The sequence below is a fragment of the Vigna unguiculata genome, chromosome 7 (genome assembly GCF_004118075.2).
Source record: "Vigna unguiculata cultivar IT97K-499-35 chromosome 7, ASM411807v1, whole genome shotgun sequence".
Lineage (NCBI taxonomy): Eukaryota > Viridiplantae > Streptophyta > Magnoliopsida > Fabales > Fabaceae > Vigna > Vigna unguiculata.
In genome coordinates, this window is record NC_040285.1 from 4,858,073 (window position 1) to 4,930,161 (window position 72,089).

At 31.0% G+C, this 72,089-nt stretch overlaps 4 protein-coding genes across 6 annotated transcripts; 2 read left to right on the forward strand and 2 right to left on the reverse strand.

Moving 5' to 3' along the window:
• Positions 1 to 35,998: 35,998 nt before the first annotated feature.
• Positions 35,999 to 39,546, forward strand: LOC114190235 (cell division cycle 20.2, cofactor of APC complex-like). The gene is made up of 8 exons (XM_028079037.1): positions 35,999 to 36,070; positions 36,154 to 36,252; positions 36,631 to 36,825; positions 37,660 to 37,926; positions 38,004 to 38,106; positions 38,199 to 38,512; positions 38,665 to 38,826; positions 39,192 to 39,546. The coding sequence occupies exons 1-8, from the start codon at positions 35,999 to 36,001 to the stop codon at positions 39,330 to 39,332; spliced, it is 1,353 nt and encodes a 450-aa protein (XP_027934838.1). The 3' UTR covers positions 39,333 to 39,546.
• Positions 39,547 to 41,062: 1,516 nt separating this feature from the next.
• LOC114190239 (superoxide dismutase [Fe], chloroplastic) lies at positions 41,063 to 44,970 on the reverse strand. 3 transcript variants are annotated; one of them, XM_028079044.1, is made up of 9 exons: positions 44,780 to 44,970; positions 44,672 to 44,709; positions 43,153 to 43,227; positions 42,478 to 42,666; positions 42,229 to 42,400; positions 42,007 to 42,128; positions 41,855 to 41,881; positions 41,720 to 41,743; positions 41,063 to 41,631 (listed from the first exon to the last, which is right to left on the reverse strand). In XM_028079044.1, the coding sequence occupies exons 1-9, from the start codon at positions 44,856 to 44,858 to the stop codon at positions 41,425 to 41,427; spliced, it is 933 nt and encodes a 310-aa protein (XP_027934845.1). In that variant the 5' UTR covers positions 44,859 to 44,970; the 3' UTR covers positions 41,063 to 41,424. The 3 variants fall into 3 exon arrangements, with proteins under 3 accessions (XP_027934845.1, XP_027934846.1, XP_027934847.1); XM_028079045.1 differs by having other exon boundaries at positions 43,153 to 43,222; positions 44,780 to 44,962; XM_028079046.1 differs by lacking the exons at positions 44,672 to 44,709; positions 44,780 to 44,970 and having other exon boundaries at positions 42,478 to 42,733; positions 43,153 to 43,199.
• A 1,189-nt stretch (positions 44,971 to 46,159) lies between these two features.
• Positions 46,160 to 48,364, reverse strand: LOC114190331 (probable pterin-4-alpha-carbinolamine dehydratase, chloroplastic). The gene is made up of 3 exons (XM_028079170.1): positions 47,890 to 48,364; positions 46,875 to 47,067; positions 46,160 to 46,419 (listed from the first exon to the last, which is right to left on the reverse strand). Exons 1-3 carry the CDS (start codon positions 48,262 to 48,264, stop codon positions 46,328 to 46,330), a joined length of 660 nt encoding a protein of 219 aa, XP_027934971.1. The 5' UTR covers positions 48,265 to 48,364; the 3' UTR covers positions 46,160 to 46,327.
• An 8,027-nt stretch (positions 48,365 to 56,391) lies between these two features.
• Positions 56,392 to 58,992, forward strand: LOC114192177. Its single transcript, XM_028081809.1, has 2 exons — positions 56,392 to 56,662; positions 58,461 to 58,992. Exons 1-2 carry the CDS (start codon positions 56,590 to 56,592, stop codon positions 58,676 to 58,678), a joined length of 291 nt encoding a protein of 96 aa, XP_027937610.1. The 5' UTR covers positions 56,392 to 56,589; the 3' UTR covers positions 58,679 to 58,992.
• The last annotated feature ends 13,097 nt before the right edge of the window (positions 58,993 to 72,089 follow it).

Consider the following 72,089-nt stretch of genomic DNA (forward strand, 5'->3'; position numbering starts at 1 on the left):
GAATGCGCGAAGAGCTAGATTGGACGACCGAGCGAAGAGAACGAGCAGTCGTGCGAGCTGAAGCGTGCAAGAGAATGGTGGCGAGAAGGTACAATGCGAAGGTCAAACCAAGAGGTTTCGTCAAGGGAGATTTAGTTTGGAGAAAAACCAACGACGCACGAAAGAAGTCAACACAGGGAAAGCTAGCACCAAATTGGGAGGGCCCGTTCCGCGTGACCGAGAGCCTGCAGAACGGAGCCTATCGGCTGGAGCACTTGAGCGGCAAAGAAATACCCAACACATGGAATGCGTCACACCTTAAAATGTATTACAGTTAATCATGAATAAAATGAGCGTTTCATACAACTCCATCTAACATTCTAACCGACGGGGCTCCCTACGAGACCCGAGCATAGCCTGACCGATCGAGACAGGGACTTCCAAGAGGAAGTCTCGCTCTGTCAGCACCGATCCTAGCGATCTAATTACCCTACGTCCCTACAAGACCCAAGCAAAGCCTGACCGATCGAGACAGGGACCTCCAAGAGGAGGTCCCGCTCTGTCAGCACCGATTCAAGCGATCCAAACACCCTACGGGTAAACGAGTGACACGAGCTGTCCTAGCCAATAGGGGTATAACACCAACGATATAAACAAATTTAGCGCGGTAAGGTCAACCGCACGGAACAAGTAATCAAGATAACAAGTGTTTAACGTTTGTGCACCGATCGTCCGATCAGTTCAATATTAAGCGCAACACCAAACGGAAACATACGAAATCAAAAGGCCGACCGCCAACGCTGGAAAACAACAAAAGTACGACCGATCGCCAACACGAAACAATAAGCGAATGAAAGCATGAAAGAGCTACCAGATGAAATAAAGAAGGAGCTAAAAATTTACACAAGTGTTTGTCAAAAAATAACCTAATAACCGAGCGAACGCGATCAATCGAACGGTCGATCGGGCTCGATCGGTTATATCAAAATATACAAGTAAAAATTAAAATAATCTTATACAGGTGGGTCATTGACCTCGTCCAGCCGGTCGAAGACTCTCGTAACATTCCCGTCAACCACCCCCATGTGCACGTCGAAACGGTCGGGAGAGTAGTTATAATAGAAGACCGCCAGATCGACGGCACTCTGGAAGCCCGCTTCGTATTGAGCAAATACTTGCTCATCGGCAACTCCCAGCTCGGCCTCTAGATCCTTGGCCTTCTTCTGCCAATCTGAAGCTGAACCGGCGGCGGCCATATGCTCCAGAGTTAGGTCATCGAAGCGTCGCTGGAGTTTGCGTAGCTCGTCAGCGGCCTCACCTGCCTTTGCCTGCTCTGCCTTGGCTCGATCGTCCGCTGCCTTCAGTAGCCCTGCACACTTAGCGTGCTCAGCTTTAATGCCATTGAGCCGATCGAACTGAGCCTTCAAGTCGGCTGCCGACGCCTTCACCTCATTGAGCTCGGCCTTGGCCGCTGTGAGCTCTTTTTCCAAATCCTCTATTCTGCTCCGCTCGGGGCGAGGAAACTTGGTGTACAGGGCAGCCAGCCTGAGGGTGAGCTCTTCGGCGGTCCGAAGGGCATCCTCTTCAGACACGTCCTTCAGCGCCTCGGTCATTCGAGGTCCTAACTGAAGGAAGACCTCGTCATCAAGGCGTACGCCGCCGCCAAGGAAAGCGTCGGCCAGGGATCCAGACGCCTCCCCTTTCTTTTGTTTTTTGAGAGGTCGGCCGGAAGGGGAGTCATCTTTCTTAGACTTTTTCCCTTTGTCCCCAGCAGCGGCAGCGGCACCAGAACCGGGCGGCTTCACAACGAAACGAGGCCGGGAGACGGCGCCTGATGTCCCAACAAGGGCAGGGTTAGGTGGAACCCGACCGGTTGAAGGAGCCGCGGGGACGGTTGTAAGCGGCACCACTTCTTCAGCGGTGTCCTCACCCCTTCGTCGTGTCTTAGCGCGAGCCAGAAACTCGGCGTTGGCGGCGGTCGTTCGAGCCATTATATCTGCAAAACAGCAAAGTAAATAAGTTAACTGCGATCAATTCGATGAGCGGCAATATCAGAACAACTAACCATAAACCGCCCCGAGTAAGTCCGGGGAGCGGAGGCATTGGATCAGCGGCCGCGGGGGAATCTTGTCGGGCAAGGTCTTGAGGACAGCTAGGTCAGCCCGCTCGGCCGGAGTCAACCGCTCTTCAGGCCAAGCATCGGTAGGAGGGGGAAAAACCGTCCAGTACAGCGGGAATTTAGGACGATCCTGCTCGTCGAAGATATATCTTCTTCCCTTGAGGGGAATCGCGACCTTAAAAAAGGCGGTCTTGAAACCCTTGTAGGAGGCAAGGTAGAGGGTGAGCAAACTCTTGTTCGCCCCGAGGAACGAAACCCAACCCTTAGACGGCGTCGGTCGAGTCTTATAAAAATGAAGGAACAAAGGCATTGTGGGCGTCAGGCCGGCCGCCCGGCATAGGACGTCGAACGCCTGCATGGATGCCCAGGCGTTCGGATGAATCTGCGTCGGTGCACACTGGATCTGGCGGAGGACTGCCATCTGCCAGTCGGTAAATGGCACGTTCAAGCCCAGATCTTGGAAGAAGCAGGCATACACGTAGAAGAAATCTAGCCGCGCCTCTCCCTTCCCATGGCACACTCTCTCGTTGCCGGCACATATCTTCACCCGAAGGTGTCTATCCTCTACTTCCTCGCTGAATATTCTGGTCCGCTCGACCAGATCCCCTAGGTCGTTGCCCCATCGAAACCTTGTCGCGAGTGTGCGCGGCTCATAGGGGGCCCAGTCATATCCCGATATTTCCGGCAGATCGGTCGCGTCCCCCTCGTCGTCAACGTCGATCCCTATGATGTCCCCGCTCTCTTCAGAAGTAGCGACCTGCTCTGCCGCCTCCATGACCGGTAACTTGGCCTCGGAACTGCCACTAAGGAGAATGGGGGAACTTGTTGCGTTCGACACTCCCCCGAGTGAAGTTCCTGACTCAGACGACTCAAACAGGGCGGAAACCGACCCAGCGCCCCCAGACCGCCCGACCGCTTCGCCCGACAGACCCTCTGAACTCGATGTGCTGGAAGACATTTTTACCTGCAAGCAAGAGAAGATGATCGGAGCGTCGGCTAGAAAGAGAAAGGAAAACGTGAAAATAACGACAGCCACACAAACCTATTTATAGGGGGAACCACGTGACACGTGGCAACTCCAGAGCCCTACGATCATAATCAAATTGACGGTCCATACTTCGCGACGTTTCAAATTGTAACTGTTAGACACGATTCTCGAGGCAACGTAACCGTTGGGAAACTCTGGCGGTCGATCGGCACCACGGTCTTGGTAAAACCTCTTCGCTTCATTTCCATCGCTCGAGGCTGGGGGGGCTTGTGTACTGTATGTCCATCGGCCACTCGGCCAAATATGAGACCCTCAGAGGACCATCGGTCTTACGGTCAAACGAATAGTCATGAAGCATCGTTAAAACATAAGACCATCGGTCAAACAGATAAAATGCCATACCATTGGTCAAACGGTCAAACATACAAGTCAAGACTTAATCGTATTCATACCCATCGGCCAATCGGTAACATAGCAACGTTGGACCCTCTGACCTCTAGGGCCCATCGGCCAATCGGTAAAATAGCAACGTTGGACCCTCTGACCTCTAGGGCCCATCGGCCAATCGTTAAAATAGCAATGTTGGACCCTCTGACCTCTAGGGCCCATCGGCCAATCGGTAAAATAGCAACGTTGGACCCTCTAACCTCTAGGGCCCATCGGCCAATCGGTAAAATAGCAACGTTGGACCCTCTGACCTCTAGGGCCCATCGGCTCATCGGTACAACAATAACAGCGGACCCTTTGGCCGCGAGAGTCCATCGGTTCATCAGTAGAACAGCAGCGACGGACCTCATAAAATACTTGACGGTCGATCGATAAAACACATTATTAGCTTGTTGAAAGCATATCGTCATTAACCCAGCCAAGCGACCATCGGTCGCACAGTATTATAACTTAAGCCAGTGATTATCGGTTAAACGAGTCAATAATCGTCATTAAGGGATCATTGGGCCGTGATTAAGAAACCCTAATTACAAGCCCATGTCGAAAGCTATAAATAGGGCCCAAAGGTAGGTTGGTAAGGATCTTAATTGCGCATTTATTACAAATGATATACTGACGCACCGATCGGTCCCTTCTGACTTAAGCATCGGAGTATTTTAGACAGGTACCCCGATCGTCATCCCAACCGATCGAGCTAAGGAGTGGATTTAGTTGAAGTCATTAGAGAGAAGGAAGATATCGCGAAGTGAACGAGTTCTTTTAGTAGGCTCTTGGTCCCTACCCCGAAACAATAATAATAATAATAATAATAATAATAATAATAATAATAATGAATCAAGTAGCTTTAATAAAATATTATAACTTAGTAATATTAAAATAAATTAGAAAATAGATGTGACTACTCTTTGAATGAACAAGATAATAATAATATAAATTTAGGTCAAAACAACAACAGAGAAAAAGAAGTAGTGAAGAGGAGAATGTAAACAATTCTCCGTGTTAGTTGTTTCAGCCCTAAGAAGTTTCACAAGCTAAAGATAATAAAGACTTATTTAAGATAACAATATCCCAATAAAGATTAAATGAATTAGCCATATTATCAATTGAAAAAACTTTTAAATGAAATTAATTACGACAAAATAATAAATAGTTTTGAATAAAAAAAAGTTCAAAAAATAAAATTTAAATAAAGAGCCTCATTTTTTAAGTTTGCTTCAAACCTCCCAAACTCTTGAGCCGCCCGGGTACACATTATTTTAATTTAATTTAATTCAATGGAACAAAAGATAAAAAGAAAAATTAAGGAGTTAGTGATTAAAGGGTGTGATTCAGTATGAAAATATTAAATTATTTAATATTAACATTATTCAATTGTTTTATTACAAATGTGTATCTTGATCTTCCCTTATTGATTTTGGAGAATGAAAACAAAGTCACACATTTGTATCTAAAGAAGATGTTGAGTTGGTGCAATAATGTCACTGTTATAGTGAATTAGTTGACTCTATTTCCACAAGGTGGATGGGTGCATGGACGTGAAGGTCCAGAAGGTGGAACGGGTCCTTTGGGAAGAACATGAAATCCTTTGTTTTTAATGTTGTTAACAACATTTGAAGGTGGACAAGGTGGAGTGCTGCAACCATGTGAAGGTGCAGAAGGTGGAACAGGTCCTTTCGGAAGAACATGAAATCCTTTGCTTTTAATGTTGTTAACAGCATTTGAAGGTGGACAAGGTGGAGTGCTGCAACCATGTGAAGGTGCAGAAGGTGGAACAGGTCCTTTGGGAAGAACATGAAATCCTTTGCTTTTAATGTTGTTAACAAAATTTGAAGGTGGACAAGGTGGAATGCTGCAACCATGTGAAGGTGCAAAAGGTGGAACAGGTCCTTTCGGAAGAACATGAAATCTTTTGTTTTTAATGTTGGTAATAAGACGTTGTTGTGCAGAATCTATGACCACATTATTATCCTCATTCGATTCAAATGTAGCATTTGCTATCACTATATTTGAAACAACAATGAGTAGAAGAAATGGAATTAAGGTAGTGGCCATTTTGGATTTCTAGATGAAAAAATCAGAAGCCCAATTCTAACTTTTATAGTATCTTAAGAGGTATACTCATTTAATATAGAATATTCTTTTTATTAATGTAAAGAAACGTTCAAATCTCATGTACATTAAGACCCAATGTATTTATTTATTATATTCTTTATTGATCGTTATTAGTTAATGTTTTTTTTATTAGATGTATTTATTGCTTCTTATTTATTATTATTATTATTATTATTATTATTATTATTATTATTATATTCATATATAATACATAGGTAAAAAAACATACACTTAAAGGTAGAAGGATATCATGAAAGACATTCAAATTTTAACATAGTATTGTAGTTTTGTGTTCGGTATATCTAAGATTAGCTAACTTCTTTATTAAGGTGACTTGGGTGTATTGTTTTGTTATATATTCTTCATTTAATATAATCTTTATCCATTTTTATTGAATAAAATCTGAAATATCAAACAAAATTCAAAAATAAAATAATAATTAAACATAAAAAGTAAATAAAATCAAATATAATAATATCAATGATCACAATACCGTGTGTTTCAAAGATGTTGATTGACACTAATTTTAATGCATATTAAAAATACAAATATCAAATATTAAAAATATAAATACCAACGAATTTTGAAGATTCTGCATTAGAAAAAAAAATCATTCACTTTCAATCGTGAAAACATATGCATGACTAGTATGTATATTCACTTTTTTATGATAAAAATAATCAATATATTGTTATAATTATAAAAATTAAAATAAATAACTTTTAAATTTGTTTATTGTAAGTATTTATTTTAGTTTGAATTCGGTAATAATGAAAAAATAATAAAAATAAAAAATGATTGATAAGATAATTATTTTAATTTAAAAAGTCATTATTTAAAAGATTAAAAAAATAAATTACATACAAGAATCTCATAATAAAAAAAAAAAACTACCTACACATTAAACGAATATAAAATTATTCGCTTCCGTAGTTATATTTTTATAAAAATTAATTTAATTATATTTTTTAGTTTAATAAAAGTTATAATAATAACTCTTCTACTATACTAAACACAAATATACAAAACACATATGTTTTCAATATTAATAATAATATAAATTCAAAGTTTTAACTTCTTTTATTTAATAATAAATCGATAACGTAAAAAAAATATAAAAATCATATTTCTTAAGCTAAATTAATAAACTTTATTAATAATATATATTTATCAATCAATTTCTTTTCCTATAAATATATTATATTTTTAAAAATACAATAACTAATATAATTTAGTGAATGTACTTTATACTATAACTTTAAATGTAAAGTATTCATTAAATACAATGTATTCATATACTTTTATTAAATATATTACATATTTAAATTGTATCATAATAAATACTTAAATTTTAAGCATCTTTACTTTTATATATACTTGTTTATATATACATATAAAGGGAAATATTTTTGGTGTCCATAATTAGTTTTCAAATTTACTCTTTTAAATATTTTTTAACAATTAAAATTATTTTATTAATTTTACTCCTTAAATGACTACTTCTTTAAATTTAATTGTTTTTCTCAATTTCATATTTTTTAAATTTAAATATTTTATAATTGTAAAACGGCCTACAAAAAAAATAAAAATTATTTACAATAAAATCATAAAAATTATTTATATTTGATTATCTAATTATAATAATATACAATAATAATAAAATTAATTTTACAATTTCTTATTATCACACAAAAAAAAAGTAAACACATGTATTATATAAAAATAATGTGTTGCAACATCCCATCTTAGCAGGTTTATACTATTAGTTGAAACATTTTCTAACATTTAAAATGTGTTATGCCAACAATAATTCTACACTCCAAAGTTATTAGATCTAATACATAGTCAAAAGAAAAAAGTTCAAAAATTATATATATATATATATATATATATATATATATATATATATATATATATATATATATATATTGTATGTATACTATTAATAAAGATTATATGTTTTGGTTTTACTCTTTCAATAAATGTTCTCTTAAAGTTATATAAATACAAATTATCTTCTATGCTTTTTCTATTGTCCATCTAATGTATTTTTAAAATTTATTAATTGATTTTGATATTGATGTACATGAAAAATACAAGTATTAGTGAATTTTGAACTATCCGCATAAGATGACAACAACGACAACAAGAAATCATTCACTTTTCACTTTCAATAATCGAAGCATATGTGTTATCTAAATGTAGTTTGAACATTGACATTATTAATAAGAATAATAATAATAAAAATAATAATAATAATAATAATAATAATGAATCAAGTAGCTTTAATAAAATATTATAACTTAGTAATATGAAAATAAATTATATAAAAAAAGGGAAAGAAAGAAAAGATAGAGAAAGAGATATAATTCTTCATTAATGAAAGAAATCTTATCTTAATACATGATAACATTACATTTAATACATGCATTCATTACTTGGCACATGGCTTGTAAATGGATGAATGAGATGGATGATGATGGAAAGATGGGATAAGATGAAATAATGCACATGTATTACATTTAATGCAATGATTACTTTACAAAATTTTGGTTTATAAAGAGGTTTCATGTGATAGTAATGTGAAGGAGTGAAGAAAAAGGTAGAATTACTAAGAAAAAGAGAAAAAGATATAAGGCTTATCTCTTCATAATTAAGAGAATCTTTGCATTAAATACATATTACAATAAGTGCACACATGACTTATAAAATAATAAATTTATTGTTATAATTATAAATATTAAAATAAATAATTCTTACAATTTTTTATTATAAGTATTTATTATAGTTTGAAAAAATAGTTAAGATTAAAAAGTAATAAAGAAAAAACAATTAAATTAAAAAATTTGAAATAGAAAGTAAGATTAGTAAGATAATTATTTTAATTTAAAAAGCCATTACCGTGGATATTACATATTCAGGATTGACTAAAGGGTAAAGCGAGTAAAGCACTCGCTTTAAGCCTCTAACAAAAGAAGATCTCAAAAAATTCTTTTTTAATACTAATATTTTTGTATTACATTAATTATAAAATTATGTTTAAGAAAAAATGCCTCTAAAATTTTTTTTAGTACCAATATACCTCTATTAAGTAAATTATAAAATTATGTTTGTGAAAAAAAAGGCCCCAAAAAAATATTTTAATGCTAAGATAGCTTTATTAAATTAATTATAAGTCTATGTTTGAAAATAAAATTTAATTAAATTATTATTGTCTGAGAATTTTTATTGATATTAAAAATGATAATTAATGAGTTAAAACTTTTTTTTAGCAAGTTATAATTTTGTGTATGAAAAGGAGAATGATTAGACATATCTATATTTTCTTATAATCAATCTGTATTCTATTTTCTTCTTTTATCTCTCTATGACTTCTCTTGCCTATAAGGCCCACTTATGTTCCTGCTCTAATTTTAAGGGCCTATCCCAATCAGATGGGCTTAAAGCTGGCACATAGGGTGCCAAAGACCCTAAACAACCCTAACACTGTCATTTCCCTACACTTTTCATAAATCAGTCTCCCTCTTTCTCTCCTAAAGTTACACCCTGCTCTCCCAATCTTGGTCAAGTAGCTCAACCTCGTTTTCCTGTTCCATGTAAGTTATTCTCCAGCTCATACCTCTCCTTTCCAAATTGTATTTTCGTATTTCCTGTTAGGGTTTCGTAGTAAGCTCGTTCTAAGAGTTGCTCCGCTGTTCCTTTTCCAGCTCGTTAATTTGTTCCTGGAACTGTTGTGTTCCGCTGTTGGTGTCGAACTCTTCTTCTAGCTTTTTTCAGTTAAGGGAAGCTAGGGTTCCTTGTATTTTCTAATAGGTTGCCTATTTTTGATTTGCTTCGAGTTTGTATGAAGTGTATGTTGTTGTGGTTAAATAAAATGTTGTGTTATGTGTTTTGGGTATGCAAGTATGGCTAATGCAGGTACGAACAGTGGCGAGAACTGATAATCTCGCCCAAGCGAGCTTGTCTCGCCTAAGCAAGACTAACAGAGGTTCGTCCATGTTTCCTGCTAGAGATGTCGCTTAAGCTACGAGTCTCTGTTTTGAGCGAGATGTAGTCTCGCTCAGGCGAGGAGGGCTCGCCTAAGCGAGAAATCGCAGGAAGCCACTGTTCCCACTCCTCGAGCTTTCGCCTAGGCGAAAGGAGCTCGCTTGAGCGAGAACCTTTAGCTTGAGCGAGAGCTGGGCGAGAATGTGTTCTTGTTCTGTTTACTTCCCTGTTCTTGGATGAATGCCACATGTTTAGTTGGATTACTATGTTAAAGCGTGTCGTGAGTGATGTTGCATGTATGGAATGGTTCATGGGCTAAAAATGATGGGTTTGGTATGGTTTGGTATGGAATATGAATGAAGGTTGGTTATAAATGTTGGCATGAGATTGATATGCATGACAAGTACATACTTGGATGGTGAAACATGATTTTGATGTGGTTAGGACGTAATTCCACGATGGTTCGTGGCAGTGCCTCATTTGGTCAGGGCGTAATTCCATGAGTCTTTAGGTGAGATCTCATGGTGGTTTCTCATTTGGTCAAGACGTAATTCCATGACCCCTGTTAGTGGGAGTTCATGGTAGTGTCTCATTTATATAATTTAGTAAGGATTCAAGGTAAGGATTGCATCATGACACTCTAAAGAGTCAGTTAGTCTCACGTAGAGCGTACTGACTCAAGTGGTAAAAGTAGCAGGAGGCCTGAAACACTTTAAGGCTAACCTTGTGCGTGGGGGAATGAAACACTGTAACAATTAGCTCGGTAGAGCAGCTCAGTAGAGCAGTAAAGGCCACCATAAGTGCAAGCATCCGCTGAATCTGACTAATTATATGTATCTGAATGAGTCGTGTCATGAGTCTTAGTGTATTGCATGCAAGTCATAACATGATTGGTTGACATGTGTATCTTGGACTATGAAATTGTAAGCAATTGTATGATAAATCATGTTTTACTCTAGCTTACCCTTTGCTTGTCTGGTTGTTATGTGTGTGGTTTTCTCATTTTGCGATGATCATCAACTTATTGATGTGAGCAGATGCGAGAACTCTTCGTGGTCGTCAGGGTGATGGAGATTTCGCTGCCTAGTTCATCTTGAGAACTTTCAATTGAATCATGATAAATTTTTGTGACCTATTGAGTACTAATTAAGTCTCCTATGTTAACTTTAACTTTTTTCTTGATGGGATGATGTGGCTCTTAAGGGGCTAATTATTATCTTTTCATGTCACTTTTCTGACTTGTCACTTATATCATTTTATTATTTTATTATTTTAAAATTTTGTAATTTATAATTTTATAATTTATGATTTTTTTAATTTCATAAATTTATAATTATATATTTTCATTATTTTAATTCAAGATTGTATGATTAATAAACTATAATTTTATTATTTGAATAAAAATTAAAAATATATCATAATTTTATAATTATATAATCTTGAATTAAAATATAAAAATTATTAAATTATAAAAATATTAAATCAAATATTTATAAAATTTTAAAATAATAAAATAATAAGATGACATGTGGTGACAACTAAGCAATGAGCAAGTGCCATTTAAAATATAATTAAGCCTTCATTTTATGAAGCACAACGTTTAATATTAATAAATATTAAAATATATAATCAAATACAATAAAAAATAAAAATATTTGTTAAGTATTTTTTTATCTTTTTTTTACATTGTCTCTTAAATTTTTCATATATTATACTCATTTCTCAATTTTACCTATTTTCTTTCTTTTTGTTTTTGAAGAAAAAAAAAAGTTAAAGACAAACTTAATATTGTTACTGTCATTTCTTATGTTCTTTCAATTTTTGAAGAAAAAAAAAACCTTTTTTTTTCACTTGCTAGTGAAGTATTAGTTTATTATAGTTAGCATTAATTTTTTTATCTCATGAGCCTTTGTATGTTCATTTTTTATTAAGATAGAAGAAAAAATAATGTACTATGTGTTTTTTCATAACAAGTTTTCAATTGTGACTTGATTATTATAGTTTTCTTTTATTAGGTATATCTTTGAATTTTTCATTAGATTATGATAAACAATTTGTGAATTTCAAACTTAAAAAAAACTAGGTTAATTGATGAAGAATAAAATAATTTATATTTATTTTTTTAAAAATAATAAAAGGAAAACTACCCACAAAGAAGAAAATGAAAACAAATTCAAATTCTTTACAAAAACTAGAATATCGTACTTATAATCCAATTGTTCAATTGGAGGAGTCATTTCTTAAGGTTAAAAAATTTACAGGTGATGATGAGTTTGATATTAATTCTTTGGAACAATATTATACAGGAAAACATATGCAAATATGAGAATATCCAATAAGTAAAAATGATGAAATTAGGAGAGTGTATCCACAATGGTGTTCATATCAAATACAACCTCAAAATTTTGAATATATTAAATTGGCGTCCTTATAATTATTGGTCAAGATCCACCATTATGTACCAATATTTTCATCCTCATTTCTTATTAGTATATTTTTTTCTTTCTATTTGTGTTGTTTTTATTTTTATTTTGTTTTGTATTTGTATTAGAATTATAAATGCATTTCTACTGCCTTGTTTTTTTTTTTGGTACTTTTCAATTTACGGAATTCAAGAGTTTTCTTTTTCATATATCTTGCCACTTACTATCGAAGAACAATAATTTTTTTTTATTTTTTTATTAATGATTAATCTTAAAATAAACTTTGCAGGTTTGTGAAAAAGTTGAGACTTGAGAAGGAAAAAGAGGTTTGAGACTTCAAGATACTACAAGTATACCATCAAGTTTACTTCCTTGAACACTAAAATAAGGTTTTATTGTTTTAATTCATTCGTTTTATATACTTATCTTTAGTAGAATTTTATATATTATAATTTTATTTTATATAAAAATATATAGATATGTCAACTAGAATATTTGAATCAGGCTATTCAGAAATCCAAAAAAAAGAGAAGAATTGAGACATTAATTACATCACAAAGGAGCTATGAATAAATTTATAAAAATGGATAAGAAAAATAAATTAGAAAATAGATGAGACTGCTCTTTGAATGAACAAGATAATAACAATATAAATTTAGGTGAACAAACAATAGAGAAAGAGAAGTATTGAAGAGGATGGTGTTAATAATTCCCCATGTCAGTTGTTTCAGCCGAAAGAAGTTTCTCAAGCTAAAGATAATAAAAACTTATTTAAGATAACAATGTCCCAATAAAGATTAAACAAATTAGCCATATTATCGACTAAAAAAGAAATGTTAAATGAAATTAATTATGATAATATAATAAATAATTTTACATCAGAAAAAAGTTCAAAAAATAAAATTTAAATAAAAAGCCTCATTTTTTAAGTTTGCTTCAAACTTCCTAAACTCTTGATGTAACATCCCGCCAAGATATTACGAATTTAATAAAATAGATCAAAGTAAATAATTGCACTGCATTTAATAATACCTCATTTCCAAAAAACACGAGAAATTTAAAACTTTATTTATTCGCTGGAATATCCATAATTACAAAACTATGAGTTTGGTCAAAATAGGCCATGAGCCTTTACAACCTCTTTCAAATAAAATAAAGAAAACATAAACAAAAAGATCCAATGATAACCCCCTATCCGCAGCTAAGCCTCACCAACTCCACCTACAACATAATCTGCTCACGTGTACCGCGTACACGATCATCGCCAAACACAAGCAGATAGGGTGAGCTAAAAGATAAAACATGAATATATACCAAACACACATATACATGTAAAAACGATAAGTAATACATCAATAATACAAAACTTTTCTCTTAAACTGCATGGCCACAACCATATATGATATCCTTTCATTTCCCACAGAAATTACTCCATTGCTACCACATGGCCACTACCATGTATACCAATGCACCTCACAGAAGACTCGTTACCTTCCTTCCACATGGCCACAACCATGTTAGCAGTGTTCCACATCTTCTATTAAGTATCTCCAGGCGCCCTACTACCACACATATCGGCCACAACCGATAGAGCACGTGCGGAAAACCATGTTACGGATCACACACCGTAACGCCAGGTGGATTTCCCAGATACGAACATAGTCCGTAACGTCCCAGGACTACCAAACTTGTCAGCGAAACACTGAGGAGGGCAATCCATCTGGACCCATCCGTACTGGCCACAACCAGCACACTCACACCGGCAACACTCGCTAACCTAAGCCAACACTCAAAAGTTCCTCGTGTTCATCCGCTATCCCGAGCCACAACTCAAGGGAAGTCATTCCGGGCCACAACCCATAGAATGCCACGTGCTTATCCCCTATCCTGGGCCACAACCCATGGAACATCAGCAAGCCCACCACTAAGATACCTTAGAAGCATGATAGTTCACACATTCCCAAGTCCACCACCAATCAGTTTAATACCATATAATCATATGCATTTAAACACATAATCCTACCATCCTTTGTTAATGTTCAAGCCTTTGCCTAAGCACTCCAGTCCATCTCGCTTAAGCTAGATTACCTCGCCTAAGCGAGCACCACACATAGAACCAACCTCGAACTCTCATCTGGGCGAGATTACATTTCGCCCAAGAATCAAACCTCTCGCCTGGGCTGCGAGTTAAGCTACCATCAAAACATTCCTCGAGTTCTCGCTTAGGCGAGAGACTCTCGCCTGAGTGAGATACTCTTTCGCTCAAAAAAAAGAATCCCCGCCTGAACGGAATGCCAAGCCAAATCACTCAACCCTCTCGAGTTTTCGCTTAGGCGAGACTCACTCGCCTAAGCGAGATGACCTTTCGCCCAAACCAAAAATCCTCCGCTTGAGCGATCGCCTCGAGCAGATAAAGGGTACGAGTCCCTACATATCTCGCGGAGGCGAGCCTAGCTCGCCTAAGCGAGAATTGCAGGTTTTGGCACTGGTTCACGCACACAAACACTGCACCAGAGACTCAAAACACAAACCAAAACATACCAATTTATTCAGCACAACTTCATTAGACATATGAGCATATTTGGACATGAAAATATGCCCCAACCACCTAACCTTGCATAATTACCGAATGTACATTGCCTTTTAAAGGTGCCTTTTTTTCAGCCTTCCTAGCTGCCCTAGGGTTCTCTCCACCTTTTCCTATTCATGCCATACCAATTTTTAGCAAAATGAGAATTAAATTTTCACCACCAAGGTTTGAACCCATGACCATGCCAAAGCCAATTTAATGCTAATCCATCAAGCCATCTCATGTTTCTTGCTAACTCACATAATTCAAGCATGGTATCATACGAAATATGCTCCATCATCTTATTAAAACAATAATAATTAAATAACACACAATTGGCATACATAAGACTCAAACCCAAGTCCTCTCACACAATCAAAGCACTTTCAACCACTTGAACTAGCACTTATCCATGTCATACCATCAAAACTTATTGTCATAATTACACCACCTACCCGCATTCATTAATTAACTATTTATTTAATTAATTAAATTTCGCAGATCTTACACTTGAACTGTCCTTGAATACTACATATTATATTAAATCAATTCAATGGAACAAAAGATGGAAAAGAAAAACTAAGAAAATACTGATTAAAAGGGTGTTATTCAGTATGAAAATATTAAATTGTTTAATATTAACATTATTAAATAGTTTTATTACAAATAGGTATCTTGATCCTCCATTATTAATTTTGTAGAATGAAAATAAAGTCACACATTTGTATCTAAAGAGGATCTTGAGTTGGTGCAACAATGTGATTGTTACAGTCATTTAGTTGACTCTATTTCCACAAGGTGGATGGGTGCATGGAGGTGAAGGTCTAGAAGGTGGAACAAGTCCTTTGGGAAGAACATGAAATCGTTGGCTTTTAATGTCGCTAACAACATTTTTGTGAGCAACTGTACCTCCACAAGGTGGATGGGCGCATGGAGATGAAGGTCCAGAATGATGAGGAGGTCATTTGGGAAGAACATGAAGATATTTGCTTTTAATATTGTTAACAATTTTTTTTCTCAAAAAATTAAAAAAATTAAAATTAAATTAAAAAGAATAAAAAAAACCACAGACTAACACGTGAAACGTCGTTAACGGCGTTAGTCAACTCCGTCAGAAAAGGACCTAATTGAAGCACTTTTTCAAAAGTTGGATGCAGTTGACACTTTTTTTAAAAGCGGGTACCAGATTGACACACCTCTACTAAAGTGGGTATCATCCGAGTAATTAAACATATCATATATATTTTAAAAATGCATACACATAAGCTCAATAATGTCTGTGTTTACACTAGTATTAGATGAAGAGAATGTGTTGCATCATCCTAGTTTAGCATATTTACACTGCTAAAAAGCATAAACCAACATAATTCATATTCAATGACTTATATGAGCTATTTTCATTTTATAAAATTCTCAATCCAGATTATAAACTATCCTACAACGTCCAATAGTCTCGCATCGCTTAGGAATTAAGAACCAAGGCAATTTAAATACTTCTTACTCCTTTCACCCTTTAAGGCACCCTTTAAAGAAGGAATTGTACGGAGGTCCATGCTCCAAAGCGGACAATACCTTGAGATCACAATGATTTATCCTAACAATGTTGCCAGACTTGGGATCACAACATTGGCATCTTAGTGGGTGAAAGAAGGAAGGAGTATTTAAACTACCTTTGACGTCAACTCCTAAGCAACGTGAGATTATTGAGTATGGTAGGAACATAAGCCCCACAATCAAAGTCTAAGAATGATTGTTCATCCCCAATGAAGGGCTTACGAGACTGGTGGTTCATCTTAAAATCTCGATATCGACCCCACATTGAGCACCAATGTTCCCTGAGTGATGTAACATCCCTACTTTTAAATAACTATATTATTTATTTTATCCTCATCTTTAAAAATGAGATTTGGAAAAATCTTCTATTTTTAATGTTTCATAGTTTATCTAAATGTAGTTTGAACATTAATAATAATAAATCAAGTAGCTTTAATAAAATATTATAACTTAGTAATAATGAAAATAAATTATATAAAAAAAGGAAAGAAAAAAAAAGATAGAGAAAGAAATATAACTCTTCATTAATGAAAGAAATCTTATCTTAACACATCATAACATTACATTTAATGCATGCATTCATTACTTGGCACATGCATGACTTGTAAATAGATAAATGAGATGGATGATGATGGAAAGATGAGATAAGATCACATAATGCACACGTATTACATTTAATGCAATTATTACTTTACAAAATTTTGGTTTATAAATAGGTTTCATGTAGGGATGGTAAAAATACTCGTGTTTGCGGATATCCGCCGATAAAATTCGCGACGGATAGTTAATACCCACTTATAAATGGGTCAGGTACGGGTATCATACTACTATCTGTACCCGTTACCCGCAAAAAAATTAAAATTAAAATTTAATTTATATTTTATTAAGTTAAATTTAATTAAAATTAAAACTATCAGTATATTTTATTATGTCAAATTTAATTATAATTAAAATTTAATGTAATTTAATTTAATTTTATATTTTATTTTTATAATTCTATATTAAAAAATTTATAAAATATAAAATTTTTAAATATTTGCAGGTATCGGGTATCCACGGGTACCCGCGGGTTTTAAAAATATCCGCGGATAGTTTTTAAGCGGATACCCGACGAGCAAACGGGCGGGTAGCGGACGAGTAGCGGGCGGATTATTTTTTTACAGGTCGGGTTGCGGGTAGGCACTATCCGTGTCCGACCCGACCCGTTGCCATCCCTAGTTTCATGTGATAGGAATGTGAAGGAGCGAAGAAAAAGGGAGAGGTCCAGAAGAAAAAGAAAAAAGAAATATATAAGGCTTATCTCTTCATAATGAAGAGAATATTTGCATTAAATACATGTTACCATAAGTGCACATATGACTTATAAAATAATAAATTTATTGTTATAATTATAAAAATTAAAATAAATAATTCTTACAATTTTTTGTTATAAATATTTATTTTAGTTTGAAAAAATGGTTCGAATTAAAAAGTAATAAAGAAAAAATAATTAAATTAGAAAAATTTAAATAGAAAGTAAGATTGGTAAGATAATTATTTTAATTTAAAAAGTCATTACCGTGGATCTTACATATTCAGGGTTGGCTTAAGTGTAAGTGACTCGCTTTAAGCCTCTAACAAAAGAAGACCTCAAAAATTATTTTTTAATACTAATATTTTTGTATTAAATTAATTATAAAATTATGTTTAAGAAAAAAGGCCTCAAAATTTTTTTTAGTACCATTATACCTGTATTAAATTAATTATAAAATTATGTTTATGAAAAAAAAGGTCCCAAAAAAATATTTTACTGCTAAAATAGCTCTATTAAATTAATTATAAGTTTATGTTTGAAAATAAAATTTAATTAAATTATTATTGTCTAATAATTTTTATTGGTATTAAAAATGATAATTAAGGAGTTAAAAAAATTTGGGTTAAATATGTTTTTGGTCCCTTAACTTTCAGTGAATTTTGGAAATTAGTCTATTTCAAAACTTTAGACCAATTTAGTCATTCATCTTTCAAAATACATGGATTTAGTCCTTTTAATTAAATTTTGTTAGGTTTATTTGATGTTCCGTACGCATTTCAGGATTGTATTTGAGTTGTTTATATTGTTTGACACATTTTTGTTTTAATTTTAAGTCAAATACTATTATGAAACGCACTTGAAATGTCAAATAAAATTAACAAAATTTGATTAAAATGACTAAATCCATGTATTTTGAAAGATGAAGGACTAAATTGGTCCAAAGTTTCAAAATGGACTAATTCCAAAATTTACTGAAAGTTAAGGGACAAAAAACATATTTAACCCAAATTTTTTTTAGTAAATGATAATTTTTTGTACGAAAAGGAGAATGATTAGATATATCTATATTCTCTTATAATCAATATGTATTTTATTTTTTTCTTTTATCGCTCTATGACTTCTCTTGCCTCTCCTTACTTACTTCTCTTCTAAGAGTCTTTTATTAGGGTTTTAGCATATTACATCACTTGAATCTCCTCATCTTGAATCTCATATTGTCCGTGTGTACCAATATTTTCATCCTCATTTCTGATTAATATGTTTTTTCTTTCTATTTGTGATGCTTTTATTTTTATTTTGTTTTGGATTTGTATTAGAATTATAAATTTGTTTCTTCTGCCCTGTTTTGTTTGTTGGTACTTTTCAATTTACGGGTTTCAAGAGTTTTCTTTTTCATATATATTGCCACTTACTATACAAGAACAATAATTTTTTTTGAATTAATTTTATTAATGATTAATCTTAAAATAAACTTTGCAGGTTTGTGAAAAAGTTGAGACTTGAGAAGGAAAAAGTGGTTTGAGACTTCAAGATACTACACGTATACCATCAAGTTTACTTCCTTGACAACCAAAATTAGGTTTTATTGTTTTAATTCATTCATTTTATATGCTTATCTTTAGTAGTATTTTATATATTGTACTTTTTTATTTCATATAAAAATATATAGATATGTCAACTAGAATATTTGAATCAGGCTATTCAGAAATCCAAAAAAAAAAGGAATTGAGACATCAATTGTATCATAAAGGAGGTATGAATAAATTTACAAAAATAGAGAAGAAAAAAATTAGAAAATAGATGTGACAGCTCTTTGAATGAACAAGATAATAACAATATAGATTTAGGTGAAAACAACAATAGAGAAAGAGAAGTAGTGAGGAGGATGATGTTAACAATTTCTCTTGTCAGTTGTTTCAGCCAAAAGAAATTTCTCAAAGCTAAAGATAATAAAAATTTATTTAAGATAACAATGTCCCAATAAAGATTAAACGGATTAGCCATATTATCGATTGAAAAAGAAATGTTAAATGAAATTAATTATGACAATTTAATAAATAATTTTGCATCAAAAAAATTTTGAAAAATAAATTTTAAATAAAAAACCTCATTGTTTAAGTTTACTTCAGACCTCTTAAATTCTTGAGCCGCCCCTATACATATTATATTAATTTAATTTAACTTATTTTAATTTAATTTAATTTAATTTAATTTAATTCAATTGAACAAAAGATGAAAAAGAAAAACTAAGGAGTTACTGATTAAAGGGTGTGATTCAATATGGAAATATTAAGTTATTTAATATCCACATTATTAAATTGTTTTATTACAAATAGGTATCTTGATCCTCCCTTATTGATTTTGGAGAATGAAAACAAAGTCACACATTTGTATCTAAAGAGGATGTTGACTTGGTGCAACAATGTCACTATTATAGAATTAGTTGACTCTATTTCCACAAGGTGGATGGGTGCATGGAGGTGAAGGTCCAGAAGGTGGAACGGGTCCTTTGGGAAGAACATGAAACTGTTGGCTTTTAATGTCGCTAACAACATTTTTGTGGGCAACTGTACCTCCACAAGGTGGATGGGCGCATGGAGATGAAGGTCCAGAATGATGAGGAGGTCCTTTAGGAAGAACATGAAATCCTTTGCTTTTAATGTTGTTAACAACATTTGAAGGTAGACAAGGTGGAGTGCAACCATGTGAAGGTCCAGAAGGTGGAACAGGTCCTTTCGGGAGAACATGAAATCCTTTGCTTTTAATGTTATTAACAACATTTGAAGGTAGACAAGGTGGAGTGCAACCATGTGAAGGTCCAGAAGGTGGAACAGGTCCTTTCGGAAGAACGTGAAATCTTTTGTTTTTAATGTTGCTAATAAGACGTTGTTGTACAGAATCTATGACCACATTATTAGCCTCATTCGAATCAAATGTAGCATTTGCTATCACTATATTTGAAACAACAATGAGTAGAAGAAATGGAATTAAGGTAGTGGCCATTTTGGATTTCTGGATGAGAAAATTAGAAGCCCAATTCTAACTTTTATAGCATATTAAGAACTATACTCATTTAATATAGAACATTCTTGTATTAATGTAAAGAAACGTTCAAATGTTAGGTACATTGAGACCCATGTATTTATTTAATATATTATTTATTGATTATTATTAGTTAGTGTTATATTTATTAGATGTATTTATTGCTTCTTATTTATTATTATTATTATTATTATTATTATTATTATTATTATTATTATTATTATTATTATTACATCTAAAACATACACTTGGAGAAAAGAAACTGATATCTCGCGGGCATTATGAAGACATTCAATTTTTAACATTAGTGTTGTAGTCTTGTCTTCAGTATGTCTAAGATTAGCTAATTTCCCTAATAACGTGAATTAGTAGCTAATGTTTATGACTAATTTAGAAACTAATTTATATTAGAAACTATTTTAGTTATCAATTTATAGACTAATTATAATTTTTTGAATCATTTTAGTTGTAAATAATGTTTAGTTTATAAACCGGTAAATATAATGATTACTATAATGACTAATTATTTTAGTTATCAGATACGGATACGTTACACAATTTGGAGTATCAGTGCATCGTTACTTTTATTTAATAATTAATCTTTAACGTATAAAAGAGTATAAAAATCACATTTTTTAAGCTAAATTAATAAACTTTATTAATAATATATACTTATATTAATCAATTTCGTTTCCTATAAATATATTATATTTTTAAAAATACAATAACTGATATACTTTAGTGAAAGTACGTTATATTTTTAAATATAAAGTATTCATTAAGTATAATTCATATACTTTTATTAAATATTTTATACATTTAAAATTTATTAATATCAATACTTAAATTTCAAATATCTTTTACTTTTATATATTTCGATATATATATATATATATATATATATATGAAAATTTTCTTTTTTATATCCACTTTTGTTTTCTAATATTTTTTCTTAAAATTAAAATAATTTTTTATTAGATTTATTTTTTAAGGAACCATTTCTTTATATTTAACCGTTTTTTTTTCAATTTGACATTTTTTTTAAAACTTGACTATTTTTTAATTATAAAATTACATACAGTATATATAGAACTTATTTACAATGAAATTATAAAAATTATTTATATTTCATTTTATAATTATAAAAATACACAATAATAAAAAAAGGTGAACAAATATAAATATATATATATATATATATATATATATATAAAGACTAACAATTATTTATATGTGTTTTCTAAAATTATTTATTATTTAATGTTCACCAATAAAAATTAAAAAATAATAAAAAAATAAAATAACTATATTTTAATGTTATTAAAAATTAAATACAATTAAACGTAAGAAAGTTTAAAATAACAGAAATATCACCAGAAAAGAAATAGTGTTAAACATCTAACTATTTTACAAAAGAAAAAAGAAAAAATATGTTTTTTGTCCTTGAAGTTTGACCTAAATTTAGATATGGTCCTTGATCGAAATTTGGTCACTGTTTTTGTCCCTATTATATATATATATATATATATATATATATATATATATATATATATATATATAATATGATACATATGTGATTAGTCTGGTATTTATATAAGTTAATTGAAAGTTAAATAATGCACATAGAATAAATATTTTAAAATAATATTACGCATAAAAATTTGAGAAAATAGTATTTTAAAAAAGTAAAAGCACTAAAGGTGTTCCTTAATACATGAATTAATTTCATTGAAAATAAATTTATTAATTGCTAGCATCATGTTTGTATGTGTTTACGTATTCTTTAAACATGTTTGATGTTATACTATTAGATGATGATAATGTAATGTTATTAAGTTAATATATAAAATAAAATTATATTTAAAAAAAAATAAAACATATCAGAAAAAATGAGAGAATAACTGTTGATAAATAAAGACAAAGAGAAGAAACATAGATGGTCTTTTTTTAAACACTTATAAAAGTAACGATCAATATTCAAAAATTTAATAAATAATTATATTTTAAATGGTAAAATTTGCATTTTGAAGTGTGGACACAAAAGAGGGAATGATTGTTCATCCCCAATGAAAGGCTTACGAGACTGGTGGTTCATCTTAAAATCTCGATATCGACCCCACATTGAGCACCAATGTTCCCTGAGTGATGTAGCATCCCTACTTTTAAAGGTGCCTTAAAGGGGTTTAATCCCTAAAATGAAAATGGTAAGTTTTATTGTTATTTAAGGCCTTTAGTATTTGTTTTTCAGCCTTCCTAGCTGCCCTAGGGTTCTCTCCACCTTTTCCTATTCATGCCATACCAATTTTTAGCAAAAGGAGAATTAAATTTTCACCACCAAGATTTGAACCCATGACCATGCCAAAGCCAATTTAATGCTAAACCATCAAGCCAACTCATGTTTCTTGCTAACTCACACAATTCAAGCATGGTATCATACGAAATATGCTCCATCATATTATTAAAACAATAATAATTAAATAACACACAATTGGCATACATAAGACTCAAACCCAAGTCCTCTCACACAATCAAAGTACTTTCAACCACTTAAACTAACACTTTTCCATGTCATACCATCAAAACTTATTGTCATAATTACACCACCTACCCGCATTCATTAATTAACTATTTATTTAATTAATTAAATTTCGCAGATCTTACACTTGAACTGTCCTTGAATACTACATATTATATTAAATCAATTCAATGGAACAAAAGATGGAAAAGAAAAACTAAGAAAATATTGATTAAAAGGGTGTTATTCAGTATGAAAATATTAAATTGTTTAATATTAACATTATTAAATGGTTTTATTACAAATAGGTATCTTGATCCTTCATTATTAATTTTGTAGAATGAAAATAATGTCACACATTTGTATCTAAAGAGGATCTTGAGTTGGTGCAACAATGTGATTGTTACAGTCAATTAGTTGACTCTATTTCCACAAGGTGGATGGGTGCATGGAGGTGAAGGACTAGAAGGTGGAACAAGTCCTTTGGGAAGAACATGAAACTGTTGGCTTTTAATGTCGCTAACAACATTTTTGTGAGCAACTGTACTTCCACAAGGTGGATGGGCGCATGGAGATGAAGGTCCAGAATGATGAGGAGGTCATTTGGGAAGAACATGAAGATATTTGCTTTTAATATTGTTAACAATTTTTTTTTCTCAAAAAATTAAAAAAATTAAAAATAATTAAAATAAAATTAAAAAGAATAAAAAAAACCACAGACTAACACGTGGAACGTCGTTAACGGCGTTAGTCAACTTCGTCCGAAAAGGACCTAATTGAAGCACTTTTTCAAAAGTTGGGATGCAGTTGACACTTTTTTTAAAAGCGGGTACCAGATTGACACACCTCTACTAAAGTGGGTATCATCCGAGTAATTAAACATATCATATATATTTAAAATTGTATGAGCTATTTTCATTTTATAAAATTCTCAATCCAGATTATAAACTATCCTACAACATCCAATAGTCTCGCATCGCTTAGGAATTAAGAACCAAGGCAATTTAAATACTTCTTACTCCTTTCACCCTTTAAGGCACCTTTAAAGAAGGAATTGTACGGAGGTCCATGCTCCAAAGCGGACAATACCTTGAGATCACAATGATTTATCCTAACAATGTTGCCAGACTTGGGATCATAACATTGGCATCTTAGTGGGTGAAAGAAGGAAGGAGTATTTAAACTACCTTTGACGTCAACTCCTAAGCAACGTGAGACTATTGAGCATGGTAGGAACATAAGCCCCACAATAAAAGTCTAAGAATGATTGTTCATCCCCAATGAAGGGCTTACGAGACTGGTGGTTCATCTTAAAATCTCGATATCGACCCCACATTAAGCACCAATTTTCCCTGAGTGATGTAACATCCCTACTTTTAAATAACTATATTATTTATTTTATCCTCATCTTTAAAAATGAGATTTAGAAAAATCTTCTATTTTTAATGTTTCATATTTTATCTAAATGTAGTTTGAACATTAATAATAATAATAAATCAAGTAGCTTTAATAAAATATTATAACTTAGTAATAATGAAAATAAATTATATAAAAAAAGGGAAAGAAAGAAAAGATAGAGAAAAAAATATAACTCTTCATTAATGAAAGAAATCTTATCTTAACACATCATAACATTACATTTAATGCATGCATTCATTACTTGGCACATGCATGACTTGTAAATAGATAAATGAGATGGATGATGATGGAAAGATGAGATAAGATCACATAATGCACACGTATTACATTTAATGCAATTATTACTTTACAAAATTTTGGTTTATAAATAGCTTTCATGTAGGGATGGCAAAAATACTCGTGCCTGCGGATATGCGCCGATAAAATCCGCGACGGATAGTTAATACCCGCGGGTACCCGTTACCTGCAAAAAAATTAAAATTAAAATTTAATTTATATTTTATTAAGTTAAATTTAATTAAAATTAAAATTATCAATATATTTTATTATGTCAAATTTAATTATAATTAAAATTTAATGTAATTTAATTTAATTTTATATTTTATTTTTATAATTTATATTAAAAAATTTATAAAATATAAAATTTTTAAATATTTGCAGGTATCGGGTATCCACGGGTACCCGCGGATTTTAAAAATATCCGCGGATATTTTTTAAGCGGATACCCAGCGTGTAAACGGGCGGGTAACGGGCGGATTTTTTTTTTGCGGGTCGGGTTGTGGGTAGGCACTATCCGTGCCCAACCCGACCCGTTGTCATCCCTAGTTTCATGTAGGGATGGCAACGGGGCGGGGCGAGCACGGGTTTCGCTATCCCATACCCATCCCTGTAAAATAAATTCATCTCCATCCCCATCCCCATACCCAAACCCAACGGGTATTAAACTTTTGACCCATCCCCATCCCCACCGGGGGTAACGGGTATAATCTGGTACTCATACTCATACCCATTTTCTTACTACTTCAATATCAATTTTAATTAATTTTTATAAAATAATAAAAATTTTATGATAAAGGAAACATAATATTATCAAATATTCAATATTAAAATGGTGATTGTTTCTTCGATATCAAATACTTTAAAATAAATTATAATTGTTTACATTTTATATAATAATACCAAATAAAATTTCATGAGAACTAAAACAATTATTAAATTTGCAAATATTAATGAAACATAATTGATAAAATTTAAAAATATTTTTTTAAAAATATAAAAGAAAAACAAATATTCAAATTAAAATATATTTTAAATGTTTGTTTACTTCAATCTTTTAAATTCTAATAAATCTTTTTTTATACACTAATAAAAGTTATAATACATCATTTGATCAAAATGATACAAAGAACATAATTGATATTTTAAATGTTTGTTTACTTCAATCTTTTAAATTATAATAAATATATTTTTTATACACTAATAAAAGTTATAATACATCATTTGATCAAAATGATACAAAGAACAAATAATAATCATAATAAAAGTTTAAAATAAATTATAATTGTTTACATTTTAGATTATAATATCAAATAAAATTTCATGAGAACCAACACATTTATTAAATTTACAAACATTAATGAAACCTAGTTGATAATATTTAAAAATATTTTTAAAAAAATATAAACGAAAAACAAATATTCAAATTAAAATATATTTTAAATGTTTGTTTACTTCAATCTTTTAAATTCTAATGAATCTCTTTTTTATACACTAATAAAAGTTATAATACATCATTTGATCAAAATGATACAAAGAACAAATAATAATCATAATAAAAGTTTAAAATAATATATAATTGTTTAAATTTTAAATTATAATACCAAATAAAGTTTCATGAGAACCAACACATTTATTAAATTTACAAACATTAATGAAACCTAGTTGATAATATTTAAAAATATTTTTTTAAAAATATAAACGAAAAACAAATATGCAAATTAAAATATATTTTAGATGTTTGTTTACTTCAATCTTTTAAATTCTAATGAATCTTTTTTTTATACACTACTAAAAGTTATAATACATCATTTGATCAAAATGATACAAAGAACAAATAATAATCATAATAAAAGTTTAAAATAAATTATAATTATTTACATTTTAGATTATAATACCAAATAAAATTTCATGAGAACCAACACATTTATTAAATTTGCAAACATTAATGAAACCTAGTTGATAAAATTTAAAAATATTTTTAAAAAAATATAAAAGGAAACAAATATTCAAATTAAAATATATTTTAAATGTTTGTTTACTTCAATCTTTTAAATTCTAATGAATCTCTTTTTTATACACTAATAAAATTTATAATACATTACTTAATCAAAATGAAACAAAGAACAAATAATAATCATAATAATAAAATTTTAACATAGATGTTGTATCTTTTGAACTTCAATTAGGTTGGATGGTGATAAAAAAAATATTAATGACAATTACATTAAATTTTTATATTGTAGTAAATAAAAGTTATTTATATAATTATAGTGAAAAAATTACAGTATGATTGATAATGAGTTAAAAAATAAAAAATAATTAAATAAAATATATCGAAATAGTATTTTACATAATGATAATAAACAAGAAATAAAAATATTAAAAAATTAACAAATGTTTACAAACAATTTGAGAGACTATTAAAAGAAATCGCACAAAGAAAAATAAATGTATAATTAAGGGTATGATAAGTTGAAAAATATCTTAGAGATCTAAGAAAACTTGTTAAATATCAACATATATATTCAGTAGTTGAGAAATAACACAAAAAATGTTTTAGTGAAATAAAAAAGTTATTCAAATGAAACAAAAACTAATAATAAGAATAATAAATAAATGATTTTTTTTTATATTACCTAGTAAACGGAATGTTTGTGCTATTAAATACTTAAATTGAGAGTATTAAACATTTTCATGTGAAAGAAAAATATACATTAAATAAAAATATTAAAAAATAATAGAAATATTCAAATGTGAAACATAAAAGTTTTTAATTAACATACATATTTTGAACATAATTACATAAAGATTATGATAAGATGAAAAATATAATTGAAATGCAAATGAGTTTCATGACAAACCAAATAATTAGAATAAATAAAAAATAATATATATATATATATATATAAATATGTGGTTATTTAATTAATTAGGAATATTAATTTAAACGGGGACGGGTAATATGGCGGGGATATGCACATCCCCATACTCATCCCCATACCCAATTGAAAAAGTCGGGGATTCCCCATACCCATACACATACCCAGTCAATGCGGGGATTCTCCGTCAAAACGGGGACGGGTTCGGACAATACCCACGGGGATGGGTTTATTTGCCATCTCTAGTTTTATGTGATAGGAATGTGAAGGAGCGAAGAAAAAGGGAGAAGTCCAGAAGAAAATGAAAAAAGAAATATATAAGGCTTATCTCTTCATAATGAAGAGAATATTTGCATTAAATACACTAGCGTAACACAGGCGCTATCGCGCCTGTGTGTATGTACTTTTTAAATATGCGTGATATTATATTAGTAGGTGATAATATTATAATGTTATTAAGTTAAAAATAAAGAAGAAATATATCAGAACATATAAAAATAAAGTGAAATATATCAGAACAGATAAAAGAATAACCATTGATAAATAAAGAAGAAGAAAAGAAGCATAGACATCCGATTTTATAAAAAAATTTTAAAAATAACGATCAATTTTTAAAAATTTAATAAATTATTATATTTAAAAGGTAAAATCGGTATTTTGAAAAGTGGACACAAAAAGGAGAATCCCCTTTATATATTGTTATAGATGTTACCATAAGTGCACATATGACTTATAAAATAATAAATTTATTGTTATAATTATAAAAATTAAAATAAATAATTCTTACAATTTTTTGTTATAAATATTTATTTTAGTTTGAAAAAATGGTTCGAATTAAAAAGTAATAAAGAAAAATTAATTAAATTAAAAAATTTCAAATAGAAAGTAAGATTGGTAAGATAATTATTTTAATTTAAAAAGTCATTACCGTGGATATTACATATTCAGGGTCGGCTCAAGTGTAAGTGACTCGCTTTAAGCCTCTAACAAAAGAAGACCTCAAAAAATATTTTTTAATACTAATATTTTTGTATTAAATTAATTATAAAATTATGTTTAAGAAAAAAGGCCTCAAAAATTTTTTTAGCACCAATATACCTGTATTAAATTAATTATAAAATTATGTTTATGAAAAAAAAGGTCCTAAAAAAATATTTTACTGCTAAAATAGCTCTATTAAATTAATTATAAGTTTATGTTTGAAAATAAAATTTAATTAAATTATCATTGTCTAATAATTTTTATTGGTATTAAAAATGATAATTAAGGAGTTAAAAAAATTTGGGTTAAATATGTTTTTGGTCCCTTAACTTTAAGTGAATTTTAGAAATTAGTCCGTTTCAAAACTTCAGACCAATTTAGTCATTCATCTTTCAAAATACGTGGATTTAGTCCTTTTAATTAAATTTTGTTAGGTTTATTTGATGTTCTGTACGCATTTCAGGATTGTATTTGAGTTGTTTATATTGTTTGACACATTTTTGTTTTAATTTTAAGTCAAATACTATTATGAAACGCGCTTGAAATGTCAAATAAAATTAACAAAATTTGATTAAAATGACTAAATCCACATATTTTGAAAGATGAAGGACTAATTGGTCCAAATTTTCAAAATGGACTAATTCCAAAATTTACTGAAAGTTAAGGGACAAAAAACATATTTAACCCAAATTTTTTTTAGTAAATTATAATTTTGTGTACGAAAAGGAGAATGATTAGATATATCTATATTCTCTTATAATCAATATGTATTTTATTTTTTTTCTTTTATCTCTCTATGACTTTTCTTGCCTCTCCTTACTTACTTCTCTTCTAAGAGTCTTTTATTAGGGTTTTAGCATATTACATCACTTGAATCTCCTCATTTTGAATCTCATATTGTCCGTGTGTACCAATATTTTCATCCTCATTTCTGATTAATATGTTTTTTCTTTCTATTTGTGATGCTTTTATTTTTATTTTGTTTTGGATTTGTATTAGAATTATAAATTTGTTTCTTCTGCCCTGTTTTGTTTTTTGGTACTTTTCAATTTACGGGTGTCAAGAGTTTTCTTTTTCATATATATTGCCACTTACTATACAAGAACAATAATTTTTTTTGAATTATTTTTATTAATGATTAATCTTAAAATAAACTTTGCAGGTTTGTGAAAAGATTGAGACTTGAGAAGGAAAAAGTGGTTTGAGACTTCAAGATACTACACGTATACCATCAAGTTTACTTCCTTGACAACCAAAATTAGGTTTTATTGTTTTAATTCATTCGTTTTATATGCTTATCTTTAGTAGTATTTTATATATTGTACTTTTTTATTTCATATAAAAATATATAGATATGTCAACTAGAATATTTGAATCAGGCTATTTAGAAATCCAAAAAAAAAAGGAATTGAGACATCAATTGTATCATAAAGGAGGTATGAATAAATTTACAAAAATAGAGAAGAAAAAAAATTAGAAAATAGATGTGACTGCTCTTTGAATGAACAAGATAATAACAATATAGATTTAGGTGAAAACAACAATAGAGAAAGAGAAGTAGTGAGGAGGATGATGTTAACAATTTCTCTTGTCAGTTGTTTCAGCCAAAAGAAATTTCTCAAAGCTAAAGATAATAAAAACTTATTTAAGATAACAATGTCCCAATAAAGATTAAACGGATTAGCCATATTATCGATTGAAAAAGAAATGTTAAATGAAATTAATTATGACAATTTAATAAATAATTTTGCATCAAAAAAATTTTGAAAAATAAATTTTAAATAAAAAACCTCATTGTTTAAGTTTACTTCAGACCTCTTAAATTCTTGAGCCGCCCCTATACATATTATATTAATTTAATTTAACTTATTTTAATTTAACTTAATTTAATTCAATTGAACAAAAGATGAAAAAGAAAAACTAAGGAGTTACTGATTAAAGGGTGTGATTCAATATGGAAATATTAAGTTATTTAATATCCACATTATTAAATTGTTTTATTACAAATAGGTATCTTGATCCTCCCTTGTTGATTTTGGAGAATGAAAACAAAGTCACACATTTGTATCTAAAGAGGATGTTGACTTGGTGCAACAATGTCACTATTATAGAATTAGTTGACTCTATTTCCACAAGGTGGATGGGTGCATGGAGGTGAAGGTCCAGAAGGTGGAACGGGTCCTTTGGGAAGAACATGAAACTGTTGGCTTTTAATGTCGCTAACAACATTTTTGTGGGCAACTGTACCTCCACAAGGTGGATGGGCGCATGGAGATGAAGGTCCAGAATGATGAGGAGGTCCTTTAGGAAGAACATGAAATCCTTTGCTTTTAATGTTGTTAACAACATTTGAAGGTAGACAAGGTGGAGTGCAACCATGTGAAGGTCCAGAAGGTGGAACAGGTCCTTTCGGAAGAACATGAAATCCTTTGCTTTTAATGTTGTTAACAACATTTGAAGGTAGACAAGGTGGAGTGCAACCATGTGAAGGTCCAAAAGGTGGAACAGGTCCTTTCGGAAGAACGTGAAATCTTTTGTTTTTAATGTTGCTAATAAGACGTTGTTGTGCAGAATCTATGACCACATTATTAGTCTCATTCGATTCAAATGTAGCATTTGCTATCACTATATTTGAAACAACAATGAGTAGAAGAAATGGAATTAAGGTAGTGGCCATTTTGGATTTCTAGATGAGAAAATTAGAAGCCCAATTCTAACTTTTATAGCATCTTAAGAGCTATACTCATTTAATATAGAACATTCTTGTATTAATGTAAAGAAACGTTCAAATGTCAGGTACATTGAGACCGCATGTATTTATTTAATATATTATTTATTGATTGTTATTAGTTAGTGTTATATTTATTAGATACATTTATTGCTTCTTATTTTTTATTATTATTATTATTATTATTATTATTATTATTATTATTATTATTACATTTAAAACATACACTTGGAGAGAAGAAACTGATATCTCCCGGGCATTATGAAGACATTCAATTTTTAACATTAGTGTTGTAGTCTTGTCTTCAGTATGTCTAAGATTAGCTAATTTCCCTAATAACGTGAATTAGTAGCTAATGTTTATGACTAATTTAGAAACTAATTTATATTAGAAACTATTTCAGTTATCAATTTATAGACTAATTATAATTTTTTGAATCATTTTAGTTGCAAATAATATTTAGTTTATAAATCGGTAAATATAATGATTACTATAATGACTAATTATTTTAGTTATCAGACACAAATACATGACACAATTTGGAGTATCAATGCATCATAGTTTTTATTTAATAATTAATCTTTAACGTATAAAAGAATATAAAAATCACATTTTTTAAGCTACATTAATAAACTTTGTTAATAATCTATACTTATATTAATCAATTTCGTTTCCTATAAATATATTATATTTTTAAAAATAAAATAACTGATATACTGTTGATAAATAGAGAAAAAGAAAAGAAACATAGATGGTCTTTTTTTAAAAACTTGTAAAAGTAACGATCAATTTTCAAAAATTTAATTAATTATATTTTTAGAGGGTAAAATTGGCATTTTGAAGTGTGGACACAAAATATGAAATTATTTTTATATATTGTTATAGATATTATTTTATATTGTTAATATTATTCTTTTTCATGTAAAGTTACTAAGTTCCTCTCTTTCCAAATTTTCTTAGCTGAGATAGGATACATATGCTATGTTGGGTATATATAGGGATGTCAACGAGGCGGGTAGGATACATGTAGTAGCTCCCTCGTATCCTATCCGCTAGATAAATATCCGTCCCATACATGTACTCATATCTGTTGGATATCCGTTATACAGGTATCTGCCTATTTTTTCATATCCACGGGTACCCGTATGTATTTACAAACTTATTTAAAAAACAAATATTTAATCATAAATTCAAATAAAATAAAATAAAATAAAATACATCATTGTCATAAACTCATTTTATAAAAATAAATATAAAATGATGTTAAAGACAATGAAAATTCTTTAATTAGTGCTCTGATCAATAAACTAACTTTCCCTTATTGATTCCTGAAAAATAAACAAAATAAACAAATAATAAACCTCAACTGCTACGTGCTAAGTATTCTTATATATTCCATCCTTTGACAACAAACATATCTACCATAAACTTCACTGTCTATATAGGGCTTCATATATATGACAAAATTTCAAAGAAAGAAAATAGAAGAATGTCAAGGGGTATACTTGGAAAAAGACAACGTACCAATATTTAAAGCGAGAAGAATGAAGACAGAAGACAAGATGTGCAACTTAGAAAAAATTAAGTCAGAATATTTTTACTTATATATATATATATATATATATATATATATATGAGAGTATTTTTGTGAATTAAAGTTTAGCGGGTAAGAGTATCCACGGGTACAAATACTATGATATTTGTACCCGTCCCATTAACATGCGGGTATCAAAAATACCCATATCCGCGGGTAGTGAGTACCCATTTCATACCCGTTGCAAGTTTTATCCACGAATACCACATGTACGGATTTTTTTGACATCCTAAATACATATAAGGATGGCAACGGGGCGGGGCGGGTACGGGTATCATGATCCCATCCCCATTCCCATAATAAAAATTCATCCCCATCCCCATCCCCAAACCCAACGGGTATACAACTTTTGACCCATCCCCATCCCCACCGGGTAACGGGTATTTTCTTATACCCATACCCATACCCATTTTTTTGTTGTTCCATATATCAATTAAATATTTTTTATAAAAAAAATTTAAAAATCACACCAACGGAATCATGATACTATCAAAATATTCAATATTAAAATAACATACTCTTTTTGATTTTCATGATGTCAAATATTAAGAAAAATATTATAATAGTATAAATCTCAAATTAAAGTATCAAATAACAACTAAATAAAATTCAAATAATTATATAAAAGCTAAAAAATTACACATTACTAAAATTTTATAATAACCAAAATATTTATTAATTTTACAAATGATCAGTGGTTTCATTTGCATTCGTTCCACCTACACATAGAAAAAAAATGAAAAATTAGATATGATATAATAATTGAAATTGAAAATTTTAATTACTAGAATATAATGTACCTTCTTCATCAGATTCATTTTCACTCATGAGAACATCTTTTCCTTTTAATTTTTTAACACCTACAAACACCAAATGTAGAATATTAGATGAGAATTCACAAAAAATACTAACAAAAAATATTAATAAATTTGAGTAACTTACCTAGATGGTTTGAGTTCCATATCCAACTTCTTGTACACATCAAAGCCTCTATAGTAATATGATGAAGTCGACTACGGTGAGAAGTTAATATCTGACCACCAGTACTAAAAGCAGATTCAGAAGCTACAGTTGTTATTGGAATAGCTAAAACATCCCTTGCAATTGCTTGAAGGGTTGGAAACTTTAACCCATTTGTTTTCCACCATGATAGGATATCAAATTCTTGTGTAACCGGCAAATTATCTTCTTCCAAGTAATAATCCAACTCTGTTTTCATAACTGTAGTTCTAGATTTTTTCTTTTTTGTCATAAACTCTAAAAATTCATTCGCATCATTATCAACATCCTTTCCCAACTCCAATGATGTAGCTCTATAAGAAGAAGTTTCATTCTTTTTTGATTGATATTCCAAAACCAAATCATAGCACATTTGACGAATCCTACTAAGTTTCAGATCAAAATCATTACCATACAATTTATAAAAATAATATTCTAACATGTCCATCTTGTACCTTGGATCTAAAACTGAAGCAATTGCCAATATGTTATATAACAAAAAACAAAGAGAATGAGAAATATGTTATATATATATATATATATATATATATATATATATATATATATATATATATATATATATATATATATATATATATATATATTATTATATTATATTATATTATATATTATATTACTATGTATATATATATTATATGTGTGGATATCTTATGTTTATATATATATATATAATTATTTATATATATTATATTATATTATATATTATATTATTATTACTATGTATATATATTATATGTGTGGATATCTTATGTTTATATATATATATATATATATATATATATATATATATATATATATTTTATAGATATATATTTATTTTAAGTATATATTATATTATATTATATAATAATATAAATATAATAATATATATTATATTATTATGTATATATATTATATGTATATGCGTAGATATTTTATGCTTTTATATATATATATATATATATATATATTTCTTTTAAATTTTTATAAATTTGTAATGTTATAAATTTGTTTATAAAAGATCTCACTAGTTAAATGATTAATTTGTTTTATACGTATATATTATATATATTATATTATATTATTATGTATATATATTATATGTATATTATATTATATTATATTATATTATATTACATGTATATGTGTAAATATATATATATATATATATATATATATATATATATATATAAAAGTATATTTTATTTATATGTATATATACTATATTATATTATATTATATTATATTATATTATATTTTATGTGTAAATATATTTTTTATTTATATATATTTTTTAGATTATTTAATAAATTATAAATAGTTTAGTAATTTAAGCGGGGACGGGTATTTGGGCGGGTATATATATATCCCCATCCCCATCCCCATCCCCAGTTGAAAATTTCGGGTATTACCCATACCCATACCCATACCCAGTCAAAGCGGGGATTCCCCGTCAAAACGGGGACGGGTTCGGGTGATACCCACGGACACGGGTTTATTTGCCATCTCTAGATACATATGGGATCAAATTAGTATTTATATAAGTTAATTAAAAGTGAAGTAAAACACATAGAACAAATTTTTAGAAAGAAAACAAATTGAGAAAGTAACATTTAAAAAAGTAAAAGCATTAAATGTATTATTTAATACATGAAAATAAATTCATTAAATGTATTATATTTATAAACAATGAATAACAATTAATTGTATTAAATATGTTATTAAAAAATTAGGACTTGGAAGATGTACAAACCTCAAGATAGAGATGAGATATCTAATTATACAAAATTTATTAAAATGTTTTCAGAATAAACATTTAAAAGAAGAGTCTTCCAGAATGAGGACCCGACCCTACTCTGCACAAACGGGTTGGTGCTAACCTCAAAAGGCCACTATGACCCGACCCGACCCCATTGGTTATTTATTTGAGTGGAAAGTTATAACAGTTAGAAACATAATATTTGAATGGCAACTGTATTTGGCGGGTGAAGAAAGAGGAATCACCATTTTCATTTCCTCCATTATCACTCACCATCGTCTTTTTCTTCTCAGAAGCAATAATAATAATAATAATAAATAATAAACAATAAATGTGGAATCTTGAACATGATTGGTACTCTCCCAAGAGTCTTCTCAGCACTCCTACCCATTATGATTTTCCAGTAAATTATTCATCATCACTCAATCTCACTTTCAATCTTGCAATTTTTTCATTTGTTTATTTATTGTTGTTTTTTTTTTCTAGGGTGATCGCTTCATTCCCAACAGGAGTTTGATGGATCTTGATCAAGCCCAGAGTTTGCTCACAAACAGGACCAAAAAAATTCAGAACAAAAAGTTCAATGTATCATTCCTCCTTTTCACACACTTTAGGTGTTTGTTTCTGTGACTGTTATTTTTTTTTTTTTCATGCTTTTTGAATTTTGATGGTTGGGATTGTACCCTTCTTCACTGTGATTCGAAGAGTTCTTCTTCGTTTCTAAAGTCGTCAACTTTTTTCTCACAACTCAAAGAAAGCCATTCTTGTTGAAGTTCTTGAATGTGTATTTACTTTTTCCATGGTTGGCTGTGTTTTACCACTACAAAGTACTTTTTTTTTCTTGCCTCTGGATTATTCGGTGCATCAGATTTTGAACGTTTTTATATTTTATTTCCATTGCTGAAGTTATCTTCTTAGAGAAGTCTTTATATTGTGTGTGTGTGTGTGTATTTTTCTCTATAGGATGTGTACAGACAGATAGTGGATGAGAAACTAAGTTTGGATTCAGAAGGAAAGCCATTTAAGATGTTGGTTTTTAGGGGAAGTCCAAAATCAAGCAGAAAATCCATTCGTTATATCGATGAGATGCGAGAGGAAGAAGCAGCATCATTGCAGAACAAGAGTAATCAACATCACAGTTCCAGAAGATTGCCTAAGGTTTTGTTCATATCAGTGTGTGTTTTTCTAGTTTTTTTTTTTTTTGTTAATAATAATGTTTCCATTTTATATTCTATTTTTAGATAGAGTGATCAGTTTAATTTGTTCGAACATTTATTTGTCGTTGAGTGATAGAATTTATATCTGTCTAAGCAAAATACACCTTTATTTGCCTTTGGTGTGACCTTGCTCTAAATGTTCTTCAGTAGTAACCCTAAACCATATCAACACAAATGCTTTACATTTGTGATTGTCGGCCAAAGCAATTCCTATGTTGCTGTTGACAAATTACGAAGTTTAGCCAATATGGGGTTGAATGTGATGTTTTCCTATTTATCCGATTGAAAAGAACAACTGAACACAATCAAATTAATACAACAATTTTGCAAAACTATGAAACTCGTGTCACTGTAAGAACATTCATGTATAGGAGTAGAGCAGAGCAATCATAACAATCTAATATGTCATAGATATATTAGATCATAGATCATAAATGTAGATAAAGACATCACAGAAGTTGTTAAAAGAAAGCTAATTTGATGTCTTGTGATTCTAGTTTTCTTGTTGTCTTTTGTTTGAGATGATTTAATGTCTGTGAGGGACCCAATTGGTATTATTATCATATTTCCAATAAATCCTAATGTAACTAAGTTTAATAGACTTGTAATGATAAGAGCAAAAACTGCTGATAGCAAACTAATACATAAAATGAAAAGGGAGAAAATTTTATAACTGGTAGTTAACTTGTGTATTTTCCTCTATATGATCCAACATTCAAAGCCATGATCTTATGCTGTACTCTGATTGGATGAATGGAAATAACTACACTTGCAGGGAGAATCAAGGATATTGGATGCACCAAATATTAGAAATGATTACTACGCAAACATCATGGATTGGGGGAAAAACAACATTCTTGCTGTTGCTTTAGGCTCAAACATGTACCTTTGGAATTCAGACAATAGTAATGTAACAAAGTTGTTTAATGCCTCTGGCAACGATTTTCCTACAAGTGTTTCCTGGTCAGAGGATACCAAATACTTGGCAATAGGATTCAAGAGCTCAAAACTTGAACTCTGGGATGCAGAATCTTCCAAACCAGTATGCTTCTCTAAGATAAACAAGTAGTTAGTTATACAATACAACTGTGTGTACATAACTCAGCTTTTAACTTTCAGATAAGGATCCTTGAAGGTCATGGTGAAAGGATAGCAACCATTGCGTGGAATGGTCATATTTTAACTTCAGGAAGCCATGACAAGTACATAATAAACCATGATGGTAATCAGTTATTCCTTATAACCCTTTTCAGATTATTGAGTGTATAGCAAGATAGTGATGAAATGAGAGACTTTTGACCCTCTTGTAAGCAGTTAGAGCAAGAACAAATGTGATGTCCCGGGTAAAAGCACACAGAGCAGAAGTTTGTGGTCTTAAATGGTCAAGGGGCAACATGTTGGCAAGTGGTGGAAATGAAAATCATATTTATGTATGGGAGTTGGCCAAAATGAGTTCATCCAATTTCTTGCACTGTTTTAAGGATCATTGTGCTGCAGTCAAGGCACTTGCCTGGTGTCCTTATGATTCAGGTGTGCTTGCCTCTGGAGGTGGCACTGAAGATAGGTGTATCAAGTTATGGAATGTGAAACATGGAACCTGCATTTGCAGCATAGATACAAAAGCTCAGGCAAGACAGTTATTTGTTATCATGTTGCATTAGTTGTTAAGTATCAAGCATTGTCATTAGCCAAAAAGAATAAATCATCATTTCTCTTATTTGGACTGATGCATCAAACTTTTTCTAGCTGAATGATACATGCATGCAATTATTTCACGCAGGTTTGCGGATTAGAATGGAATAGACATCACAAGGAGGTATTAAGTGGTCATGGATTCAGCACAAGTGCACATCACAACCAACTTTGTTTGTGGAGATATCCATCTATGACTAAAGTGGGAGCCTTGGAACGTCACACTTCTAGAGTACTTGATCTATGTCAGGTATGCTGCAAGTCATAATATAAAACTATAATCACTGAGTCCAGATTCTTTGTTGAATTTTTTAGTGTTATCTTCTGCTAAGCATTAAAAACATAATGACATGACATTGGTATGTTAAAATTCTTTTTAGTATATTTTAAAATATCAAATTAAATGTCCATCAATTAATTTTGAAGACACAACATAAAAATAACACAGAAAAATCTAGCAGATAATCCAAATTCTGCGGTGTGAATTTTTCAGGCTTATAAGATTTTCATAGGGAACAGAGATTGAGAATGAAGAACAGAATGAGGAGTTGCGCCATTAAGCCACAATATGACATGCAATTAGCTAACAATAAGAATTTAATCTTTGTTTTGCAGAGTCCAGATGGTTTAACAGTGGTGTCAGCTGGAGCAGATGAAACTCTTCGATTTTGGAATGTATTTGGACCACCTGTAAGTAATAACTATGAGACAGATCTGGATAACCTTTTGTCTCTCAAGGTGTCTCCAATAAGGTGATGGAAACAGAGACAATTTTCTTCGTTCATGGTTATGTTTTTGTGTAAATAGTAACGTTGACAGTGGTCTTAATACATTAGCAATGTTTTTAATTTAACATTACTGAGAGAAAGAGAAGTATATAATACTAGTAGCAGAACATTGAAAACTCTTGTATTTGTAATGACAAATGAATGAGGAAATCCTCAAAGTAGCTTATCGTGTTGTTGTTTTATTAGTGATACACCTATTTACGAAAAATGTATGCGATATTAAATGTATAATTTAGTTGATGATATACAATACTGCTTTAGGAATTATATATATGTATAATAGTAAAATAAAATAAATAATTATTCAAATATTTCGTTTTAAAAGAAGAAAATTACAATTATAACTACAATGAAAAATATAGAAAGAACAATACAATATTTATCTAAAAATGGTATACTATAAAAAATGAAAAAAAAATGAAATATTTGAAAAAATACAAAGATAGATAATAATGGTTAATTAGCCCTACGTAAAAGTAATAGTGATCATAATAACAAATAAATTGAAAAACGAAGATACGGGCCATGGTCCTTATCCTCTACATCTGGTACTAGGAGTGGAAAGGATTTTTCTTCTTGCGACTCCACAATTTTAACTGCACCTCCATAATTTTCAATATCATTTGTAGTGGTGACTTTCGAATTACTTGTTCCAAAAATCTTCTGGAACATAATTTTCAGAACAGAATTTTTGGATCACATTTTATGTAACACACTTTTCAGAATATATATGATATCTTCCAAAACGAGATTTTCAGAACTGAATTTCCAAAACACGCTTTTTTGGAACATAAAAGATGTGTTCTGGAATGAGCTTTTTGAAACATAATTTTTAAAATCAGCTTTCAGAAACATATATGATACCTGAATGAGCTTTAAAGAACAAACTTCTCTTCTTCCTCCTCTCAAAGACTGCAACAACAATGGAGAACAATAGTGTAGTTGGAGGAGGCAACGATAGCAGCAATGGAGAAATGGGTAGAAGCAGTAACAGAGGTGGCATGGTGCAAATAGTACCTTTTGTCTTTTTATTACTACAATGGGGGTGCAAATAGTAATAGAGGGAGGTAGTAATAATGGGAGCGCTAATAGTAATTATACGGAGGTAGTAATAATGGGGGTTTAGGAAGAAAAAAAAAAGGGAAAATTAGACAGGTGAACACGCGCGGCATAGACCTAAATAAATGTTTAGACTTATATAAAATATCATTTGCTAAAAATGTCAGTCTCTGATAATTTTAAGCGAATATAAATAATAACTTTAAGTATCAATACATTATATGAAATTTGTTATAATGTATTAAAAATTATATATTTATGCATCTTTCTTTATTGAGCATCGCGATATACATATATATAGTCAAACCTAAAAGATTGTTAAAAAATTAAATTATATATTTTTTCAAATAATGTTATGAGTTTTTTAATATTTCATTTTATATATATATATATATATATATATATATATATATATATATATATAAACTAAACAAATTATGCCATTTTATAATAAAAAATTACAATATAAATCTATTATTTTGTTTCAATGGTTATAAGTAAAATTATTTGTTCATTAATTAATTAACTCCAAACATATAATATCACTTTTTATTAACGTGAAAATGTTTAAATATTTCAAACACAAGTTTTCCATTAATTTTGCATATTTATTTAAAAAAATACACGTTGAGATTGCAATGAAACATGTCAACAGATGAACATCATTTGACTGCAAGGCAAAAAGAGGTGGCAATGGAATACAGCAGGCTTCACTGATACCTAAGCCAAAGCTCAACTAAGTAAGATTTGTTTCCCCTTTCGGAAAGAAACTTAGTGTTTTTTTTTTTTCTCTAACAACATCAAAGTCTAATTGGTTCTTGCAAGACAATGCATAAATTAAGCCTCAAAGCCTTCAACACATGTTGTATAAACTATGTATGAAGCACTAAATTACAACATTTATCATAGAACAAAATTTGCAGCTTGAAGTGATTGAGCCTCTATACCACATCCAGCTAGAGCAAAGAATACACACTTCTAAACTCCATATGAAAAATATTTTACTCATCTGCACCCAAGTCAGCATCACTATCAGGATAAACCTCAGGAATACTTTCACTGCTCCTTGGTTTCTGTTCTCTTTTATTCCTCTCAGCCTCTTTCTCCCGCTCCACAATTCGAGCCTTAGCTTGTTCAAGTCTTGAGCTGACAGAATCCCAAGATACAAGCTTATCCATGAACACTGATATATAATCAGGGCGCTGGTTCTACAAAGATAACAAAGCAGTCAAAGACTACTGAGAAGAATTATCAGAGATAGTAATCACAGTGTAATTCTCTGAACTCAAATCTCACCTGAAAATCAATGTAGTAAGCATGCTGAATAAAAGTGAAATATTATCACAAAGTCAGCAAACTTTTTACCAAAGAAATGAAATGATAGTTTTAATGTACTAAATTCCAGTAAAACAAAGTAAACTAGATTAGTACCTCCCAGACATCAATGGTAAGGAGTGGCTGCAAGAAATAAAACATTGAATCTTGTCAGACATTTTAACCATGATGCTGAGACCTTACCTTAGCATTCATGTTTTAAAGTATAAAATGAATTTTGGATGTTATAGGTAATCCTTATAACTTACATGATAGTAGTTCCAAACAAGAGGGTTCACAGCATTGGGAGTCTTTACCACAACCAGTTTCTTGTCCTCGTCAGATGGAAGAGGATTCACAGCATTTCCCACGTCAATTTTGCTTTCTTTATCTATATATGAAAGGGAAAAGAAGGGTATGAAAAGGAAAATTATCAGATATACCAAGAAAATTAAAAATGAATGCCAGAAATCAGAAGGGTATTTACTCACAGGCAAGCCATGCCCATCCTGAACCAAATTGTGTTGAAGCAGCAGTCTTGAACTCGTCAAGGAAATTTTCAAATGAACCAAAGTCTCTTTTAATCAGCTTTAGAAGATCCCCAGATGGCTTTCCACCACCGCCGGGTTTCATCGACTCCCAGAAGAAGTCATGGTTCCATGCCTGCAAAAAGTTGAACATGATTGCTATGCAATGGTTTAGAAAAATAGACAAGAATTTATGATTACAAGAATGCATGCCTGTGCTGCATTGTTGAAAGCCGGAAGAAAGTCACCCTTATTATACGAAATAACTACAACATTCTCCAGTGACTTCTCTTCTAGATCCGTTCCATCGATTTGCCTGTTCAGATTATCTACATAAGTCCTGTGATGTTTCCCCCAGTGATATTCGAGTGTCTCCTGACTCATAATAGGCTCCAAAGCATTCTGAGAGTTTTCATTGTGACAGTATTCGTAAAAACATGTAATATCAGTTCAGCATAAACTTAAGAATCTGCACAAGTACAAGACATATGGTAGGTCATTGCAAAAACTACATGAAACTCTTGTGGTACTGTTCAATCAGTTCAGTGTAACTGATGTGCTGCACAGAAAGAAACTAAATGGCTAGTTATAATAAACTGAAGTCTGTCCAATAGAGTGATGGTGATTATAATGATTCAAGTCCATGCGATATTAACTTCAAGAAAAAGATGAAGCCAGAACAAATCTAATTTTATGGCAATTGCTATGTTTCATTTGAAGCACTGTTCCCTTTAAAAGTTTGCCAGCTTGAAGGAAGAGCTTGTCAATCATAAACCATACACCAAAATCTCATTTCCAAGGTGAATTTCAAGTCCTCTTGCAATTGGGTCCAACACAGTTAATTCTAATAAGTAATAAATGGAGTAATGAACAAACTTTGGATCTTACCAGTGGATATGGTGGTGGCTTCAGCTCAAACTTTGCAGTGATTTTAATACGTCCAGCTTTCCTTATACATCTACTCTGCAGCATTGAACATATTTTCATAAAATTAAAGGCCAATAAAACAATATTCATTTTACATTTTGTTTCTTTAAGGAGATGAAAGAGTGAGAGGTTAAATAGGCAAATTTTTAAACAGGACATGCTTTTCCAGTCAGAAAATTTAAGTGAAAAGTCCAACATGATCAGACAAACACCCCAAATCATAAAATGTAGTAGTAATCCATAAAGAGGTTGTATTTGCCATAAAGTTTGAGCATTTATTGCTGAATTGAAGGTCGGTTTCTGTTTACCTATTTCATTCACTTCCTTTCCATAACTCGGTTTTCTAATAGATCAATTTACACATTTCAGACGATTTTGCCTCAATAGGCCTGGAAGTTTTCACTTTATTTATAGACTCTTTCTGGTCTCTAGATTTGAAGTGTTCTTCTCACAACATAATAAAAATATGACACAAAAGGATACTAAGCAACAGGTGATAAAAGATTTGAGTTTCGCATAAACAGATTTATACAAGGGATTCCAGAGACCCGGTAAACCACACTTAGTGACAGTAAGAAACCAACATCCAGCATCAGACATTTCACATTTTCCTACATTCGAAGATTGAAATGAATATGTATTTAAGAATGTTTGAGAGCTCCTAATATACATTCTGCAATACAACGATTAACAAATCCTATTACCACTGGGAAAAAAGCCCAAAATCCTCTTTCAAATGCTAAAACTAAATATATTATGCAGTACAGGTTTAAGAAACTAAGAGAATGTCATTGTAATGAACATGTTCTTCCTAGTTCCTAAAGCATCCCACAGTACAATAAATATATATATATATATATAGGAGAAATAACACACTCTCCGTCACACTCGTAATTTTATAGTTTTCAATAAATTTTAATCAATAGCAGAATGTATAAAGTGTTGTACATCTTGAGTATTCCAAAATTTTGAATATTCCAAAAGGCAACAAACACTATATTGCTTAGTATTCTCACTTTATATACAAGACTCTCCACATACTTTCAAAGTGGATAATAAACATACGGATTCCATTGGTAAATACAGCAAGCAACGGCAAAAGACACATGATAATAAAAAATCAACCACTACTATTCTTTTTCTATTAAAAAAAAAAACAGATAAATAAGTGTTTGATCCTTCGAGAATTTAAAATTTTGAGTTCTAGTCCCTCTGAAATTTTTTGTCAATTTTCAATCCATTTTTATTGCTCATAATCAGTACCACCAGACAAAAATGGGAACAAAAGGCTAAACTTTAAATAACCATGAGCAATAAAAATATGAGGAACTGAAGATAGGGAACAAGTTCTAGAGAACTAAAAGTAAAAATCTGAACTGAATGGGAAAACAAAAACTTATTTATCACAAAAAAAAAAAAATCTTGAAATGGTAGAATTGTGTGTTGGAAATGGAAATGGGGGACTGGTTCGAAAGCAAACCTCTTTCTTCGACAATTTGAAGGTACCCAGAGAGAACCCTGCTAGTCAAAGGAGAAACCCATGTCAGAGAGAAAGAGGAGAGAGAGAGAAGAGAGAGATAGGTGGAACCTTGAGTTTGGCGAGGAAGAAAAGCCGAAGATGATAAAAGAGTAGAACCAGCAGTGGAAGGGGAGGAAAGGCAATTCATCTCTTCTGCTTCTCACTGGAATGTTTCAAAATATTTTGACTCTCCTAATCTTCTTGTCTGTAACACCACTATACAGTATAAGACCAGACACTATGGAATTCAAAACATGGTACAAACCTCGTTTCTACTTTTCTTATACCTCAGTTTTACCTCCTTATTCAAAATCACTTTTCTACATAGTTATCAATATTTCATTTTTTTTTTTTTACTTTAATCTCACGCTGAAGCTTTGTTTTCACTGTTTTCACTGGATATTCTTCTAAAGAAAAGAGATAAGGAGGGTAAAATAAAAAGAGAAATATAATAGAAAAAATTATAGGTTTATGATTTCATGTTTCTGAAATTTAAATAATTCTGATTTTGGTATTTAAATTAAGGGATTAAAAGGAATTTTGTATTTCTTAATATAATTTATCTTTTTAAGGAAATTATTTCTCTTTCATTTCAATTCAAATTGTGAGAAAAGAATTTTTATTGAATCAGACCTTACCCTTTCTTAAATATTTAATCTTTTTATCTTTTCTATTTTTTATCACTTTATTTTTACCCAAACAAAGGATAAGTATAATTAGAAATAGAAAGGAAAATATTATACAATAAGAAGTAAAATTATATTATATATATTACTTAAGTTGCAACTATAAATTGTAAAAACATACGCCATTGTTAAAAAATTGGTTATTATAGTTGATACTGAGGAACGGATGAATTGGCTTAAAATAATAATGAAATTATTTGCGTGGCTATTCCCTCAGGGGATTGTGAATTTGTTTCATCATAAATTTACTTATTTATCTCTCTAAACATTAGATAATGAATCTTGTTAGATTTTAACATTAAGATCAAACTTCCAAAGACTGGTTTGTTTTTATTTCTCCGCCAATTATGTATTACACTGTTTGTTACGTGTTAACTTTGCATCTTTGAACAAGTGTGTGAAAAAGACTTCGAACTAGTAACAACAATATTTAATATTTAAATAATTGATTCAATAAATCCATTGAAAACTGTTCAAGAGTGAGTGTGTCCCCACTAATGTAATTTGATTTGCTCCATAAATGTGATTCCCAATCAAATGTAAATGAAATTGATCTTTGCTCCAATAACTGCTCAGAGTTGATCAAGTAATTAAATTACCCACGCCAACTTATTATTTAAGATATATTTCGCAGATTCCATGTCCAAATTGCAAATCTTTTTCACACAGATTAATAGGGTCATAAATCGTTATGTTCAATCTTTAGTTGAACCCTGCAAGTTTTGTTATGCATGTGAGTTATGTAAATGGCTAGCTTAGAATATAGTTTTTGGATCCTGAAAGTAATTATTCTTACCAAACAAGAATAGATGTGAGACTACAGACATGAAGAGTAAAGAATTAATAGATTTAATCAAATAACACAAATTAGTGGTAATTCTATTTTGAAGAAAATCTCATGGTAAATTGTTTTATGGTGCTCATGAGGGCTTTATGCCCAAACCCTTTTCTTTGGGGCAAGATCTGATGTCTTTATTTCATCTATCTTTGCAGCAACAATAAAATCATTCATACTTAAACCTCCTGCAAAATTTTGAACCATTTCAATATCATGTTACAAGATGAGAATACATGGATGTGAGAACAACATCTCTTGATCATTAACAACAATAATATGAACAACCTCAGCAATATCATTGTATAAAAAAAGATGCATAATTATCAAGATTAGAATTTCGCAGTCATATAACTACTTACAATGATCAATATTTATTGTTCTCATTTAAGTGACTCCCATAAATGAAGTATATATAATGAGCAACTCATATATACACACATTGGTACCTACTAGATGATGTTCCCTGTGGGGTTTTTGCGTTCTCTACCAGGAACTTGCAACTAGTAACTAAAACAAGTGCTAAATAGAATGAAAGAAACTGATGATATAGGGATTTTGATGAAATGCAACTAAAATGAAAATATTCTATTGTATTGAATGTGATGAACAAGAAGAAGGGTGGTTCAAGTTTATTGCTTACCAATGGAAGCAGTCCATAGTTCTGCCCTCACTTGATTTGGTTGTTCCAAGTAGATATTAGGGAAATGGCCTGTAGCCTCAACAACCTTAGAGATCCTGTTAATGAGTTCAACCCCACTTTTAAAATCTCTCAATTTCCACAAGCACTGAAGTTTATGTTTACCTTCCTCATTCACAAGTCTCCAACCCACAACCTACAAAAATGAAGAGAAAATAAGTCCTGGGAAGGTGGAAAAAGTAAAAAGAACCATCACACAGCTATCCATTTTTCTGTAAAACAGAAGTTTATAACAGGTAACTATGTACTGCTTCAACATTATGCATAATTCCAATGCATAGTTATCATTGGACTGTACTAACTTGTGTTGACTCAATCAAAAGTTTTCAAAATGTGCAGAACCAGATTACATAAGATGCTTCTCTGTACAGAACCAGATTACATATGATGCTTCTGAGAACAGAAACCAAACTAAAAACTCCATATTTTCAGAGTCTAAAAAAATGTGAACCATCCCAAACATACAATAGAATCAATCAACGACAATTTATCATCATTTGATTCATTTAATTCATATTCATAATAAACAACAATGTCATCCGAAACCAAAAGTCAATCAATCATCTTGTTTCAACTATAAAGACTAAACGGATAACCAATCATCTCTTTCATATGACGATAAGTAGAGTGTAGACACACTAACATAACTTGAGTCTGTTTGGATAAATTTTATGTAAAAATAAAATAAGTTTATTATTTTAAAACTAAATTCAGTTTATGCATATGTATTAATCAACCGTTCCCATATCAATCTTACACAACCTAGTTTTTTTATTTAATATCTAAAGTGTATTTTGACATGTTTCTCTACAAAAACAGTGAGAAAGAAAGAAAAATAGTTTATCTACAACTTAAAGATAATTTATGCCTTAAATCATTTTTATCTAATTTTTCCGCAAAAAAATTCTTCCAATACAATAGTTGGTATCACAATTGAGAAAAAAATTGTAGTTGTTACCTTTCTGATGAGCATCTGAGCGTCCTGTTCTGAGATGGGGGGTTGCAAAGGGGAAATGGGAGCACAATCCTGCTGCGCGAGAGAGAGAGCAGAGATATTGGGGATGAGGATTTTGTGTTCGGTGTTGCCGTATCCCAGCACCTTATCTCCGAACGAGCTCTCCAATTCCGCCGGAAAAGGGTCCCTCGCACCGAAGTCCCCCAGGAACTGGTTCGCGTCGATGGCGCGCGTCACCACCAGCGACGCCGCCCCGTTTCCGCCGCCGCTCAGCGACGGGACGCGCGTGGGCCACGTCATAACCTTCGGGTGCATCCCAAGAAACGCATGGTTAAAGTTTAGATTAAGGTTAAGGTTAAGGTTACATGCGGTGGCCATCTAAAACAACAACACAGTGTGTGATGTTTGGTAGAGAAGGAACTGAATTGCAGAAAAGGTGTGCTTGTGAGGTGTGAGTGTGTGGCGTTTGAAGAACTGCAATATATTATATTATCTAGTGGTGGAGGGAACTCTAAAGCCATTTTTTCTCTTCCTTTTATTTTTAAATTAAAGAATTCTTGTTCACTTATATGGTTGGTTCGGATCAAATTTTCATCGTTAAAATAATATTTAATTTCTATTTTCCTTCAATTTTATTATTTTAGTTTTAATATTATTTCTTTAAATTAGATTTTAATTTTCTTAATTTTGTTTTATTTATTTTTTTAAAATTGTTAATAATTAAGGATAATTAACAACAAAGATTATGTGTCATTTTATGATTTTTTATTTTTATTTTAGTTTTTGAAATAATTTTACGTGTCAAACATGACACATGTAAGAGTCAAAATTTAATATTCAATTTGATTTTTATATTGATTATTTTTATTCAATTTAATCTCTTTTTTTTTAAATTGAGCAATTTTATTTATCTCAAAATTGATACTAAATTTAATTTTTATATAAAACTTATAATGATATTTTTGTTAAATATTTTTTCGTCTAAGGTTATAATTGTTTGAAAATTAGAGCTAAAACGGTAAGGATGATAACTAAGACCATAGATCTAAAATTTTAAAACTAGTCATCATCTAATCACTATCATTTTTGTTTTAATTTTAAATTAATTATAACCCTAAACCAAAATATTTAATAAAAATGTGAATTTTAATAAAAATATCACTGTAACATCTAAATAAAAATTAAATTTTGTCTCAATTTGAAGATGGACAAAATTGTTTCATTTAAAAAAAAAGATTAAATTGGACAAACACAACTAATATAAACACCAAACATTAACTTGACATGTGGAAATTTTTTCAAAATTTTAAAAAAATAACATTTAAAAGAAACCAAAAAAACCACAAAGTTACATGTGGCAATCAGTGTTCATTATCATTAATTATTTAAACAATGTTAGCAAAAAAATACCAAATTGAATAAAAATGACAAAAATTAGGACCTGGTTGAAAAAAAAAACAATATTAGAACTAAAAGGACATATTTGAAGAATGATGGTGTTTTAAAATAATTAGACCCTATTAGTTTAATAATATAATGCATAATTATAAAAAGGAATCTCAAAAAGGGATTTCATTACTTAACAATATTTCATCTCTCTAAAACTCTTTTTCTTATAGCTCTTTCATCTTTCTAAGTTTTCTGACTCTGTAATCATCTTTTTGAAGATCGGAGACCGCCTGTATGATTCTTGCGGTGAGATTTTCAAGTTAATTCGATGGTTTAATTATTCGGATGGTACCCACTTTAGTAGGAGTGTGTCAATTTGGTACCCGTCGAAAAAAAAGTGTCAATTGCGTCCCCACTTTTGAAAAAGTGCATCAATCAGGTCCCTTTCAGAAAAAAATAATTAACGCCGTTAACGGCAGGACACGTGTCACTCTCACGTTTTTTTAATATTTTTTAATTTTTAATTTTTTTTAAAATTTTTTTTTGTAAAATTTTTTTGTTGCCACGTGTCAAGTCCCTATTTTGACACGTGGCAATGTCAGTGCCACGTGGCAAGATAATGCCACGTGTGACAACTGTTATTGTACTGATTTCAATTTAGTACCCATATATACCGGATTGTTTCAATTTAGTCCCTACTTTTGTGCCTTTGGTTCAATTTTATCCCAATTTTTTTAAATAATTGAAGAAGATTTTTAAGTCATTTTTTTATAAGATTAATACTAATTAAGTATAAATATTTTTACGAAATTAAGTACTCTGATATTTATATTAAAATTTAGTTGTACAAAAAATGTTATACTAATAGAACAATATAATCATCTACTTTTTTTTTTCAAATTAAAACAATATTGTTTCTGTCCAATTCAAGACCAAATATATTATTTGTATAAATGTTATACTAATATTTTTTTATTAAAAAAAACTTTTTAGCATATTATGTTATTTTATATTATTAACCCATATCTTGTCCATGTATTCTTTGACCACTAAATTTTAAGATAAATATAAGTACTTAATTTTGTAAAAATATTTATACTTAATTAGTATTAATCTTATAAAAAAATGAATTAAAAAATATAATTCAATTATTAAAAAAAATTGGGACAAAATTGAACCAAAGGCACAAAAATGGGGACTAAATTGAAACAATTAGGTATATATGGGTACTAAATTGAAATCAGTACAATAACAGTTATCACACGTGGCATTATCTTGTCACGTGGCACTGACATTGCCAGCTGTCAAAACAGGGACTTGACACGTGGCAACAACAAAATTTTACAAAAAAAAAAATTAAAAAAATTAAAATAAAAATTAAAAAATATTAAAAAAACGTGAGAGTGACACGTGTCCTGCCGTTAACGGCGTTAATTATTTTTTTCTGAAAGGGACCTGATTGATGCACTTTTTCAAAAGTGGGGATACAATTGACACTTTTTTTCGGCGGGTACCAAATTGACACACTCCTACCAAAGTGGGTACCATCCAAGTAATTAAACCTAATCCGATCAGTTTCTCAAATTGAGTAAGTTGAAATTCAGCTCACCTTTTGGTATTTTCTTATCATCTTACATGTATATCTTTTAAAGATCGCATGTGACTCTGATGTCTTTTGTCTAATTCTCTGTTGATCAAGGATCATAAGGATATGATATGATCATTTTGTGGTATATTTGTGTGTTGATAGAGTACCTTAGGGCTTAAGGAATGTCATGGTGTTTTAGAGTTAGTTCAGCTTTACATAAGTAAGTGAAGCTAATTAAACCTTATTTGTCTTGTATGATTATTGAACTGGTTTCAATTTCTTAGAATCGATGATGAAGTTTTGATTATAGCATGAAATTTTGTGATAATTTGGTGTTAATTCTGATTTTATCTATTTGATTGAATTTGTGAAATTGAGAATGTGCTTAGATGCCTTTGTGATGATGTTTTTCTGTAACTAAAACTCTGGTATGGCTTGAGAAGTTGTAAAATTGTCAAGCTCAAGTGCATCAGGACTCAAAAACACATAATTCAGTAGAATTGAAATTTGCACAATTATGCAAAATTTTGTTCTGCAAAATTATGCAGACCCGCTAGGCGAGCAAGGTCTCGTTGTGCAAGTAATGAGTCAGGGGCACCCTAATTTGGGGGTCGTTGGGCGATTTATGAGGGAATATTTTCCCTTGAGTTCCAATGGTAAACTCGTTGGGCGAGCAATCTCATCATTGGTCAAAAGTGAAATCTTCGCCCAACGAGAAGATGCACTCAGTGAGCGAGTTGACCAGAGCCTAAGGAACAACAGTGAGCAAGTTGACCAGAGCCTAAGGAACATCTTATTGTTTTATTTTAATAAATTTTGTTTTATAGAAAGATGAATGTTTGTGATAATTGAACCAGTGATGTATTAGGAGAATGGAATACGAATTATTAAATGAATTTCAAGGGAAATTCTATTATGGTTATGTTTTAATGTATGTCTTGATACAAGAAATGTTTAAACAGGAATGTATTATGAACTCTAATATTCGATCACACTCATATAGAGTATAATGAATTATGCGGTGAGAGTGACAAAAGATCTTTATCTTGTGACGTATTGGGTCTAAGACATTAGAGGATTAGTCCTGTGTATGATTGGGTAATAACCTCTTTAGTTTTGACTTTGCAGAGTTTATAAATCATCACAAGTGCATACTTTCTTAGAATTTTATATCATGTGCATCATCTGAATAATCGAATCTAGAGTCAGTTAATTGGTATAATTTGTTATATTAGTGTGGTTTATACTTAATGAGTATAATGTTTATACATGATATAAATTGATATGAAGTTTCATTATATTAACTTACCCTTCTCTTTGGTGTTTTATTTGTTTTTATTGGTTGTTTTCTTATGCTATGACCACCAAATGGTGTGAGCAGAGAAGCTTGTAGGTTTTGAGACCATAATAACAAATTAGATAATAACAAATGAGAGTAAGAGGATTTAGTATTTTATGATTCTAAATAAATAAATATATATATATATATATATATATATATATTCTTTTGTTTTAGATAATTATTTACAATACTTTTCATAGTTATTTATTTTTATTTTAAATAACTATATGAGTATTTTAAACTGTTTAACTATTTGTTTATATTATCATAATATCTGGAATGTTATAAAATATTTTAACCAATTTGCATTCGATCCAAATCTAACCAAATCTATGTTTTCAGCTTTTAAATATTTGTTTTTACATGAACATCAAAAATTATATTTTAATCTTTGATATTAATATTTTATGATATAACACTCGAAGACATAAACGGTAAATATAAATGAAAGAAATGTATTCATACGGAAACTCCAACATAACTGTAAAAGATAAAAGGTTAGCAAAGTTCTAAATAATTAACTATATTTTATTAAATATGAATTTTTTACTACTAATATAGCAACATATGTAAAGTCTCATTTTTCTAGCCGCCTTAAGGTTTAGGGCTTGGCTTTTTATTGAGCTTAAGGTCAGCCCACTTAGAGGCTTTAGAACCCTAAGTTGCCCTTTTAGTTCCTACTTCTGCTTTCACTTGGAAAACAGCTCACTCTCAACTCTTCTCTTCGTTACAAAGCTCTGCTAGGGTTTTGGCTTCCCTCCTCCTTCCAAGTTAGCTTATCGACCTTTTCCATTCCTCTATTCCACGTAAGTTCTCTTAACTCATCTTCGCCTTTCCAAGTTAGTTTTCTGAGCCAACAAAGATTCGCCGCGATAATAGTATGTTCTTTTTGTTTCCCTGTTATCAGCCCTTGAATCTGCTCGTGGAGCTGTTGTGCTCAGCTGTTCGGTGTCAGAATCTCTTTTTCTAGCTATATCTAGGTAAGGGAAGCTAGTGTCCATTTGTCTAGATCATTTTCTGCTTGTTCTACTGCTATTGCATGATTATGTGGATTGTATGCTACTGTGATGTGATAAGAATGTCGTTTGGCCTTTGGGTTTGGTGTATGTGTGACTGTTGTATGAAGAAACAGTGGCGGGCACGGGTTTTCTCACCCAAGCGAGCATGCCTCGCCTAGGCGAGACTAGTAGAGGCTCGCCCACGCTTTCTGCGCGAACAGTCGCTTAGGCGACTCGTCTGCAATTTTTGAGCGAAGCGTATCTCGCTTAGGCGAGAGGGGACTCGCTTGAGCGAGAATCCGCAGGAGTCATTGTTTCACTACTCGCACTCTCGCCTAGGCGAGAAGGGACTCGCTTAAGCGAGAGGACGTCCCGCCTCCCTTCTCGCCTGAGCGAGGCTGGGGCAAGTTTCATGCTATAACGTGAATGGCCAATGATGTGATTGTTTGTTTGATTGATTTGAATGCTTTCCCAAAAAAGGTTGAGGGATAATGCCTTGATTATGTATGAGGGTGAGATGTATATGATATGTTGTTCCATTGTGTTTGAATTGGAAAGCGTGAGTTTTATGATAGGTTGTTATGCATGATATTGGTATTGTGGGAAACTTTCTAATTGGTTGGTGAATCATGTACAAAGTGTGAGCATGGCGTAAGAGAGCTCATGGTAGTGCCTCATCTGTCGGACGTAATCCCATGGACCCTTCTAATGGGAGTCCCTGGTGGTGCCTTACCTATTGGACTTAATTCCATGGACCTCGCGGTGAGAGTTCATGGTGGTGCCTTAACATAAGGACGTAATTCCACGCGAGGATCGTGGTGGTGCCTCAAGGCCAGAACGTAATTCCACGAAGGCCACGTGGTGGTGCCTCTTGTAAGGGTGTAATTCCGCGAAGGCCTCGTGGTGAAGCCTCACTGTTAGGACGTAATTTCACTACTTGGTGGTGGTGCCTCAGTTACGTATCTAAATAGTCAAGTCTTGGTGTCTCATATGTTTTGGTAGCTCTGTGTAGATGCTTGTTATTTATGCTTGGCTTTGGGGTTACATGTGGACTGTTATAATATGAAATTCCTTTACACTAGCTTACCCTTTTGCTTGCTTGTATGATGTGTGTGGTCTTCTCTATTGCAATGATCATCAATTCTATTGATGTGAGCAAATGTGAGAACCCCTAATAGTGGTATGGATAATAGGAATGCTGCAACTTGATGGATTGGATTAGTATTGGACCCACTGTGGGGCCCATCACTGAAGGATTTTATTAGTTATGTTTCTCTTGTCCGCACAAGACCTAGTATAGTTATTTGCTTTTCCAGTGTACTTTGTTTAGGCCGTGTGGAGCTTCTTTTATGTAATCTGGGAAATGCTTGACGTACTGTATGTCTGCATACTCCAAACTCCGTACTCTCTGATTATTCATGTATGTGACGTTTTATCAATTTGAGGTTATCTAGTTTTTGGGATGTTACAACATAACTTTAAAAGAAAAGTTAATATACATAATTAAAATGATATCATAAAAAAATAAATTTATTATTTTTAATTAAAAATATTAAATAATATATTTGTAAAAACTTTCCATTGAAATAAAAGTGCATATCCATTTACATTCTCATTCTTAATGGTATATAAATATTTTATGTTATCTTTGTAATATCTGTTATTACTTACATGCTTAATTGTTTTTTAAAATTAAAATTATATTTAATGAAAAAATTCTATACATCTCGTTTATTCAATATTAAATATTGAAAATATTATAATTATATAAATATAAAATAAGAATATCATATAAGAATATACTCATTCTATAAATAAAATAAGAAATTAAGGATAAAAATAAATAAATTTTAAAATAATTAATTAAATTAAAAATATTTTAATATTTAAAAACCAAATAGATAATGAGACAAATATGAAAAAATATATAACGGATATATTCGTGTCTAATTTCTATATAGTTATATAATGTAAAGTTTTTTTTTAATCGAATTCAAACGAATTTAAATATATATATATATATATATATATATATATATATATATATATATATATATATATATATATATATATATATACACTAGTATTCACACAGACGCTATTGCATCTGTGTACGTATTTTTTAGATATGAATGATAATATGTTAATAAGTGATAATAGTGTAATTATATATATATATATATATATATATATATATATATATATATATATATATATACTAGTATCCACACATACGCTATTGCATCTGTGTACGTATTTTTTAGATATGAATGATAATATGTTAATAAGTGATAATAGTGTAATTTTGTTAAATATAAAATAAATTTATATTTATTAAAAATAAAATGTAATGAATAGAGAAATTAATTGTTGATGAATAAAAAAAGAAAAAAAATAAACAATTTTATAAAAAATAAGTAAAAATAATCATTATTTTTAAAAAATTTAATAAATAATTATATTGAAAAAGATAAATTTAATATTATGAAATGTGGACACAAAAGAGAGAATACTCATATTATATTATATTATATATATATATATATATATATATATATATATATAACGATATAATTACACTAAAATTTTTTATTTTCTTTTTGTAAGAGAAAATCAATCCTTTTGTTAAATTATGAGTTAAATATGTTTTTGGTCCCTTAACTTTAGGTGAATTTTGGAATTAGTCCATTTTGAAACTTTGGACCAATTTAATCCTTCATCTTTCGGAATACGTGGATTTAGTCTTTTTAATCAAATTTTGTTAGGTTTATTTGATGTTTCATACGCATTTTAGGATTGTATTTGAGTTGTTTATACTGTTTGACACATTTTTGTTTTAATGTTAACTCAAATACTACTGTGAAACGCGCTTGAAATGTCAAATAAACTTAACAAAATTTGATTAAAAAGACTAAATCCACGTATTTCAAAAGATGAAGGACTAAATCGGTTCAAAGTTTCAAAATGGACTAATTCCAAAATTCACTAAAAGTTAAGGGACCAAAAACATATTTAACCCTTAAATTATTTAGAGGCCAAATGACCCCGGCCATTGATATTAATTTTTTATTAATAAAAAAGTGGTAATCTTTTTTTTCTTTTTTTTCCTTTTTAAACGTGTCTTGAACTTTTTGTTTTTCGATTTTTTTTATGTCTTAAATTTTATTTAACTTAACTTAAGCTTAACCAGTAACCACTAACAGAGCCCAATAAGAAAAGTGGGTTAAATTAAACTGAAATCGAGACAAAGAAGCAAAACAAGAAGGGTTTTCAGAAGAGTAGAACGGCGTGCGTGTTCGCAAGACGAAGCTGAACCTAAAGGCGACCGTGTAGGGAAACCTATTCATTTTCGAGCGCGTGGCTTTCGAATCCAATCGGCGCTACCAATGGCCTTCAACAACGCACTCAGATCCGCCGCAAAACTTGTCGCTTCTTCTGAATCTTCCATCTCTACATCAGGTCAAATCCTCCCTTTTGATAATATTTTTGTGATTTGTAATTTGCAAATCTTAATGCAATTCGTTTTTGGTTTTACGATGATGCTCTTTATGGTTGTTTTATGATTGAATTCCTTTAAGGATGCGGAGGTTTCTGTGACCGTGAGCTATTTTTTTTTATCGTTAGGGTTTTTATTTTATAATAGAAAAGAAATGGTTGATTGCAGGTCGCGTTGTGTTGAAGATTGGGGATTGTTTATTTTTTCATGAATTTAATAAGTTTTATAGGAAACTGTGAGTGGTGACATACCTACTTTGGGAATGAAACGCAATCGGTGAGAGGAGAAAGTGTAGGGCTGGATTGATGTGTAATTCGCACTGTGTTCGTTTATATTGATTGTGGAGTTTGAGGAGAGAGGTGTTGGCAGTGACTTTAGTTGATGGATGCTTTTTAGTTGAATGTGGAAAACTGGATCAAGAGGGAGTGCAGTTTTGAGAGTATCACTTTTTCTGGGTGTGTTCCTTGAGACTAGAGGAGGTTTAGCTTCGTGAATTTCAAGTGGAGAATGATTAGGGTTGATCACGTTCAATGGCGAAATAGTAATGCTTCAAACAAGGGAGCTGGCTAGAGATGAGACCATGTAAACCTAGAACCAAAGGACTTCTTGTATCTGATAATGTGCCCTTTTGTACTGCTTGGAAAGGGTGATGTTTGTTGAGGTAGAAGTTGTTTTGGTTTCTGTTGCATGTGTGCTGTTTTTTCTTTGTTTATTTGTTCTTCTGCATGTGGGAGCTATGGCTTCATATTGCATACTTCTACCCTACATAGACCCCTCTAAGGTTGAGCTCCATGCACTAGATTGTCGTCCCCCCTCCTCTTTTTGGCTGCAAAATGTATACTGTTGGATGAGTTCAGATGAGTTTAATTTATAGTTACAAATTCAATTGGTTGTTGATAGTGCAGAAGTGTTGCCTTTTGAAAGAACTGTTATTAAATGAAGGGAGGCAATTAAATCTTGTTTGTAGGATTTCTTTGCAGGGAAGACTGTTGGGAAGGCTTAAGCTTTTCTTTTTCTTGTTTATTGCTGTAATCAATTTTGCAAGTTTTCTATACGTACCTCAGGCTTTTGTATAAATGTTTTATCCTGTTGAACTTACATTTATAATCAGGTTTTAAGTTCCAAATCCACCATTGTATTTATTGGCATTTATTTTATTTAACATCTGGGAGTTCGTATGAGAAGGAATATAAAACAAATGGAAGGGAAGAGGAGAGAAGAAAAGGGGATGGAGTATTTAGGAGTAGCTTTCCTTTGCTTTGTTTGTTAAATTGTCTGTGATTGATTACTTACGATCTTTCAAATTGATGCATAATGCAGAAGTCTTGGTTAAAATTAAATGGTGATTCTTCAATTACTTCCTCTTATCTCCAAACACTCCCAAACAAAGGCCTTCTCTATCCAGATCTACCCTTAAAATATGTGTTTGACATTTAGCGCCTACTGTTTCTTGTTCTAGTTGCTACCTGAATGTTTGTTGTATTTATTAGGTTGCGATTTGAATTTTATGTACTGTTTTATTTTTTAAAACAATCGAAAATTGCTCTATATTTAAGCTTGTCAATCCACTTACTGTGATAAGTGTGTAGAAAATTGCATATAAATACCCTTTTTGATCCTTGGAAATTAGTTATTTAACAATCCTAACATTTACTGATATCCTTACACACACAATTGCATATCAATACCCTTTTAGATTCTTGGAAAGTCACTGTTTTCATCAGAGTTCCGCCTTCTTACTGGAAAATAATATGTTGACAGTGAGCAGAGGTTTTCATTCAACTCCCATGAAGAGGATGGGGGGTGGACATGGCCATGATGAGCCCTATTATATTCATGCAAAGCACATGTACAACTTGGACAGGATGAAGCACCGGGGGTTGAAAATGACCCTTGCTGTATTCTCTGCTTTCAGCATTGGTGTTGCAGTTCCTGTGTATGCTGTCATTTTCCAGCAAAAGAAGACAGCTTCTGCCTAACTCATCTTTCCCTTCATTTGCAACAATAAGGTGGATTTGGGGATCCTAGACTAGCCTATTGGTTTTGGTGTTTATTATTGCTTTCAACTTTGTTTATGTTCAACCACTATGTGGATTTTCCTGGTATATCTGATAATAATCAATTTCTCTGCACACCTGTTTCATGCGATTCATCAATTGTTTGATAATTTGGTTAATTGCATGTTTGCAATCAGTTCTCATTTGTATCTTTCCATATGGTAAGAAGGCCCAAAATGCAGTAAAACCGAAGTGTTGTATTTATTTTGTTTTTATATCCATTTTGAAGTAAATTACACAGCACATTCTTTTTAGGTGTTCAAGAAAATGATAATTGCAGAGGAATTGTTTGCTAAATCCTTTCGGGGGTATATTTGAAGGTATTATTTTGTTTTTATTTCGATTTTGAAGTAAATTACACATTCTTTTTTTAGGTGTTCAAGAAAGCGATAATTGCATAGGAATTGTTGGCTAAATCCGTTCGGGGTATATTTGAGTATTTTTTGAGAAAAAAGGCAAAGTGAATGTAAAATTTACATTTTTTAATAAATGTTTCCAAAATTTGACAATTTCTTAAAATAAGAGGAATAGTTGATGTATTAATATAATTTTAAGATTTCAATCCTTTGATTACTTGTTATTAATATTGTCCGAGTTGCTAAACATTAAAATTAAATGTGTATGTACTTTTAATTTAAATCTTACTTTCAAATTTATATCGTTATACCAATTTTTGATATAGAATGAAATGGAGGGAAACCATATTTTTTCAATATTACTTCATTTGATTGGAAAAATTGATTAAAGGGGAAAGAAAAGATAGGGCTGTCTCGCATTTTTGTTTACTCAAATAAGTTAGACTTTTCCCTGTTGTTCTCTGTTAGAATATTTCACATTTTATCTACACCCACCGTAAGAGAGAAACAGAAACAAAAGAAAAAGAAAGGTATTATGAGAAAGAAACATAAAGAGGGAAGTGAATTAAGTAAAAAAAAAAAGTGTGAACAAACTGTCTACAGTTCTACAAAGTGGTTGTTTCGCTTGTAATTTTAAGAAGTTCCCTCGTTATCCAAGTTAGGTTGTTCTAGTATTTCATATTTATTGTGTCAACCCCATAATTAAAAAAAAAAAAGAGAACGCAATGGTTGCATGTTTTTAGATTAAACTTTTAGAAAGTATTGAATAAATCTTCCAAATTATATGATTTGGAAAACAAGAAAATATTGTCCTGATAGTATAATCTATACGTGTAAGGTTGAGAAAAGTACATCCCAACTATAAATTCTGAAGGACTTTATCTGAATATTTTCTATTCCATAATCCGAAAATAAACCCTTTTCTGAGACAAATATATATTTGAATAGTGTTATATATAGTGTTATATCTAATATTCAAAGAGACTTGCAGTGAAGATTTTGATACGGATGGCAAATATTGTCGAAGGAGTGGAATAATCTTTGCAGGGTCGGTAACAAAAGATGTGTGGAAGAATTTGTAGCAATGATGTGTTGTATGTTATATAATTTTATTATATAAAATTATTATTTTCTATTTTATTATTACTGTGGATTAACATTAATTAATAAATTATATTATTTGTAGATATTAATTATATTGCACAATTATTATTAATTTATAGATAATATATATTGGATTTTTGATGAATGATCCGTGATGGGTTGGATTGTTCAATGAATGGTCTGTGATGAACTTAAGTATTCAAGAACTTGTTGAGAGATTCCTGATCTCTGCTAGTAAAGATATAAAATTGATATCCCATTAGTCAATTTTTATGAGATGACGTAATAACATATTTGTAAGATACGTTCTACATAACCTCCTACCAGAGAAGAGAGCCGTATCGTTTCATGTAAACAATTTTTAATTTTCCAGTAATTCTATTTGAAAGATCAGCACTACTTGATTGTACACCTCTAATTACTGATTAGGTACACTCTTATATTTTACTATTATATTAGTAATTGTTCTTATTGTTTGGAAACAATTGTTTATATAAATGATTTGATGCTTCTGTTAATCTATTTAAGATTCATAATCTAACAACTGGTATCATGTTAGAATCATGATTATGTTATATCTTGCATCTTCTTTTCCAAATTTTATGAGAAAATGAAACCCTAATCATGAATAATTCCAAAATCGGGGCTTAATCTTTCTCGTAGGGTCTTCGATCTTTCTTTTAATTGTTTGTAAAAACCCTGACAAAAGGTAACAATTAATTATCTGGAACCCTATTTTTAAAATCACCAATTTCTTCTTTGGTTCATTTTCTTCTTCTCGCGTCGTGGATAATGGAGGCGGCGATCCTCTTTCTCTCGTGAGGGTGAGGGTGCTTCGTGAGCGCCGTCCTGGTTTCGCAGCTCGCAGTGGCCTGCGTTTCGCGCACCAGTTATGTGGTGGCTTTGTCGTCTAGAGTTCGCGATCATGGTGGTTCGATGCTGGCGGGAGGCAACTTGGTTGTTTTCGCTATGACGGTGGCTCGTGTTCCCGATCAGGTCGCGGCTGCATCGTTCTCGTGTTGGCCTACGCGCAACTCTTTCTTCCCCGACGAGCGGAACACAGTGGTCTCCACCTTTGTCACATTTTGGGTTTGCGTTGGTGCGTGTTCTGTTGCGCTGTTCTTGTGTGGTGGTTCTGTGTTTTTCTTTCTCGCAATGGCATTTGGTCACCTCTATATGGGTGGCGGTGTTGATGCGTTAGTGCACCTGTGGTTCGCATCACAGATCTGTATCTGGATCTGGTTCGTAGCGACGCATACGTGGCTCGTGATGGTTATTGCCGCTAATGGTGGTGTTTCGCGAGTTTGCAGGGCCGCCATGGTGTGTCGAAGTTGCGATGTTCGATCTATGTCTACTTGCGAATGGGTTGCTTGCGAGAGAGACAAAGGGGGCTTGCTGGCGTTTTGTTGTGCAGAGTTGTCTTTTAAATGAATTAATTGGGTGTTTATGGAAATTGCACATTGGTTTTGGATTGTTCTATGTCCATGTATGAATTTCTGTGTCTTGCCACTGTTACTGAATCATGATGTCTATTTATGGTCAGTATTGTGCAAGTGGATTGTATTAATTAAATTTTTCTTTACTTAAGCATGGAGTGATGATCTGGACCATAAGAATTTTGTTTGGTATTTTTGCAGATACCGTAAGATGTATGAGATAATTGTATCTTTTGAGTGGTTGAAAAAAAAATTTGTGAGACAGATACTAATTCGATTAACTTAGAAGTGTTGAGAACATTGGTCTAGAAAATGAGTTAATTTCCAATGTAATTGTTTAATCAACCAAACTGACGTGATCCCTAAACTGAAGGTTATTAATAAAATTATGTTAGTTTTCTTTGGGGGCATGATCAATGATACATCTATTGTAATGCTTTTTCCGTTGACTTTAAAAGGATAGAGTTTGCATCACAATTTTTTTTTTCTTCGTTGTAAGAGATTTCAATTCTTTGATTCACATTGTATTCTATAATAGGAAGATGTTTCGTTGCTGCATGTTTGCTTCCTATGTGAATAATTGTGATTATTGGATTTCAAACTATGGTTTATGTGCTTTTCACTATTACGAAAGTTTGAGCAAATATAATTATATGGTTTGATTTAAATTTACCGGGATGGTTTAGAAAATTTTTATTTTTTGTGTTCTGTGAGAGCCGAATTTGGATTTGAGTGGTTTGATAAAAAATCAAAAATCCACTTTTACCAAAACATAAATTGCACAAGCAATTTATTTTATTTTATTGATTTTGGTAAATAAATAAATAAATATAACTTTATGATAGTTTAGTATTTTATGAACAAATTAAATGTTTAGTATTTTTGATCTTATAGTCAAAGTGACATATTTTAAGTAGATGATTCGGAAAAAAAATGTTAAATATTTGTGTTTATGTATATCCATGCATTTTAATTTCAATTATTTTGGATTTTTGTTATTTTGGATTTTTGACCATCGCATGATGGTGATCATGTGGTCAGAAAATCACATCACTTTGCTGTATAAATTGCCGAGATATTTCTTTTAAATATAATTATTTCATGCATTATATAATTTTATTATATTTGGTTAAACATGAGTAATATAATTTTATATGATTGTGATCTCACCTATCATGGGCACAATTATATAAGATTTTGTGTGAATGAAATAATTTAATTTTAATTATTTCATGAATAAAATTTAAGTTTATATATTATGTTCTCGACTTTTGAATATGAAATTTTTGTATAAGTTCTCTATTATTTTGGTGACGTGATAGTATACTTGAATTAATTAATTTTTTTTTACCCTTATTTGAAAATGTTATTACTTAGGGGGTTGTTCATGCATAATATAATTTTATTATATTTTGTTAAGCATGGGCCATATAATTTTATATGATTGTGAACTCACCTATCGTGAGTACACTTATATGAAATTTTGTGTTAATTAGTTTTATACTACATTAATGTCAATCATGCTCGTATGTTATTTTATTTCTTGATGATATAATGTACTTTGAATTTTATCCTTATGTCAATTATTTGTCTTGTACCCTATCGGTATTAGATTTCTTTATGACATGAGTTGTGCATTGTCTTTTATTTCGTAACTATATTTCTTATTTATTATGATTCGGGACCCTTAGGCAGGATCATAGTGGATGAAAAATTTGATATTCTAGGCATGTTTGGCTATGTATTCAGAAACATTAAATTTTATTGCACAATAATTATGCATATTAGATGTTTCTTTGTCGTTTTGATATCGACTTCTTTGCCCATGTAATTGACTTCAGTCAAAACTTTGAACAAGAAAAATTTTGAGGACTAAAAAGAATCTTTGAACTTATATCTAGCAAATACTGACATGGACTCTTCTTTGAGAGAAGAAAAGCCTTTAGCTCATACTCCTAAGTCCACTACTGTCTAGAGAGATTCTTGTAAGAAATTGTAGAACACTCAAAACAAAGTGTGTCCTGGTGATGTTGAAATACACCATGAAGAAGTCTATATGGTTCAACCTGGTGGCTTTGCTAGAAAAGGCAAAAAGCATTTGGTTTACAGGTTGAATAAGTCTTTTATAGGTTGAGCCAAGCTTATAAACAATGGCATTTTGAAATTTGACCAGATGGTAACTTCTTTTGGTTTCAAGGAAAATACCACAAATTAGTGCATTTACTTGAAGGCTAGTGGGAGTCAATTCATCATTATTGTCTTATATGTTGATGATATTCTTCTTGCTAGTAGCAGGGTTAAACTTTTGACTGAGACAAAATTTATGTTAAATAGCCACTTTGATATGATGGACCTATGCCTTTTGTTGTTCTAGGCATTCAGTTTTTTGTTACAGGTCACGTGGCATTCTTGGATTGTCTCAGAGAGGATACATTGATAAAGTCCTCAAGGTTTAACATGCATTCTTGCTTGCACCTCTTAAAAAAAGGTGACAAACTCTCTAAATCTTAATGTCCTCAAAATGACATACAATGATAGAGTTGAAATGGAAAAGTTCATATGCTTCCGCTGTTGATAATTTAAAGTATGCTCAAGTTTGTATTCGTCTTGATATTGCTTTTGTTGTAAATGCTTTAAATGCTTTAGGGAGATACTTGAGCGACCCAGGTTTGGGTCATTGGAAAGCCGTTAAAAGATCTTTAGATATTTGTAGGGAACCAAGGATCACATGCTGACCTATAAAAAGTCTGATCAACTTTAACATTAGGTCATTGGTTGTTTTGATCTTGATTCTTCTGCCGGTTGCCCTGACGACCAAAAATCTACTTCCGGCTTTGGTTTTACGATGGAAGGAGAAGCTATTTCTTGGAAGAGGGTTAAACAAACTCTTACAGCTACTCCCGAAGGCAGTATGCTGCTTGTTATGAAGCACTTGTCAAACTGTGTGGCCTAAAATTTTATTTTTGGCTTTCAAATTGTTGAAAGTATTTCTATGCTATTTATAATATATTGTGGAAATACTATTGCCTTGCATTTCTCTCAAAACAACATACGTTCTGATGCTCAAAGCATCTTGATATAAAATCTATGTTGTTAGAGAGAAAGTTCTAGATTTTCAGACTCGGATTGAACATATTGCTACAGTCAATATGTTAGCAAATCCACTAACTAAAGACTTAGCTATTGGAGTTTTTCAAAATTATGTAACTCATATGGTTGTGGTTAAGTCTTTTGATGTACTGGGTTAGTGGGAGTCTGAAATGTACCCTTTATATTATATATTATAATGGTTTTCATGAGATGTAAATTTATAAATGACGTCAGTTTCATTACATCTCTTTCAACATATAAAATGTTTGAACCATTTTGGGATCACATATTTGTTATGTTTATGTTTATTTTATTTATTATCCATTATTTTTGAAATCTAAGCATATGGTATGTATCCCTATCGGATATTATCTTTGTGATTCATGCTTATATTTCTTAATTGATATTTGTGCTTATTTATTAATTGATATAATTAATTAATTTATTAATGTTATCCAAGTGGGAGATTGTTGTATTTTATATAATTTTATTATATAAAATTATTATTCTCTATTTTATTATTATTGTGGATTAACATTAGTTAATAAATTATATTATTTGTAGATATCAATTATATTGCACAATTGTTATTAATTTATGGATAATATATATTGGGTTTCTGATGAACGATCCGTGATGGGTTGGATTGTTCAATGAACGGTCTATGATGGACTTAAGTATTCAGGAACTTGTTGAGAGGTCCCTGGTCTCTGCTGGTAAGGATATAAAATTGATATCCTATTAGTCAGTTTTTATGAGATGACGTAATAACACATTTGTAATATACGTTTTACATAACCTCCTACCAGAGAAGAGAGCAGTATCGTCTCATGTAAACAATTTTTAATTTTCCACTGATTCTATTTGAAAGATCAGGTACCACTTGATTGTACACCTAATTACTGATCAGGTACGCTCTCGTGTTCTACTATTATATTACTGTTCTTACTGTTTGGAAATAATTGTTTATATAGATGATTTGATGCTTCTGATAATCTATTTAAGATTCATAATCTAACATGATGTACTTTTTCCCCATACTTGAATTTGGAGTTATAAATCTAGAACACAATTTTCCTTTTCGAATCTTTACAGTCCAAAAAGTGTATTCAATAATTTCATATAGCCTCATCCAAAAGTAATATTATAAAAAGAGAAATATCATCGTATTGTATATACTCAGAAAGATCTCGGCCTATTCAATATTTGAAGTTTGCTTGACATCATCTCAGCCTATTCAATATTGGAAGCTTGTTTAACATCTTGTTGGTCCACAATCACTGAGATGTATTACATGTAGGGGAGTGGCAATACGAGCTTGATCTGATGGGTTGGAACAAGATATTGAGCATGCTAGCTCACAAAAGTCACACCCGCATAACCCACGATACATATAAAAATAAAAATCTATATTTGTCTATATTAATTATTTTCATTTTAAATTTTTGTATAAATGTTCCAAATTCTTATATGAGTAAAAATAATAAGTGTTTATCTATTTTTGAATGTGCTAAAATTTGAAGAATATATCGTGTATGTCAAATACGAATATAAATATGATGAAAATATTGAATTATCAATTTATCATTCAACTCCAAAAGTCTTTGCTTAATTTTGTGAACTTGTTAAGGTTTTCCAATTTATTGAACATTGAAGCTTTATCATAAATTAAAAAAAAAAAAAAGGCCAGCCCGTGAGCCCGCAAACCATAACTTATGCAAGATGGGTCAGACTTTTCAGCCCACATTTTTAACGCAGGTCGGGCCATCCTGACCCACATTTTTGTGTGTCAAGTGTGGGGCGGGCCTAAATGGGCCATGTTGGGTCACATTGCCACCCCTACTACATGTACCCTTAATACTATCTCACCTATATATCTAAGGCTATCTTAGGCCTTTTTATACCATCTTGACTCATCATGATAAACTTGATTTATCAGCTATTTCTCATACCAAACATTAATGGTTTAGTAAAAAGAATAAAAGCTACAAAACAAGTTTGTTGTGATACTCTACCCATGGAGATCATTCTATACAGGTCTTGGCAATTTGATAAAACAATATTAAATAATAGCTTAACCAATAAAATATCTTTTTATTAAAACAAGGTCATGCTTAAACCTCTAAATCCTAAGAGTTGAATGAGAATCAAATAAAAATGAAAAGAAAAACAATAAAGAAAATCATACAGAAAAAAAGAAGGAAAGTTTGTCCTTTAAAACTTCCATGTCTAAAAAAATAATCATTAGTCACCTCTTGTCTAAAAAAAAATCATTAGTCACCTCTTGTGTTTATAGGTTCAAAGGAGAAATCATACAAAAAACATAGAAGAGTTTTGATTCTTTCGTTTGAAAGTTTTATATCTAACATACTCCTACCACTACAAGAAAATAATTTATTTGCTATGAAAGAATCCCTAACTAATCCCTTGCCAATCCTTCGCAAAATCATTTTGCGAGGGATTATTCTGTAGCTAAATTATAGGTAGCTAAATGGTGAGGGAATTATTCCCTGCTAATATCTCTAGCTAATCTCTATCTGATTCATGGAAAATTTTATCCCTAGCTAATTCCTAATTGATTTATAGCAAAATAATTTATCTCGTTAATTTTCCTCTTAAATTATCTATGAACTTTTTTGGTCGATCATCCTTCGCTAAATAGTGAGAAATAATTTCACTTGCTAATTGTCTCCCAAATTAGCTACATAGTATTTTTTTTGTCGATCCCTAGCTAAATAGCGTGAAATTAGTGAAAAATATTTTTCCTTGCTAATTTTCCTTGTAAATTAATATTTTTGTTGTAGTGTACTTTTTGTAATGTTTAAGGAAAAAACAATAACAATAGATTGTCATGTTAAAATATCTATATATTGCCTTCTTGTGAATACCTTATAGGATGAGGTGGAACTTGCTTTCTTGAGGATCCTATTATCTTTTCTTAGTTCCACCTTTTGCTTTTCCTTATTCATTTGAATTTGATCCTTTTCCACTTCTTTACGAGATACCGATTTTAAGATAATTTTATGTATCTTGTACATCAAAGAGTATGTATTAGTGCTAACACCCAATTTCCTTCAATTGAATAAATTTATTTTTGAAAAACTAAAAAAAAAATTAATTAACGATAAATAAAAAAGAGAGGTGTAATAATTTTTCTTTATATCTTTTTAAACTTTAATGTTAGCATAAAAGAGAAGAAGAAATAAATAAAAATAGAGAGAGATGATAAGAAAAAAAATAGAGAAGAAAAGGAAGAGTCTAATTTGTTTTAATTTATCAGAGCCCTTTTCATGACCTAACAACCCAAGGGTTTTATTCATATCCTCACCCCACTCTTTGCTTTTCACACTTCTCGCAATACTCTCTATTGGAGACATGTCACATAACTATCAGAAAATCTTTTGAGATTTCCATTTTTCAACTTAGGGAAATATATGATTCTAATAATTGCGATCAATATCCCTGATATTATGCTATGATTTGATTTATGTAATGTGTTGTCATCTGAAAGTCTCATCCTCAAGCTAGGTTGGACTAAAGCTAAAAGATGGTGGGTATGGAGGTGGATGGTGCGCGGAAGCTATGATGGAGGTGGTATAAGCTCTTAGTTTGGAGGTTATGGTGGTGGGATGAAGATGGGTGATGGTGCTTAGAGAAGTTGGGTTAACTCTAGAGAAGGGTGGCTAGAGGGACCTCATGGGATGCTATAGTAATGACTAAGAGACAAGATATGGTTGCACAAATATTTAGACAACATAATATTATAATTCTTAAAGTGAAAAATACACGGGGGAGAAAGCTCTATTTATAGAAGGAGGTGTCTCAAAAGTGGACCAAAACTCTAAAGTGTTATCATGCACCAAAACTCTAAAAATGCTATCTTGGTAAAGGAGAGCTTGACATGTGGCACTCTCACTTTCGTGAAAACCGAATCACTCAGAGTGCCATGTGGAAAGCCACTCTAGTATAAGTTTCTCCATTAGGACAATGACACATGACCACACCTTTGTAAGAAAACTCTCCACTAAGGGCTTGTCATGTGGCATGTGTGGGACGTCCTCCACCTTTCACCAAGATAGGGTTACAAACTAATCACCCAATATTTGCTTAAATTATGCATAAATATCGCCCTACAACTTAAGTAATATTATTTAAAAATGCTACACTATTTGGCCCTTAATACAAGGCATAAAAAGAAATCCTACACTACATGACCCTTATAATACAAGGTCTATAAATACTTCATGATGGCCTAAGTGAATAAGAGTTTAGCTTCACCTTACATAAATGATGTTATCTCTTATTGAATTTCTTTCGTCACGCTCATTGTGATTGGACCCTTGGCTAGGGGTTTGCCATCACCATCAAACCAATTTCTTTTGAATATTGTTCATTGTAATTAAGGTCAATTTTATTATAAGATTACATTTGTATTTCAATGTGTATATAAACACACAATTTGTCGTTTAAAAACAAAAAATACATTTCTCTCTCTTTTTCTTCCATTAACACAATAGACCCATCTATACACGCATCATCCTCTCCATCACTTCATTCCATTTACCCTCACAGTCGAATCAACATCTTCCTCTTCACCTCCCCCCTTCATCATCTTCATCTATTCCTCGTCTCAAATCATTGAGAACACAAACACAAACCTCTATTTACCTTTTTTTTTTTCCATTGTCCTTCCCCTACAGGCTCCATCTTCCTTTCACACTCCAAGAGAAACTCGTTAACAAACACGATGATTGTCGACGGTGGAGACGAGGGAGCATACTCAAAGTGATAACTATGTCAATCTATTTGATGCCCCTATGACGTTTTAAAACTTTTGTAGTAGATAAGTCACTGGCTTCTTAAAGGCTTTATGAGGTGTTCATTGTGTGCTTTCAATGGAAAGCCAATGAAGAACTTGGTTAACATAAACCATGGATGAAAGTTGTGAAGGTCGAGTTTGAAAAAGAAGAACTTCAAGATAAACTTCATTGTATAGAGAGATCTTACAAGGACCTTGATGAACAATTATAACAAGTTATGATAGATCATCAAAGGTTTCATATGAAATCATTTGCATGGAAGGATCCTTTGAAGATATTAATTAGTGGTTTCAGGATGAAATCATTTGCAAGGAAAATATGGGTAGCAATGCGACCTTGATAAGGAATCTTCAAGTCATACAAATTTGATGACAAATTCTCTTTAAGAATGAGGGTATGATAGAGGACTATCTCCTGAATTTCAAGTGGTACGATTTTGAGGACAAATTCTCTTCAATAAGGAGGGTATGATAGAGGACTATCTCCTAAACATATATATAAGAAGTTGAGGAAGAACATTTGTAATTCAAAGGATTTATGATACGGTAAAAGATCAAAACACGACTTATAATGTTCAGTGAAGGAGGAAACTTAAAGAACATGAAGATCATGAACACATTTGAAGAATAATTATTAGAAAAATTAATTTATGTTTCTATGTTTTTGGGTTTGGGTTTGGGCTTTCTTCAAGAAATTATTTATGTTTTTATGTTTTTGGGCTTGGGCTTTCTTTTAGAGTTTCTAGATTTTCTTAAACTTATATGCCCATAAATAGAGGTATCAAAAACTAATGTAAAAAATTTTGAGTCATATATTACACATTTGCATTATTTGAGACAGGATTCTTTTGATTCCTTGATTAGAACTCTAATTTTTATCAAAGATTAACATCTTTGTGACGAATCTTCACTTGACTGGTCAATCTGCTAGGTTGTGGTGTCCCTTATCTCCGTTTTATTCTGCATTCTTCTCTTATTTATTTGTGTTGCTCTGGACGAATGTCGAGACGAGATGACTCTAACCCAAGTCGACTCGACCAAAGGTTTAGCTGGGTCGACCTTGGCTAATGTAGAGCTAAGTTGGCCCTGACTGAAGGTTGAGACAAGATGACTCTGAATCGAGTTGGTCTAGGTTGAAGGTCGAGCATAGTCGCCCGTGTCGTAGGTTAAGTCGAGTCGACCCTAACCAAAGGTCGAGTCGAGTTGGCTTGGGCCAAAGTTCGAGCCGAGTTGGCCCGGGTCGAAGGTCTAGACGAGATGGTTTTGAGCTGAGTGGGCCTTGATCGAAGTTCAAACCAGGTCGACCCAGACTGAAGGTCGAGTTAAGTTGGCCTATACATAAAGTTTAAACCAATCTACCCTAGTCGAGGGTTGAGTTAAGTCAACTTGGGCTAAGTCAACTGAGGTCGAATTAATTCAAATTGTGTTGAGGTTGAATCGATTAGAATCGACCTAGTTCAAACCAACTAAGGTCGAGCTAAATTAAATTAGACTCAAAGGTAGAGTTAAGTTTGCCATAAAATAGAATTTAGCTTGTTTCGTGCAAACAAGAAAATTGAAATATAAGATATTTTAATCACTCAATCCAAACTAATTATTTAAGAAATAAAGATAATTTAATTACGAATAGTTCAATTACTCAAATTTTCAATTTCTTAAAATTATTGAAATTACTTGTCCAAATACAAGATTATTTCTTTACTAAATTCATGCTTGTTGAGTCAAACACTTTTTTCTTTACTAAGAAATATCCCTTCTTAAGAAAAAAGAGAAGAAATTATAGTTAAATTTAAACTATTAATGGATCAATTAAATAATATAAATCAAACTAATTAAATTAGTAAGGACATTAATATGATGCAAATTACCAATAAAATACGAATATTTAGGATATTGAATTTGTGAAGAAATGTACCTTTTAATGTATATGACATTTATAATTTTAAAGAAAATTTTATTGTTAATTATAAAAATTCATAATTAACAAAATTTTTTATATTAAAAAATAATATTTTAATATGTGAATTATTTTATAAAGACACAATGAGAAGAATGTGTTAAGAAAATTTATTATTAATTATAAAAAGCGTATTTTTATTTTTAAAAGATCTGTTATATAAATTTATAATATTTTAAGTGTTAAATATGTTTTTGGTCCCTCAACTTTTAGTGATAATTGAAATTAGTTCCTCCTTGAAACTTTGACCCAATTTAGTTCCCAAATTTAAGAACTGCGTGAATTTAGTCCTTTCAAACAAATTTTGTTAAGTTTATTTAACTTTTCGAACGCATTTTATGATAACATTTGAGATGTTTACATCGTTTGACACATTTTTGCTTCAATATTAGCTAATAAAGTATCATGAAACGCATTTGAAACGTCAAATAAATTTAACAAAATTTGGTTGAAAGGACTAAATCCACGCAATTTTGAAGTTGATGGACTAAATTGAACCAAAGTTTCGGACAGAAATTAATTCCAATTTTCACTAAAAGTTGAGGGACAAAAAACATATTTAACCCATATT

Bases quoted from the DNA above. Each gene is read 5' to 3' on its own strand.
- LOC114190331 (XM_028079170.1), bottom strand. From the start codon at position 48,264: ATGGCCACCGCATGTAACCTTAACCTTAACCTTAATCTAAACTTTAAC. The intron at 47,068-47,889 runs GTAACAACTACA...TCATTTTTGTAG, and splicing joins CTCAGATGCTCATCAGAAAG to GTTGTGGGTTGGAGACTTGT. The intron at 46,420-46,874 runs GTAAGCAATAAA...AAAATTTTGCAG, and splicing joins ACTATGGACTGCTTCCATTG to GAGGTTTAAGTATGAATGAT.
- LOC114190235 (XM_028079037.1), top strand. From the start codon at position 35,999: ATGTGGAATCTTGAACATGATTGGTACTCTCCCAAGAGTCTTCTCAGC. The intron at 36,826-37,659 runs GTTTTGTTCATA...CTACACTTGCAG, and splicing joins GTTCCAGAAGATTGCCTAAG to GGAGAATCAAGGATATTGGA. The intron at 38,107-38,198 runs GTAATCAGTTAT...TCTTGTAAGCAG, and splicing joins GTACATAATAAACCATGATG to TTAGAGCAAGAACAAATGTG.
- LOC114192177 (XM_028081809.1), top strand. From the start codon at position 56,590: ATGGCCTTCAACAACGCACTCAGATCCGCCGCAAAACTTGTCGCTTCT. The intron at 56,663-58,460 runs GTCAAATCCTCC...ATATGTTGACAG, and splicing joins ATCTTCCATCTCTACATCAG to TGAGCAGAGGTTTTCATTCA.
- LOC114190239 (XM_028079044.1), bottom strand. From the start codon at position 44,858: ATGAATTGCCTTTCCTCCCCTTCCACTGCTGGTTCTACTCTTTTATCA. The intron at 41,744-41,854 runs GTACTAATCTAG...ACTTTTATTCAG, and splicing joins TTACCATTGATGTCTGGGAG to CATGCTTACTACATTGATTT. The intron at 41,632-41,719 runs GTGAGATTTGAG...TTATCTTTGTAG, and splicing joins CTTACTACATTGATTTTCAG to AACCAGCGCCCTGATTATAT.